The sequence below is a fragment of the Balaenoptera ricei genome, chromosome 6, assembly GCF_028023285.1.
Source record: "Balaenoptera ricei isolate mBalRic1 chromosome 6, mBalRic1.hap2, whole genome shotgun sequence".
NCBI lineage: Eukaryota > Metazoa > Chordata > Mammalia > Artiodactyla > Balaenopteridae > Balaenoptera > Balaenoptera ricei.
This window is the reverse complement of record NC_082644.1, coordinates 106,781,254-106,853,342: the sequence shown is the minus strand read 5'-3', so window position 1 is coordinate 106,853,342 and position 72,089 is coordinate 106,781,254.

The following is a 72,089-nucleotide window of genomic DNA, read 5'->3' as shown; positions in this document are numbered from 1 at the left end:
ACTATTAACTGTTGGTCATTCAAATTCTCAGACACTTTAATAAGATTAGTAACACTTCCTCCCTTGGGTAGAAGCTAAGAAGGGGTCATGAGATGAGGGTCCAAAAACATATTTCTTAATAAAAAGTCAGATGAAAGCATCCACCATTATATTTTAAATTAATATAATATGCATTTATACATTTGGGGATGCCACTCCCCTTGTAGAAAAGGGAGGAAAGCATAGTGAAGTTAAATAAAAAATCTTTTCTATTAGCTTAATGGATTTATAGGCTTCTCTAATATTTATTTTTCCTCTTTCTTTCACCTAATGTCTCATGGCCTTTTTTCTGTTAAATGAACTACTATATTTATTTTATAAAAGGACTCTGTGAAATCTAACAATGCACTGTTCAGTATATTGATTGTGGTTAAGACAGTTAAATTCCTTGTCCACCAATTATAAGCCACACGACTCTGGGTGAATAGTTTATCTGTCCCTTTTTCTTCTCATGTGCATCATGCAGTTAAATAATAGGTGATATATACTGAGGATTAAATAAAATATGATAAAGAAGTTTAGTACAGAGTGCATGCTAAACAATTAATTGTAGCTATTATCAACACTACTTGAAAACTACTTCAGGGGCTTCCCTGGTGGCGCAGTGGTTGAGAATCTGCCTGCCAATGCAGGGGACACAGGTTCGAGCCCTGGTCTGAGAAGATCCCACATGCCGCAGAGCGACTAGGCCCGTGAGCCACAACTACTGAGCCTGCGCGTCTGGAGCCTGTGCTCCGCACCAGGAGAGGCAGCGATAGTGAGAGGCCCGCGCACCGCGATGAAGAGTGGCCCCCACTTGCCGCAACTAGAGAAAGCCCTCGCACAGAAACGAAGACCCAACACAGCCATAAATAAATAAATAAATAAATAAAAATTAAAAAAAAAAAAAAAACTACTTCAAGAGGCGTATGGGTGCCATGTGTTCTTACTTGTATTCATCGGTCGGCAGAGGTGAGTTTAGAAGAGGTAAAACAATTTGAAAGTTACACATAAGAAATTTTAATTCCTTTAAAGCCACTCACATTTGTCTTTTGGAATATGCTGATGCAATGTTCTGAAATTCTTGTTGGTTATGGCAGAGCATAGTGGCATAAGGTCTGGAGCCACAAAGCTTGGATTTAAACCCAACTCTAGAATTTACACTTTATGTGAACTTGTGCAAGATACATAATCTCGGCTTCTCACATGCCTCATCTGTAATATATAAACAGTAATATTATCCACCCTATAGAGTTGTCGTGAGGATTAAATGTTATACATTTATCTACTTAGAAAAGTGTTAAGGACATAGTAAACTATTCTTACTGTTAGATACATTTCTTTTCACATTTATTTCCCTTTGTAATAATACTTAATGAGTATAATACACAAGATTTTATTTTTATTATTAGTTAATTCAGTTTTTAAATTGATCTGTGTTGTCCCATATATACCACATTAAAAGCTATTATTATTTTCTCAGGCATTTCTGATCAGTGATGCAATACAATACTCTTCATTAAGACCCAGGTTGGATCAGGGCATCTTTGATTTTTAATGGATGGAATTTATGGGTGGACTAGCTAGCCCAAAGATTAGAGATGCACATTCACGTAAGGGCAAGTTGCTATCATCACTCTTGTAAAGTAATGATACATGTGTTATATATAGGTTTTAATTCATCTTATTATTTGATTATGTCTACCTCCACACACGCTTCTGATGTCCTAATGCATCCTCTTAAAATCAGACTGAAAACCAAGTGCATCACCTGAAATTCACACAAACTACACTGGTGTGAAGGAGAGCAACGTATAAACAAGGAAAAGATCAAAATTCTGAAACCTTGTGTCAGTTCAGCAGCATGTTTACCACCTTCTGGGAAGACTCTCAGAAGAAATCCTCATCTCTGCTAGCTCCCCTGAGATTAGAGCTCCCTCTTGCAGCTGCAGGTATTAATACCTATTTATAACTTCCTTGAGCCTTCGAAGAATTACATTTCCCTACCTGCTTTTAGTTTGTCCAATTCAATCCCACCTACTTTCAGCTGGAAATCCTGGTCCCCTGAGTCTCTCTGAAATTCCTTCTAAAGGAGAGGAACATAATACCACTTTATCTCTCTCGCATTTTTTTCCATTCATTGATCCAAGGTTACCCCATTTGCTTAAATCACACACCCTTGATTCTTAAAGGAGCTAGGTACTTAAGTCACTTAGAATCCAAGTAAACAATAGAAAAAATTTCTTATAGGCTTTTTCAAAGACTCTATTTCTGAGAGAGACTAGAAGTTTTAGAATAGAATGGGGATTGTGAACAGTTCCCATAAAAATCAGGGTTTATTTTCTGCCCATTGCCCATTCACTGCTTTATCGTTTGTTTCAGCGCGTATAGCAGAGTTCGCTCACTGCATGCCCCGACTGCCTCTGACTGCATAAAACATGATGCTTTACCTCAAACAATGCTGGAATACATTACATAAATTTCCCTTTGATATCCAGCATGTTTTCTTCTCTAACAGGATCTGAGCAGAATCACAGCTCCTTTCCCCCAGTGTTCCCATTGTGCTTCATAACTCTCTCTTCTGTGAATCCAATAACCATTTCCAAGTCATTAGAAGGGACACATTTCGGGGCTTCCCTTGTGGCGCAGTGGTTGAGAATCTGCCTGCCAATGCGGGGGACACGGGTTCGAGCCCTGGTCTGGGAAGATCCCACATGCCACGGAGCGACTAGGCCCATGAGCCACAATTGCTGAGCCTGCTCGTCTGGAGCCTGTGCTCCGCAACAGGAGAGGCCGCGATAGTGAGAGGCCCGCGCACCGCGATGAAGAGTGGCCCCCACTTGCCGCAACTAGAGAAAGCCCTCGCACAGAAATGAAGACCCAACACAGCCATAAATAAATAAATAAATAAATAAATAAAATTTAAAAAAAGAAAAATAATTTAAAAAAAAAAAAAAAAGAAGGGACACATTTCGGTGAAGGGTGGAAGCAGCTCAGTAGCGCAGAGGCAAAGATGATCTAGCAAGTAGTTACATGATAGCATGAGAGCACATAGTCCAAAGGATCAACCTTTAGTAGTTAGAATTCTTACAGGAATGGAACATTCAGGTCATAATGCAGAGGGAATCTCCAAACCTTTCTTATTTCAAACCCGATCGTAAATTTTCTTGAATTTTTGGGGTTCCCTCCTGTGGAAGATACTGCTGTTTACCTCACACCTATTCTCAAGCCTCATGCCAACTTCCAGCCTCTAACAATGGCAAATAGTCTTCTCCAGCCTCCTCTGCAACCAGAGGTGGTCATGTGTACAGTTAAGGCCAAAGAGATATAAGTTAACATCTGTTGTTACGGTTCCTTAGAAAGCTTTTACTGTCCAGACAAAAAGAAAAGGAATAGCTAGAAAGGCACCACCCTTTACCAATCAAATGTCTCCTTGATACCTGGAGCTATAATGCCTGCCCATCAGTGACCATGAGGGAAAGACCAAGATATTGTTGAGCTACTCAATCACTGTCAACAACTGCCTATTCCAGCTATCTGGTTAAAGGGCAATGTATCAATAAAAAGTGTAACTGGAGCCAAGGTGCATCATTTGATTTGTTTTATTAATTGCAATAAAAAGTCTTTCTGTTAAACTTCCATGACTTCTTAAGTAGAACTAACTTGAAAATATCTTGCTCAATATCTAAAGACTTTCAGACTTTCTTTTAAAATTATTCTAAATACCACGGCTTTATACAGGGTCTGGAAAGTCTCAACAAATCATAAGACCCAGTTTCCTAGAAAGGCATGTAGTAGAAGTAGTATCAGACCAGTTTCTGCTCTCTTCACTCTCATTGTGATTTTAGAAAAGCCAATTCAGGGACTGGGCTCTCAGCTCTGGAAAGTTAAGTTTGGTGCTGGGTTACATTATGCTCTAGTCCTGAGATTCTACAATTCCATCTCAGGACCTAGAGTGTACTACAGGTTTATAATTACGGCATGTTCTCCATGTCAAGGTGGCACATGCATTAGCATACTGGAAATGTGGAAATTTGTGTTCCTGTGTCCTTGATGCCATTCACTCATGGCATTCAGTTTTCAGAATCTCATTTGCTCACCAGCATGAGATCATGAGTAAATCAGAGACCATTCTGGTGGCTCTTACACTAAATTCAGTCTGCAATTGTGTGTTTTTGTTTTGCTTTTTTTTTGCCTGCAAAGGTTTTTCATTTCATTTGTTTTTTAAGGTTTTTTTTAATGTGAGGAATTAGTCCTATGATATCCATATTTCTGGATTCTTTTGAAAATTCAGTCTATTTGGCAATACTGGGCCCACATTCTTCCATGAAAACAATCACCTAGAGTACAGAAACTGTTGCCCCATCAAGAACAAAGCCCACATCCTTCACTCACAATACTGCCTACTAGACCCACTTCACTCACTTAATGTTATATACCCAGTGAACCGTACTTATTTGAATTTTTAAGCCTTGGAATAGAAAATGGCTAAAATTCCATTCTAACTCTAAAACCGTCTCTAAAGACACCCATGGTGTAAACTGAATAAACGGTTAGAGGATTTGATTCATAGGCTGACAATGATGTCTTAAGCCCCTCCCAGCTCTAATATTCTAACATTCTGTGACAAGCTAAGATGTTCCTGAGACTTTGATGTATTACCTGATGTATCACTGGGCCAGCCAGCCTTGAGCTGGTCTTAGAAGTCACTAAAGGGAGCAACACTTCACTTGCCACCATTGATCTGGGATGAAAACACGGATAGGTTAAAATCAGGGTTGCAGGTATACCCTTCCCTGCAGTTTTAAATAAACACAATCAGTCTACTCAGGGCTAAGCAACTGTTTCTTAAGGCATGTTTGTAAATGTGTTTATAAAGCAAGAACCTCCAATCCATCAGGCCTCAAAGAGCTAATCAATATATTCCAATCTGATCTCAGAGAAGTTTTGCCACTAGGAAGTTTAATTTACTTCAACTCACGGCCATGAAAAAATGAGCAGCCATGGCATTTTGACAGAATAGAAAAAGTGGACGATGTTGTATCCAGCAACGGTTCCATTTTAATTTTCCATTTTATCTGAACAAAACACCCCACTGAATGGAATGGTCATGAAAACTGATCAGGCATGGGGCTAGTCTATGGGCCAAGGTACCAGGAGTATATAGATGGCAGCTACAAGAGGCATTGTTACTCACAGACCATGCTTCCTGTTAAAACATTTCTGGAGAGGGACTAGGAAGCCTGGAAAAGAGTTTTGGTATATACTCTACTAGACAAATGTCCTTTTAACAGCACTGGTATCTAGATATAATCACTTCCCATAGCTAGGGTGTTTGCCCCTGAAAAATAAATTCCCCTGATGTCTGTAAGGAATGGATATCAGGTACCATTTCCCTTTTAGAGTTTGGCACAGTAATGACATAAACAAATCCCAGGAGAGTATTTCTTATTTTTATGTGCCCAAAATAGAATCCAGGTCTATCTTATATCAAAAGACAGCATAGCTTTCCAGCTGGCCCCAAGGGAAATACGCAGAGTGGCAGAAATGGAAATGTGTTATCCTGGGAACCATGCTATATTACAGGCTGCATCAGTGGCATATGTTTGCATAAGTGACACATCAGTCCCCACTTTTCTTATGCAGAGTCAATAAACAACAGTGTCCATTGTCTTTAAAATACAAAGAGATAAGGTCTGGAAGACAAAGATAAGGTGAGAGACTGAACTCTTATGCGAAGGAGGACTTGTTTCAGAAAATTTATCCAGAAAAGAAAATAAGTTAGAGAGGAGCTCCAGAAAGCATAATAGTACTTCAGCATCTAGAAAGACAGATCTCATTCCCTGCAGGTACAAAGATGAACTTACAGGGGAGAAGGGGTGAGATGTCCTGATTCCCTCCTGGGCCCCAATAAGACAACTTTTCCATCAGAGAAAAGCCCTGGGGTGTGAGGTCCAACTGGAATTTGTAACTAGGACCAAGAAAAGCAGTCAGAGTCCTTTTGAGGTCTCCCTGGATTCAGAGTTATGAGGATATAGGAAGACTTCCTAGGGATTTCAAAAGCAATGAAACATGAAGAAGGAACACTAGACTTGAAACAATAAAATAGTAGTTCTAGCCACTACTTTGCCACTAATTTCCAATGTGACTTAACTTCTTTGAAATTGTGCTTCCTCATCTCCTAAACAAAGTCCTTGCATTGGTTTTCAATGGTTTGAATGGTTTTCAATGATCTTATATAACTCGGAAATGTCAGGATCCTCATCTGTGATCTCCCGTATAACTCCACATCTCTATTTTCTATTACAGTACTAGCTTGTTGGGTATATAAATTAATTTTTAGGATGACAGCTGCATGGGTTAACTCCAGTTCTATAAATTTAAACCTCTACAATGTTCTTTCACAAGTAGGAGACATCTATTTTCAAGGTCATGATGTAGAATTGCTATAGAGTTGATTTACGGCATTTATATTCTCCAAAAGTATCCAACCTCACTCATAAGTTTCCAAAGGTTAGAGCAGCATGACCAGAAAAGATCTCCTGAAGAGTGAACTGTTTTAAAACACCCTTTGTCAAAAGGGAGAATTTACCTCTGGCACTACATATGGGTTCTTGAATAAGAATCTATTGACAACATCTATAAAAGTAGGCTCAGTTGACTACATATTCAGAGAGGACTGTATTGACTGAAAGCCTCTAATCATTTTCTAGAGAGTTAAGTTACAGTAGAACTTATATACAGTGTAATACTCTTTTGATTAAAAAAAAAGTTTAAATGATACTAAAATACATACCAAAAAATATGGCATTCAAGCATAAGGAAATGACCTTTGTGAGCTGTTTGAAGTCTGTGAGATTGAGATTGTTATTAAATAATTATATCTAGTTTTTATCACTGCATTCTTAGAAGGATGGGGACTAACCAGAGAAGGTCAAGAGAATTATGTGGGTAACCTGAAGGACAAGAACAAAGTCATTAAAAAAAAAAAGCTAAAGAAATTTTAGATGTCTACCTGTAAGAGACACTTAAGGGTTATTTGTCTCTCACTTTCATGCATAAGAAAATACATAAAAGGAGAATAAATATACATATAAAAGGCATGGGAGTAAACTTTAGCTCTTTTGGGAATAAACCAGAGGACTACAACTAACTTATAAAACATATACTTAGCAAGACATTAAGTTTGGTGTTATGTTTCACAGAGAATTGAAGGAAAAAAAAAAAAGATAAAACCAAGATACCAAACTGCAAGTCACTCATTCTTTGGGGAGAGAGATAAGATATTAGCTAGATCTTTAAGGTCCAAGATAGGGGGTGGGCCTAAAGCACCTTTGTTTGTGACTTTATGGAGTTTTATTGTGAAGATACAAACAAAAAATATGATATACCCTGGACAGATCTCCTGGCATTATACTGTATTCATCCTGGGTCCAAGTCTAATTGTAATAAATTTTATGGGAAGCAGAAGAATAACTTATTGTTTGGGCATGGAGTCTGGGCTTAAGGGACTCCTTACTTTCCTATATACTTATTATCTATGCCACCTGCAGAGAGGAGCAAATTAGATCAGTTTGCCACATCTAACTGGGAGGGCCACCATTGGGGACAGTTTCATAATGAGTCACACCAGATGAATTTGTCTTCTTTTATATACAGCCTATATTTCATTGGTGTATTGATCCCTTGGACAATTAAGTTGTGAGCAGGACAACAGCATTGACTTCATCCAACACAAACTGCACAGGCCTCTTCAATATAATTCAAAGAATCACCTGGTTCCATTGTCTAAGCTTGGGTATTTCACCTCCTCTTCCTATGCCAGACTTTGTTCCTCTTACCCACTTAGGTATCTCCTAAGGGGACAGGTGCTGCTTTTTCCTCTTGGTATGAACCCAGAATAAACATTGGACTATGCTTTATTTTTAGGCAGCCCTATTCTTCTTTAAAGAAAGAATCCCAGTTTCCTTTTATTGCATTTCCTTTTCACCTTTGGTATAGTCAGGCCCCAGGGCAGATTGCTTATCTTGTATCTATCTTTCAGGGCAAGGAGCTGGTTGAATAAATGGATTAAGAGGTTTTCTCTTCCCACAGGCATGAATGAGCATGGTATTCCCAAGACTAAGGTCCTTATTTGATTTGGTGATTACTAGATTTACTAGTAATCTAGGCACCTGTAAAGTTATTAATATTGTAAATTTTGATTTACTTTTGTATTATCTCTTCTGTTAAAGTATCTTCCAAAACCCTTTGGGAAGTGTTGTTTAACAGAGTATGACTTGATATTTCTGAATCTCTGATCATAATATCACCATTACAGGAACTTACCCATGTATTTTTCCTCAGAGATCAAAGTTAGCACAACAGAATAAAAAGAACATTATGCAGGAAAATCATGGTGCTACATTAATTGAACTTGGAAGCATCTGCAATGAGATCGTTTTAAGCATGTCAGATTGTGTTTGTTGATTACCAAGGCCTTCTTACCTCATGGGGTAACCCCTGTGTGGTGGTTAGTTTTATATGTTCACTTGACTGGCCACAAAATGCCCAAATTAAACCTTATGTCTTAGTGTATCTCTGAAGGTGTTTCCGGATGAGATTACATTTGAATATGTGGATTTAGTAGTTTGCCCTCCCCAGTGTAGGTGGGCATCATACAATCCATTGAGAACCTGAATAGAAGAAAAGGTGGAGGAAGGAGGAATTTCTTTTTTTCCTCCCTCACTAATGAGCTGGGATATCTCATCCCATCTTCTGCCCTCACAATGGGATTCACTTCCCTGGTTCCCAGTCCTTTGGACTCAAACTGAGTTACACCACCTGCTTTCCTGGGTTTCCAGCTTACAGACAGCAGATTGTGGAACTTCTCATCCTCCATAATTGTCTGAGCCAATTCTTCTTAATAAATCTCTTAGTCTCCCGCCTCCACCTCAACCCCTCTCTCATCTTCTGGTCTGTTTCTCTGGAGAACCCTAATATATCCTGGGAGGGTTTTCTAAGTCCCTCGGTAGGACTTTTACTACTATACATACTGCTGCCTTTACTTTAATACCACCTTTAATAATATGATCAGTACTAATATTTTTGTGAGCTTAACTGTTCAGAACAGTTAAGTAGTCGCTATGGATTTCTGAGAGATAGCAGTGAGCAGCAGCTGGAAGCAAGATAGGGATTGAATCCTGGCTGTGGCGGTGAGAGCACCGAATCCTAACCACTAGACCACGAGGGCCAGGGGCTGCCTTGAAAAAGAAATTTGACAAGGAGACAGAAGGTAGAGAGGAAAGTAAGACGTTTATTAGAAAAGCAGAGTACATGCCAACAGAGGCACGGATGAGCTCAGAGAAAGTTTGCCTTTGGGAAGTTCAAATCATGTAAAAGGGGGCAGTCTTCCTGGTCTTTGTTTTTCTCTGGCCAATTGTCTTGCTTTGTTATTTGACTCAGGGCCCTCCATTCTGTGCGCACACATCCTTTAGCCAAGATGGATGTCAGCGCAAGGGCCTTTGGGAAGTTAGCAAAACTTATTATGGTCTGGCATCCCCTCCCTTTTTGACGCCACCCCCCCCCCCACCTCGCCTAGGAGCCTTTCTGCGCATGTGCAGCTGAGGTCTCCTTGACCCCAAGGATGAGAAATATGTGACCTCTTGATCTTTTACCCAAGCAGTGTTTAGCCTCTCTTTGCCTCTGCCATTACTGTTACCTTAAAGTGTCCACAGGAGACAAAATCCAGCTATTTACCCTGTTCCTGTTGTTATTTCTACCTTGAAGTATCAACAGGAGGCTGGTTGTAAACGTCTGGCCTGGAGCCTATCTATAGGCTAGATAGATATCTATCTATCTCCTGCCTCACTATTACAAGATTATCTGAATTAACACTTTAAACAATTCATGGGGTAGGTATTATCATAACAAACATTTGAAGCGTATGACAATTGTCCTCAGTCACACAGACTCAAGTTATCTATTGCTTCATTAGCTAATCATTCCAAATTCAGTGGCATATAACCAGAACATTTATTATTCTCTCTCCTAATGTTGCTGGTTGCCTGGGCTCAGCTAGATGGTTTTCACCCTGGGTTTTGGATGCAAGTTCAGACATTGGTTATGCCTGTAACTATCTCTAAGGCTCCTTTATTCACATGTCAGGCTTCAGGGTTGGGGAAGACACAAGCTAAGGACTGGAACAGATGGGACTCCTAGAGCATCTTCATCTATTTTTGTGTGATATCTCCATGTGGTCTCTCCAGCTTCAGGGTAGCCACGCATCCTAAATGGGGGTTACAACACCAGAGGTGCATTTTCTGACAGAGTTGGGTGGAAGATTTATCCCATTCTATGACCTAGGCTCAGAAGTTAGTGCCACTTCCATCATATTCAATTTGTTCGAAGCAAGTCATTAAGGGCAGCCCATATTGAAAGGGAAGTGAATTAGTCTCAACTTCTTAATGAGAGAAGAGTTAAAAGAAGTAAGTGCTAAAACCTTTATTTGAATTCAGGTTTTTCTGACTCAACATCTGTTCCTAGCCCCCACTGGCTATACTTTTACAAGATACTCTGAAGATTGACCAAAGAACACCTGTCCACTTAATCCATGTGATCATACACTCAACAGAAATTAGAGATCTAGTCATAATGATCTCCTAAGGTCACTGTCTATCTGACATGAATGCTCAATGTGTGTTTTTAAATCCTAGAATCTTCAGAAACTGCATTTTTGATGAAAGATTAAAAGACCAGGATACACTGCCTTTGCCTGAAAAAACCCCCTCCTTCCTAATACATTTCTGAGTTTCTCTCTCTTTCTGTTTTTGTCTTTCTCTCTCTGTGCCCCTTCCCTCATTATCTTCCTTTATCTCCCTCTTTTTTCTTCTGCTTTTTTATCATGTATAATTTATGACCCATCGGTGTGGTGCCTACTTAGCAAGGTTTATATTCAATCCAAATGAAATTAATTGTTTTAATGTAAAATTCCCCAATGGACATGGTTCCTTAAAAATCAAGATATATTGCAGCAACACCATTCCTTCTGACAACGAATCTTCAATTTCTATCAAAAAAGTGATTTTCCTTGAATGATTTATTCTCTATAGAGCCAGGCTGCTTATGGCTCATGGCTCTGTGATCACTGAGGCACTAGAAGATTTCCTGATTCTTTATATTTGTTATGGTACTTTGCTGAACCATGAATTTCTATGAAAGGTTGAGAAGATGGTGATTAGATTTCTTTCCTATTTGGAACTTCTAACTCCCTTAGTGTCTGGCTTTGCATACATCTTCAGAGGTCTTTCTAAATTCCCACCCAACTTAAAATGGATGAAAATAAAACAGGACAAAACCACAAATTAAATGCATCAATGCCTCTTCCCTACTTTTGCATAAGAATTAAGAAGCTGGATGAATTCTCACTTTCCCACCTTTGCTAACATCCATAAATACCCTTATCTATTATTGTCTGTACACTGAAATCTCATGTAGGTTTTTTGTGAAGCCTTTGCAACCTGGTCCATAATCCCTGTGCACCAAGCGTGGGAGATCTGGCTTGGAACAAAGAGCCCTGGCTCTGCATAAATTCTGACGAGCCATAATGTTTCTGAATATTAATTGCTTCATCAGTGAAATGGGGAGAATAATTTCTCAAAGCTTAATTCACAGGGCTATTTTGAATGATTCAATGAAATGTTTCTTACCCTTTGTTAAGCCACTTCTCCTATTGGATAAACATAAGAATGTCATACATCCTGTAAATGTAATTTTAAGGTTTAAATTACGTTAAATATTATGACATACAATGAGATGAGTGTGCATGTGCGTGTATGTAACTCTACTTTTCCTTAAGAGAAATTTTTCTTGAGAACCACAAAGCTAAAGATTTCAAAAGTGTTTTGTAAACTGATAGGTGACCTACAAATCCAGACTTTCAAATATATTATCTTATAAAATCACAAAAACTTTGTGATATAGAGCTTATTACTGCCATTTTAAAGTTAGGAAATTCAAAATTACATTATAATAAGCAGCAGGACTAGTAATCAAACCCCATTTTCCTAACCATAAATTTTTAACTATTCCTACTCCTCCTCAGAATATTTAGTATCATTTATCTGTACCCATAACATAGAATCTTGTGCCATGAATTCTTGATTGTTATGTATTTGTTATTCCTAAAGAGTAAAACTCATCTCCCATACAGATTGTAAACTTTTTGAAAGGAGAACACATCTCTGTTTTCATCACCTCTAGTGCTAGCTTGGTACCAAAAAAGGCACTATTCTTCAACAACCTCTTTTAGTTTTCTTTTTTAATATGTGTTGGGCATAGTTTCCCTTCCCATATACTCCCATAATTATGATAACCCGCCTGAGTTACTCATCCTACCAGATGTGCAGATAGACACCTGTGTCTCTTTAAACCCCAATTTTCATAGCATGGACAGTGGCAGATAATCAAACTTTGTGTCTAAAGCCCATTCAGACCACACTGGTACTTGAGTAGTGAAAGAGATATTGCAAACCATGCCAGTATAGCTTTAAACACTATTCTCTTGAGGCAAGAAGAAGAAACAATGCTTTCAGTATATCTAGGAGATGGGAACTTCACATGCACTGAGAAATTAAATAAATAAGTAATTTTTAAAAACCCCACAGAGTTCCACAGAAATATAATACAATTGTTAGTTCTCACGGCTACTATTTCTCTTTCAAACATTAAACATTTTTATCTGCCACCTCACGTAGTAAAGCTATTGTGGTTATTTCATGTGTTCCCATTTCCCTGCCAAAGGTAAGAATGAGGAATGCCCTTCTGCATACTTTCATCCCAGCAGATTAAAATAGGAAATTTGTGTCTATGAAGGGGGTGCAGGTGGGTTTCAAATGATTATCAAAGTAACTTTAAACAGGTACTATATGATAACTGTAACACTTTTCCATTTACAAAGTGCTATTCATTTTATAGTGTCCTTCCAAATGGATTATTTTGCTTTGCTCATCATATACAAGCAAATGCAGTGAGGTCATTGGAGACATGTAATATAGGTAAGAAAATCAAGTTATAAATAAGAAGAATAGATTGACACAACTCTTAAAGTTAAAACAGCCAGGGTATGAAAAGAAACTAATATTTTACAAGTACATATTTCCTGCCAAATAACTGTAGGTAAATATCTAACATATTTTATCTTATTTAGGCCTCATTATTCATGCTCCAAATTAACATTTCTCCACTGAATCTATTCAGGAAACTCTTAATCTTGATGTAGTATACCTCTTCTTCCTAGTACCAATACCCAACAAAATGTAGATAAGACAGTAAAAATGTTGCAATTGAAAGAATTAGAAGTTTCTCCAGATATAGATATGGGGCTCATCTAAGAAATGGAACTTTGTAATGTATCCCCTTGACCAGGCTGAACTACTTTTCCCTGAATTTTCTTTCCTCCATATTTTAGGTTCAGATGCACCACAAGCAATATTATCACTTGACATCTTGAGAGCAGAAGTGAAGCAGCAGCTATTTTGGGTTTCATGTCTCTGAACAGACGTAACAGTCTGAACAGGTACTTCGTACCTCACACAGGTTGCCTCTCACCTGTTGGTTTATCTTGTTGGTGTGAGGCAGCAGCCAGGCCTGCAACTATTTTATTTTTCCTGGATCTTCTTTTAGCTTCTCCTACTTCAGAACCAGTTGTGTGTTTAGCTCTGTGATGAAGCCATCAGCTTCTCCTGCAGGACACCCACTTATCATAGTTGGTGGCACTGAGAACTGACCTTGGTTTCAGATCATTCTCAGGGATTCCAGCACATCTTTGCTCTCCTCACTTAACATCTATTTTGTCTACCTGTGGCAACAGCCATATAAAGAGTGCTTAACCAGTGCCACAATCGGGCAAAGTCAAATCCCTATCGTAAATATATCCTTATAGTTCTACCTCTCTGACTGAACGCTACCTGATACATAATTAGTCACTGAGAGAGATTCTAGAAGAATTGTATCTTAGGAATGAGTGTTCTGGACTGTTCTGGCTTATCTTTTTTTCCCCCCTGATCTGATGAGATTTAAAGATTCGAATCACTCCCATTTCTAGTGTTTAAGGAAACACGAGTAGTCCATGTAATGTCGTGGCAAAAGTGTTATGCAAACTGTCACCTGCAGACCTATAATCAAATGCCTATAGAAAACAAGCCTCACTAAGTATGTGCTGCCCTAGAATATTTTAGTCAAAATAAGGCATCTAATGGAGTTGACTGATTGGTTCTAAATGTGCAGGAAACATGGGGGAAGAAAATGATGAACATATAACTTTAACTTACCAGCTAAGGTCTGAATAACAGACCTGAAATTGTCTATGTCTCTCCTAAAAGTAACCATTATCTCTTACAACCACAGAGCCTGGATTTCTGAAAACCAAACCCAAAGTCTAATCTTTCAGGGAGCTGAATTACGATGCAAATTGAGTCCCCAACCTCCTGGAGATCTCTATTATTAAAGGTTGGTCATTAATCGGAGAGGAATAAGACCCAAAATTTGCAATGGGGCATAGGGGTATATTCCAATAAATCTGGGGATTTGGGACCCCTAAATTTTGTGAAGTCTTCTTTGACAGCAGAAGCAACTCTTCCACTCCTGAAGAAACTGTAATGGTCTTCAAAGGACCACTGATCCTACTCAGGAACTACCTCTACTGCCCTAAACCTATAAATACACTCAAGTTCCATCAGGTCACAGAGAGTGAGAAACAAAGTATGACCTATGCCTAGGTATGACACAAACCAAATCACTGATTTTTGCCAACAATCCCAATTACCTGGAAGCTGAGACCACCACCCGGCCACTTTGGGCTTCTCATGCCAGTGAATCAACAAGTAAACAATGGGGTAACTGTAGTGACTGGGGTGAGTAATCCTGACTATCAAAGAGAAGCTGACTTGCTATTATGCAATTGGAGTATGAAGAAATATTCCCAGAATGCAGGAGAACCCTGGCTTATTTCTTAGTATTCTCATGTCTGTGATTAAGTCAAACAAAATCTATAACAACTCAATTCAGGCAGGACTGTTAGTGGCCCTGACACTTCAGGAGTGAAGGTCTGAATCACCCAACTTGCCAAGGATCACTACAAATTGAGGTGTTCCCTAAAGACAATAAACTATGGGACAGAGAGAAGAGGGAATGTAGTAATAAATACCAGATATGACCACATAACCAGTTAAAACATGAGGACTGTGATAATGATGAATATTACATCTTTATTTTGATATGACTGTATGTATTTTTGCTGTCTTTCCCTCTTCCATGTAACATAAGATATATCTCATTATTTAAGTTGTAGGATATCAAAGGGAGAGTGTGAATCAGCTAGAACAATGAACATGACCCAAAGACTAAAAGAGGGTCTTTGTATCCTCCTTTGGGGAAAGGGTTAGCAAAATTTAACATAGCAGATTGTTGTCTAATATGGTGTAATGCAAAGCAAAATGACTTTGTAAATTTCCTAATTTGAAAAGAGTACACTGTGGTAGCTTCATGATATGTCAACTTGACTAGCAGAACCATTTCCCAGAATTTCCTTCTCTGTAGCTTTCCAGTTAGAGTGAGCCATAGGAGAAATATTTTACAAGATTTGGAGGGCAGAAATGAAGCAGTAGCATGTTATGTTTTATAATGGAAGGCTGGGGCAGGTGCTTTGCACTTTACACACCTTGACACTTATCTACTGGCTCACCTCCTTGCCATGGACAGCAACTGCTCCCCCTTCGCCTGGATGCTCTCCCAGCTTCTCTGACTCCTGGGCCAGGCGAGTGCTTAGCACCTAGACGAAGGGTGCAGTTTCTCCTGCAGAGCACCCACTTTGTCCAGGTTGGAGGAGTGAGACTCACATGTTCCAGTGTGTCCTCATGGGTTCCAGCTCAAGTTTGTTGGTTCCAGCTCAGGTTGGTGGGTCCCAGCTTGGCCTTGCTCTCCCTGACTTTTTATCTTTCCTTCCTAACTGCCTGCATTGCAGACTTTGAAGTCCAGCATCAGAGGTGAAGACACAGCCCGGAGAGACTGTTTAAGCTGCTCCTTCAATGGCATAAAGTCACATCCCTATAAACAAACTCCTTAATATCTGTTCTGCTTCTGCTGAGCCCTGACTGATACAGGCCTTTGAATTAACTTTTAACCATAACCTTTGTTTCTGTGTTCCTAATGTAATGCTTCTTTGGTAATAGTAATAGCATTATATCTTAATATTAATTAATGTTAATTACTACTCTGACTCTGAGTACCCAATTCTTTAACATGGAGACAATTTTGGCTATGTTAGGACCCAAGGTGAAAGCAGAAATCATAAAATGCCATTATAGATGGCCAATAGGCACATGAAAAGATGTTCATTATCGCTAATTACTAGGGAAATGCAAATCAAAACTACAATGAGGTACCACCTCATACCAGTCAGAATAACCATCATTAAAAAGTCTACAAATAACAAACGCTGGAAAGGGTGTGGAGAACAGGGAACCCTTGTACACTGTTGGTGGGAATGTAAATTGGTGCAGCCATGGAAAACAGTATGGAGGCTCCTCAAAAAACTAAAAATAGAGTTGGTATATGATTCAGCAATACCATTCCTGAGCATATATCCAGACAAAATTATAATTAAAAAGACTCATGCACCCCTATGTTCATAGCAGCACTATTTGCAATAGTCAAGATATGAAAACAACCTAAATGTCCATCAATATATGAATGGATAGGGGCTTCCCTGGTGGCGCAGTGGTTGAGAATCTGCCTGCCAATGCAGGGGACACGGGTTCGAGCCCTGGTCTGGGAAGATCCCACATGCCACAGAGCAGCTGGGCCCGTGAGCCACAGTTACTGAGCCTGCGCGTCTGGAGCCTGTGCTCCACAACAAGAGAGGCCGCGATAGTGAGAGGCCCGCGCACCGCGATGAAGAGTGGCCCCCGCTTGCCACAACTAGAGAAAGCCCTCGCACAGAAACGAAGACCCAACACAGCCATAAATAAATAAATAAAAATTAAAAAAAAAATATATGAATGGATAAAGAAAATGTGGTATATGTATACAGTGGAATATTATTCAGCCATAAAAAAGAATGAAATAATGCCATTTGCAGCAACATGGATGCAACTTGAGAATATCATACTAAGCAAAGGAAGTCAGAAAGAAAAAGACAAATACCGTATGATATCTTTTACATGTAAAATCTAAAATACTATATAAATGAAAATATCTACAAAACAGAAACAAACAGAGAACAGACTTGTGGTTGCCAAGGGAGTGGGGTGTGGGGGAGGGATGGATTGGGATTTGGGGATTAGCAGATGCAAACCATTATACATAGGATGGATAAACAACAAGGTCCTACTGTATAGCATAGGGAACTATATTCAAAAGCCTGTGATAAACCATAGTGGAAAAGGATATGAAAAAGAATATATATATATGTGTATACACCCACCCACACACACACATACATATAAAACTGAATCACTTTGCTGTACAGCAGAAATTAACACATTGTAAATCAACTATACATCAATAAAATTTTAAAAATATCCTGCACCTAGTAAGTGCTCAATAATGATAGCTGTCAGTATTACAAATAATGAACATTAGAATTAGAGTATGCTTAATAGTTCAATCTCTAAAAGTCCCTTACTATACTTTTGCTCTCTAATTCCCAAGAAAACTGTGTGACATAGGTAAGCACTATCATTAATATTATTACTGTTGTTATTGTTCCCATATTACAGGTCAATAAAAAAATACCCTCAAGGGCTTACATGACATTTGGCCAAGGGTTTTTGACTCCTAAGGAAAGTACAGAACTCCTTCAACTCTTGTGGAATGTTCTGCCCACATTAAATGCAAATCCCCTGTTTATTCTGATGCCAAAAAATGTTGAAAGCAGAAACAAATGTGTTGATTCTCTCTCTCCCTCAACTGCCTTGCATCCTAACACTCTCGGCTTTGATGCGTCCTTCCCGGTCATATTTGATATAGCTGCGCAACATCTTTTTTATGTCAAGGCTTTGCTTCAAACACTCCATTGCCAGTTCGACTTGTCAAAAGTTGGAGGGAACATGTTTTAAGCATTCAGCAAGCATTCTTCTGAAAAGAAAACCACTATTTCTAATAAGCGTTTGAGAGCAGAGTGGATTGCAGAAACTGTTTTCTAAGATCTGTCTCAAATGATTTAGTTTTATTAGTTTTAATGGCCCTTAGCCACAGGCATGGAATATAAGTGAAAATTAAGATATTTTCCATGAGATGAAAATAGATTTCAATCAGGGAGAGTGTTTTCTTCCCCACTTTCTCCTATTTGCTTATTTATTTTATTTCTTTTGGCAGATGATTCTGGTTAAAAGGAAACCACTGTGAGACATGGGAACACAGGAATAGTCTTCCATGAGAATAAAGCTCTCCTTGTATTGGAAGCTTCTCTGTTAATTGTGTACAACTTGGCTGGTTTGGCAAGCTTATAGGCAGGGTAGCAGAGAAAGGGGCTAATGTATTAAATTGGAATTTTATCCTGGGTAGGAACAAGGAGCGAATATTTTTATTCATAACTAAATGTTTGTCTTCCATGATAGTAGACACAGAAACAACCATGAAACCCATAGATTGCTTCCAATTCATAATACCTTTTTCTTGCTGTTTCTGCTTTTCTACACTGTAGCTTTTCTTCAAAAGTTTCATTTTTCCTCTTCTTTCTCATCACTCACTGAAAAGTACTGTAATCTGAACAGGTCTATATATTTTATTCTTCATAAACAAGCTAAGTGCATTTCTTCAACAGTTGGATGTTTTTTGGCAATCCATCCGCATTGCTTATTTGTGTTTTGAGGTGTGTTGGTATATGAGGGCTGATGATGGGTGTGAGATTTTCTGTTGTAAGAGCTCTGCTTTAGCATTTCTCCATCCTCTATGTCAAAGTATCCATGTGGTTCAAAGGATAACCAACAAGATCTGAAATAGGACGCCTGGAATTTACACCGCCTCTGCCAGCCTTCCACTACCTTTATAACCTTGGGCAACCAATTTCAATTCCTGTGTTGTACTTTCCTCATTTGCAAAGTATAAATCTTGGGAAAGAACAAGATCTCACATCTGAAACCAAAAAAAGGACAAATTCCTTGCCTTCATGGAGATAACAATCAAATGCAGGAAGACAGCAGTTAAACAATAAATGTAACACAAAATTAAATTGCACTGTATATTAGGAGGGAATAATTAGGAAGGCCTTTCCCTGTAGCTTGTAGATGGCTGTCTTCTGTGTCTTCACATAGTCTTCCCTCTGTACCTCTCTGTCCTAATCTCTTCTTACAAGGACACCAGTCATATTGGATTAGACCCCACCATAATGATTTCATCCTAATTAACTCTTTAAATGATTTCATCCTAATTAACTCTTTAAAGACCCCATATAAAGTCATATTCTAAAACACTCGGGATTAGGACTTCAACATAAATTTTGGGGTGACACAATTCAGTCCTTAACAACTATGAAAAATGTAAAAAGATTAGGAGTGCTGGAGTGTGGTTCAACACTAATGGGAGTATTCAAGGCAGGCTTGACTGAGATGGTGACTCAGTCACCAGTTGAGACAAACTGTGAGGGAACAGAGAAAGTAAGCATTATAAATATCTGGTACAGTGTGATTAAACAGAGGGAACAGTCAATTCAAAGGCCCTGAGGTAGGAAGGACCAGGAAGTCAAAGGGTTAGTATGTTGGTCAGTGCAGCTGCAAGAGAGAATGGAGGTATGGCCAGTGACATAGCAAGAGCACAGCATCTTTGAGGATCTTGTGAGTGATTAAAAGGAATTGGGCTTTTACGGTGAAAAGAATTGGAAAGCCATTGGAAGGTCTAAGCAGAGGAATGATCTGATCAGACTCACCCTTCTACATACACATTCAGCTTATTGTTTTGAGATTAGACTATAGCCTAGAGTTTCTCAATCAGCACCACTGACATTTACGGACAGAAAATTCTTTCCTATAGGAGCCTGTACTATGCATTATAGGCTATATAGCAGCATCCCTTGCCTCTACACACTAGATGTCTGTAGGTCCCTGACTGCCAGGCGTAGCCACAAAAAATGTCTCTAAACATTGCCAACTATCCTCTAGTGAATAAAAAAGCGTCTTGGTTAAGAACCACTCCTGTAGATGGAGAAGAGGAAAAGCTAAGAGACAATTTGAAAATCAATGTAATAATCTTAGCTAGAAATAATGATAACAGTAGCATTCTGGAAATTTTGAAGCTAGAGTCAATCTATTTTGAAGGTTGCCAACAAAATAGGTATGTGGTATGAGAGGGGATTCAAAATGACTCTGAGGTTTATGCTCCGAGCTACTAGAAGAGTGGATGACTTCTTATTCAAAGCAGGAAGACTATGGTTAGAGCAGGTTTAGATAGGAATACAGACACTTCATACAAGATAACAGGAGAGAAGTTTATGTATAAGGATAATGACATTGATAGATGGCTAGACCAGTTGTATGAGTTTGTGAAAATTTCTTCTATATTTCTTCACGGAGTAGGAAAAAAGATCATCATCACCTGAGATTGAGAATGGGACAGGAGGTGTTGGTGGTTTTAGGATAAAAGACAAAGTATAGAATAGAATTCTGGGAGAGTATATTTCTTATACGGTGTATTACTGTAATTGTGAAGACACCAATTACAATAGCTTTTCTAATAAGTATTGAGAATTACTTTTAATGACATAACTTTAACATTCCATCAAATATTAAACCAATCAACCCAGACCCAATATGTCTATTTATTTATTTTATTATTTATTTATTTATTTATTTATTTATTTATTTATTTATGGCTGCATGGGGTCTTCGTTGCTGTGCGCGGGCATTCTGTAGTTGCAGCGAGCGGGGGCTATTCTTCATTGTGGTGCGCGGGCTTCTCGTTGCAGTGGTGTCCCTTGTTGCAGAGCACAGGCTCTAGGCACGCGGGCTTCAGTAGTTGTGGCACATGTGCTCAGTAGTTGTGGCTCGCGGGCTCTAGAGCGCAGGCTCAGTAGCTGTGGCGCACGGGCTTCATTGCTCTGCGGCATGTGGGATCTTCCCGGACCAGGGCTCAAACCCACGTCCCCTGCACTGGCAGGCGGTTTCTTAACCACTGCATCACCAGGGAAGCCCCAGACCCAATATGTCTTTAGATCTATTTTCCATTGTTCTGAACTAAACACACAGTTTTTTTGCAGAAGGCCAAACAGCCTCTCTCTATTCCTCTGGAAATACATGTTATTTGTATATAGAGAACTTATGGGTAAGATTAGGGCAAAGTAGTGCTTTAGGCTATTTTCTTAACCTCATGAGTATTCATAATTAAGAACCATCTCCAAGAAAGAAATCATCAGCTCTAGAGGGTTATGCCAGTTTCCAATATCTGTCTTTCATCAGAGACAGAACTAATAGCACTTGAGTCAGACTCATGTCAGCGCCCACCCCAGCCCCTCATTGAACTCCCATTACTGTCGATTAGAAAAGACAATTTACTCCTTACGATGCTCCTGAAAATGCTCCCTGATCCTAATGTGCCTTTGCCATGGGAATCAGATCCTCCAGGCAAAAAAGAAAAAAAAAAAAAATCACACAAAGTTACTTCAATGAGAGTCATTCAAAACAATATCTTCTACCATTCTAAGAAATATTCAAGATTAAGTTCTGATTTTGTATTTGAATTGCTGTATGATTTCAGGTTAATTATTTAACATTTAAAGGATGATTTTTTTTTAATGCTGAGGGTCTCACAAGAAGAACTGAAGATGAAATAATATAATAAAGAAAACCATAAAGTGTTATATAATAGGAGGGGGTCATCATCTGTTTTAGTTTGGTCCCCTGAGATAACTAGCTCTGCGCAAGTGGCTTTCTAAGGAAATATTCCCAGAAAAACCTAGTGAGGGAGTGAGAGCTCCCTCACTAGGGGAGGAAAGGATGTCATGCAATGGAGAAGTTTCAAGAAAGAATCCATGGATGGAGCCCACAGGGAAAAACTCTAGTGTCATTTATTATCTGAATTTGTGTACCTGTGGCCGAGGAGCTGTGCTTTGACATGCCGACACCAGTTATTGGCTAAGAGCCATCACAGGCAGATGGAAACTCCCAAGTACTTCCGAGTGTCTGTACTTTCCAGCCAAGGGCCACCCTCCAAAGTGAGTCATAGGTGTACTCTGTTAGAAACAAATCACAGAGAAGCCAGGACAGAGCACACAGAACCTGTACAAAGGTTCCAAGGATATCTCGGTAGAGCAGAAATTATCCACTCTATCACATTTTGTTCCTTTTCTTGTGAAACGTCATCAACTTCTTTCCTTGGTATTTTGACATCATATTGTCAACATCTCTGTAGCATCTTTTTTTTTGTTTTTTGTTTTTTTTTTAAATTAATTAATTAATTAATTTATGGCTGTGTTGGGTCTTCGTTTCTGGGCGAGGGCTTTCTCTAGTTGTGGCAAGTGGGGGCCACTCTTCATCGCGGTGTGCGGGCCTCTCACTGTCGTGGCCTCTCTTGTTGTGGAGCACAGGCTCCAGACGCGCAGGCTCAGTAACTGTGGCTCACGGGCCCAGTTGCTCCGCAGCATGTGGGATCTTCCCAGACCAGGGCTCGAACCCGTGTTCCCTGCATTGGCAGGCAGATTCTCAACCACTGCGCCACCAGGGAAGCCCTCTGTAGCATCTTTATTAAGCTTTTAAAGTTCTTTAACTATTTTCTGTTTTGATAATCAGATTAAAATTTAGCCTTATTTGTGGAAATTCGGAATATCTGAAAACTAAACACTTGTATAAAAAAAGTTTGTGGAGATTCCAAGCAGTCAAGTGTCTCTTTAACAATCAGTTCATGGCACCCTTTATCTTTCCTAATACAACAGCATGATATTTGTGTGCATATAAAATATAGTTATAATTTATGTTTATAAATATAGTCATATTTTATATATTATATAAATATAATATGTAATATATAACTTACAATACATATAAGGTAGATAGTCTCAGAAATAAAATTAAGTAAAAACATACAGAGTTATTGATTACATTTTATGTAACATATATTTGATATATGATGATCTGTTCATATTTGGATTGACTGTTCTAAACATATCTAAATAGATTACCTGGTTGGCATGTGTTTTCTTTGGTTATTTAATAAAAGTTATTGGTAATTTGAATTCAATGAATTCCATTTGAGAATGCCATTATTTTCATTAACTGTCCTTTTAAAATCCAAATCCAAAAGCCTGAAGAAGAAACAGATTCAAGTTTTCCTATCATTAGTCATACCCCTAATGTATCCCCCTTCCCTAATCTAGGAAGGAAAAACCGTTAATGTATTTTGTTGTCATATTCCAAAAACTCAGCCGTCTTTAACAACGAGAAGGGCCACTCTTTATTTAAATGTCATTCAAAGAGGGTAGTCTTTATTTTTCCATGTGTCTAGCAAAATACATAAAATGCCACAGGCTTTTTCTTTTTCTTACAGGTCCTATATTACTTTCTTAACATCTCAGGTACATCTTCATGTACCCTTTTGTCTTTGGTCTGCCGTACCAGCAGTTGATGGATTTCCAGAGGTATATGTTTGGATTTTAACTTCAGGGAAGGGAGAGTTCCCCATGTCAACTACATTTCAAATCTTAGGCATTTAGTTTAAGTTACATGTCACTTTACAGATTGCTACAATCATTTTCTATAGCATGTCAGAGAGAAGTTTGGCAAATAATTTAAAAGGAATTTATTTCCATTTGTCATTATCTCTTTTATGTACAGCTTTTGGTGGGGGGAACATCTGAACAAATACTGGCTACATAAAATAAAATGTAACCGTTTTTCTGTCTCATAACCATACATCATTCAATAGCAATCTAGGCCTACCCTAAACACCATCAATGAAAGTAGAATGCTTTATTCAAAACCAAAATCTAACAGATTCCCAATCACACTGCAATCCCTCGGCAGTTCACTGGAAGGGTAAAAATTTATCAAGATAAGGAAATTATTGAACTATCCATGAAGGACTCCACTCATTAGTTCTGACATAGTTTCACAGCATTTTAAACTGAAAAAGTAAAGTAAGATATATCATATATACAAAGTCAATAACCTTGGCATCAGAATACTTAGTCCCCATCTCAGTTTCAGTCACTCACTAGTGATGCAACTTCAGCTGTCTTTAACTTAACTAGCCTGTAAGATGTGGAAAGATATAATTACTCACAAGACTGTTGAAAGGTGGAATGATGTACCGAAGAAGCTTCTCTACAGCCTAATGTACAGAGTAACAATGCAATGTAGTGTGCTTTGACAGTGTGCTTACATCTAATCAAAAGAGCCCATACCGATAGTCCTAGCATTAGCTGGTTATGTTAAAAATTAGAAATAATGTTTTTACTGTTCTCCAGCATTAACTCATACCCAATATTGGATCTATCAAGACTAATAAAAACAATACTAATTTTTAAAAAAGATATGGGACTTCCCTGGTGGTGCAGGGGTTAAGAATCACCTGCCAATGCAGGGGACATGGGTTCGAGCCCTAGTCCAGGAAGATCCCACAGGCTGCAGAGCAACTAAGCCCATGTGTCACAACTACTGAGCCCACATGCCACAACTACTGAAGCCCATGTGCCCTACAGCCCGTGTCCCACAACAAGAGAAGCCACTGCAATGAGAAGCCCACGCACCAAAATGAAGAGTAGCCCCCGCTCGCTGCAACTAGAGAAAGCCTGTGCACAGCAACGAAGACCCAACACAGACCAAAATAAAATCAATTCAAAAAAAAAGATAAAATATCCCCAAATTTTTTGATTAGCAAATAGGAAAGCTCATGTTCATGGTGTGTGTGTGTGTGTGTGTGTGTGTGTGTGTGCGTGTGTTTGAGAGGGAGAGAGAGAAAGAGAGTTGTCAATTAAGTCTTTGAATTTCATATGATTTCACCTCTCATCCTAAATCTAGCTATTAATTCCACATTCCTAATACAATGAGAATAACTAAATTATCCCAAGAAATGTTATATTTTTAAAACAGATGGAAATTAAATTGAGTAGAAAGCGCAAGAGAAATTTTTTTCTAGTAAGATTTAATGTCAAGTTTCATACACCAAAAGGTCAGGATAAGGTTTGCTCAAGCTTTTGAACTCCTTAGCAACTCACATGCTCAAATCAGTTAAATTTATGTATCAATCAATCACTTAATGGTCACTTCGTTTAAAGAACAAAACTGATCCAAAACCTCATGATTTTAAGCTGTTTTAGCCTGTTTTTAGAAACCAAAAAACGTAGTTGCAATTTTACATAAGTTAATATGTCTTATCGAACCAAATAGTAGAAAGAATATTGGAGCAAGATGCACAAGATATTAAAAAGAGACCAAGTACTATACTCACTAATTGTATGAATCTTGGACAAAGTAAATATATTCTAGTACTCAGTTTCCCTATCTGTTAGATAAAATAGAAAGTACCATGTATAACTGAGACCACCTAAATTTAATTATCTATAAAGTAACAAGTCTAGACCTATCTACACATTATTAAAAGTTATTTATGTGACTTGAAGAGCATGAAAAATTTTGTTTTTTTGTTCTTCCTCATCATCTATCTTTAGTATTGCTACTCAGGGGTTAAATCACTTTTATGTTCTACATTTAGTTTACATTAAATCAATGATCATTTCACCAGGCTGAAGCTAATTTGCAGCCACTGTCATATCCAAAAGAATGGAATTTGAGGTAATGAAAGATGGGAGAGTGTAAGAAAGACTACATTTTGGGAGTGTAGGCTTTCCACTAGGGAAGTGCTGGCAGATTTTGAAAATTCATGGGGTCACTTTAGGCCTTGATGGAATAACTGGTACTAAATCAGTTCTCCTGCTGTAAACAACTATAAAGCTGTACAAAATATATGAAATGACAGTTTTCAGATGTTGCTAACAGGCTGTACAAGCCTGTGATACATGACAGAAGGATCCCATGATAGCCCCAGCTTTTGCACTGAAAGAAATTTGCAGATTCTGGTGCAAGTGGGTAGAACACAAGTAGATTATTTCTGGCATGATGAAGTTAGGAGGAAAAGAAGAGGGTATAAGGCTGCTGAGGTGGCTGAATTTGTGGAAAAGGATAGGAGGGAAAAGGGAGTGGCACAGATAAGATGCTCTAGAAATTTGCACAAACAATAATGAATTCAAAGCTATGAATATAAAGGATCAGACTTCTTAAGGTCCATCAGAGAACAAATACTGGGAAGCTGTGAAATGATCAGAGGGTCAGGAAGTCACACAGTACTGGGAAACAGGCATTCTGATGAGCCAGAGTGGAGAAACCTCACTGAATACTCTGGGTGTTCAATTAAGACACCCAAAGGGCCACAACTAAGCAATGAGAATAATTTAACCCTAGACTGAAACTCTTCTAGACCCACTGAAATAGTTACCATAATCAAGCCTCAAAGGATAAAGCTCAGACACCAGAAAACTAACTACCTGCCAGAAGAAAACTTAACACTCTCTAGAAGAAAACTACAAAATCCAGAATCTCAAAAATGTAGCATCTATCTTGTCCTGCATATAATAAATGAATAAGTAGATATGTAAAGAGGCAGAAAACAACGACCTAAAATGAGGAAAAATATAGTCAGTAAAAACAAATCCAGAGATGATGGCAATGTTGAAATTAGAGACAAAGACTTTATACAGACAAGGATTGTATAAAAACAGCTATTATCCAAATGCTTAAGGATTTAAAGGAACAGATGAATATGATAAGTAAAAAGATGAGGAATATCAGTACAAAAATGAACTTTCAAGAGAAACAAATGGGAATTCTAGAATAGAAAAGTATAAGATCTTATACGAAAATGTCAACAGATACATTTAATAGAAGATTTCTAAGCAGAGAAAAGATTGGTAAAACTGGCTTCAGGGTAAAAGAAACTATCCAAACATAAAATCAGAGAGAAAAACGTCTGAAAATAGGAGAACAAGACTCTAGAGATCTATGGATAAATATCAAGTAGTCTTCAATAATTTTAACTGGACTAGGAGAAGGAGGAGATTTGCATAAAAACATCTGAAAAACCAAGGGATTAAATACTGCACATTTGATAAAAAAGTATCAATATATGGAGCAGGAAAGTACAATATGCCTCAAGCAAGGTAAACACACACACACACACACTCAAAACATACAACAGCATATCATAATCAAATTGTTTAAAATTAATAAAAAATATCTTAAATGCAGATAAAAAGCATATTACATAAAGGAGAAAAAAAGTAAAATTAATAACAGAATTAAATGCACAGCCAGAGATGACAAAACAACATCTTTACAATTTCGAAGGGATACAAATACCTTCAAAAATATACCTTAAAACTATTGCTTTCAAAAAGATTCTTCAAAATACCACTTTCCAAAACTGAAGATGAAATAGAGACATTTTCAGATCAGAAAAAGCTGAGAGAATTTTTCCCAACAGAACTATGGTATGAAAAAAATCATAAGAGAAAGTTCTTCAGGCTAAAGAAAAAAGACACCAGATGGAAACAGATTTAAACAAAAGAATGAAGAGCACCAAATACAATAAATACCTTGGTAAATATAAAATAATTTTCTTTTTTTGATATCTTTAAAAGATAACCTCATAAAGCAAAAATAATAAGACACTGTGACTGATCACATGGAAAAGGTAAATATATAAAAATAATAGCACAGAAGACAGTAAGGAAGAAAGGGAAGTATTGTATACTGCTTTAAGATTCTAATATATAAATTAGTATAATTAAAACTACCTGAAAGTATATTGTGATAGAGTAAAACTACACATTTTAAACCTTAAAGCAACCAATAAAAATTAAAGAGTTATTTATTGGCTTATTTATATCAAAAATGTTAAAAGTAAAAAAAAATTAAAGAAAGCACTCAATTCAAGAGAAGTCAGGAAATAGGGGAAAGGGAAGAAAGAACAGGTAGGATGTCTAGGAAATAAAAGCAAGATAATAGACTTAAACCCAGTAATATCATTAATTGCATTAAATGTAAATGGATTAAAACACTAATTAAAAAGCAGAAAATATCAGACATAATGTTAAACTACATGCTTTCTACAAGAATACACTTAACAGATAATTTGAAAATAAAATTATGTAAATATATGTATCATGCGAACACTAATTGTAAAGAAGCTGGAGTGGATATGTCAATATTGGACAAAAGAAATTGCAGATTAAGGAATATTATCACAGATAAGGCAGGGCATTTCATAATATTAAAAGTCCATTCATCAAGACAACGTAAGAACATTTCTAACAAAGGATCTTCTATAAGTACCAAACCAAAAAAAATGAACAGTACTAAAGGGAAATAAATCTATAATTATATTATCAGGTTTCAACATTCTTTTCTCAGTAATTGGTGGAATAATAGGCTTAAGATCAGTAAAATATAGAATATTTAAATAATACCACTATTACTGCTTCAATTCAACTTCTTACTAGAATTTCCAGCCAGGGAAAAAAAGTCAAGAAAAATGAATGATAAAGATGTGAAGACTTCTGTTTTGAGTCTAGATAGCATAATAGGGCCTGGATTTACCTTCACACCTGAAACAAACAAAATGAACAAAAAAACATTATTTCCAGTATTTGTTTTTTAAGACTCTAGGCAACAAAGGAGAATGATTTCTAAGAGATGAGAAACAAATAAGGTGAGCTATTTGCCCAGCTTACAGATTTGAGAGTTTCCATGGCATGACACAATGAGTGGGAACACAGTTGGAGCCTAGTGGCCTCTGAGTTTAGCAGATGGAGCTGAAAGAGTCCAAAGTGAATAAGACAGCTACAGTTAACAAGACACAGTAGCATAGAGGAGACAGTCACATTGAGAGAGTTGTCCTTGAATATTCAGAAGACTGTTGATGAGAGCACATACGTGAGAAAACTACCTGAAGCCAGGAGAAGAATCATCCAAAAGGATTAGAGGGACTAGTCCTCATGCATAGTACCTGTTCACAGCCAGCTAGACTGGAAAACCTGAATATCATAGCACTTTGGCCAGAAAATTAGAAAGATACTTAAAAGGAGATATAAAGATGGCAAGTGAGCACAAGCAAAGATACTTTATGTCATAAGATATTAGGAAATTGCAAATTAAAACCACAGCGTGATATCACGACACACTTACTAGAATAAGCTAAAATTTAAAAACTGGCCATATCAAGTGGTAGCAAAGATGTGGAAAAACTGAATTCTCATGCACTTCTGGACAGAAGTAAAATAGTGCAACCACTTTGGAAGACAGGTTGGCAGTTTCATATGATCCAGCCATTCTACTCCTAGATGTTTACCCAAGTGAACACAAAGTATTTGTTCATCAAATATCTGTACACACATTCCTGTTTATTTAAAATAGACATAAGTAAGAAATAACCCAAATGTTCATCAACAGATAAATGGATATACAAAATGTGGTTCTTTTGTACAATGGAATACAACTCAGCAAGAAAATAAACTGCTCTGCAAGAATAAACTTTTGACATATACAACATGAATGAATCTCAAAATGATTACAGTAAGTAAAATAAATTTTTAAAAATACTTGCTGTATAATTCCATTATATAAATGTCTAGAAAATGCAAATTAATCTGTATTAATATGCATATAATTGGTTGTCTGTGGACATGTATGTGAGTTTCAGGAGGGGCAGAAGCAAGAGAATAAGGCATGTAAAAAAAAAGGCAATGGGTATATTCACTAGCTTGATCATGGTGATAGTTTCATGGGTGTAAACATACATCAAAACATCAGATAAAATATAACAGAAAATCTCTGCAACTTTGTGATAGACAAAGATTTCTTCAAACACAAGAACAAAGAGTAAATGATAAAATATTAAATTGGACTTCATCTAAAGACACTGTTAATAAAAGTTTTAAAAACCTGGTTACTTGGAGAAAATAGTGTAAATACATACATTTGACAAAGGACTTTTACCCAGAAAGGATTACAAATATTTTTACAACTCAATAATAAGAATAAAATAATCCCACAAGGTGAGAAAACTATGTAAACATATACTTTAATAGGGAAGATGACATAATGGCTGATAACCACATGAATTTTTTTTCAACCACATTAGTTATTAGGGAAATTAATTTTGAAACACCTTCCTAGAATAACTAAAATTAAACAGTTTGGCAATACCACATGTTGATTTGGATATACAGAAACTGGAAATGTCAGAGGAAGCTGATAAGATTAAAAATGGTACTTTGAAGAACATTTGGTGATGTCTCATAAAGTAGCATACTCTTACTATGTGACTGAGCAAGTGCAGTCCTAGGTATTTACCCGCAACAAATGAAAACATGTCTAACACAAAAAAAGCTGCACAAATGTTCATAGCCACTTTATTCAAAATAGCCACACAATGGAAACAACTCAATGTCTAACATCCATAAATGCATAACCAACTTATGATATATATGGTATATGCATGCAACAGTATACAACTAAGTGGTAAAAAAAAAAATACTCAAAACCACAACAAGATGAGTCTCACAATTATGCCAAACATAAAAGGACACATTCTCTACTGTTTCATTAATATAAAGTTATAGAAATGTCAAAGTTAATTAATTATAATAGAAATAATCTCAGTTTACCTGGGGTGAATGGAAGGGCAGGTTGCCTGGAAAAGGACATGAGAAAACATGATGGGGTGATAAAAACATTTTATTCAACTGGTAAGGTGGTTATGTGGGTGTGTACTTTTACCAAATTCTTCAGAGTGTACATTTACATGGATGGTTTTATTGTATAAATTTTATCTCCATGAATTTTATATAAAATTTTAAAACCATATATTGAAGATGGAGATGATAATTGAAGTATTAGTGTTAAATGACATAATAAGATGAGTTAATCTCATCGTGATGCCTTACGATTTTGAGAAACTTACTTACGTCTCCAAGTCTCTCCACATTGCCATACTATAAAGGGTTACAGGGTCCTTTCTCGCCCACGGAACCCTGGCTTCTTACCACCCCCACCACATTCAACCTTTTTCAGCAGAGTCAAGCCACAGAGACATGGAGAGTAAGACAACAAACTATATAACACACTGTGTAATTGAAATGGAACATAATCACTACTACTAAAGACAGTGAATCATTCTAATAGAGCTGTGTTCAGCAAACAATGAAACATTATGCGCCAGAAGAGCTAATGCTGGTTTTAAAACGAACAGAAATTAAGTGAAATGGAACCTCACTTGTTATTCATGAAGGTCAATTTAACATGATTTCCACCCCACTCCCCCCACCAGCATCACAGCTTTGTGATTACTGTTGTATACCTGAGTGCTGCTTTATAACCTAACAAGAGCATAAAATAACCAGCTGGTGATGACTTTGTTTAGAGCTGAGCCTAAATATCCCTTTAACCAGCATCAAGCTACACATGTTACTGGTTTCAGTGCAAACAAGTTCCAACATATCAAAAGTCAAAGGGAGCATGAGGCATTCAACAATTAGATTTTATTTTAGCAATTCAAAGGGAGAGAGACACACAAGCATGAATTATTCTTTGGTGAAATATTATTTTCCAAAATGACCTATCATTTACTTACCTCCACCTCTACTATAATATTAAATTTTTAATACAAGTCTGTTTTGTGGTCTGGAAAGGGCATACCCTAAAACTAGACCCTTAAATGGCATAGGATGAATGCTGACATTGCAACTAACTGATAATTTTCAGAATATCTTTGAAATCCCAAATAGAAAAACCTATATAAAATTTAATTAAAATATGCCTAAACAATTCCATCACCAACACTAAGGGAACTAGTGGTTGGATGGCAAACGAGTTATTCAGTAAATGAAAATTTCCCTTAAATTTAGCTTTATTGAGGGGTCTCTACAGATTCTAGCAACAAGTTTACTAGCTTTTTCCTATATAATTTATCTCATTTTGTGCTTATCTCATTTTTAATTTTACTAAAATCCCAGAGAGACAAATTAGTAAGGTGGCAGAGCCTGGCTGAGTTCCTTCATTAGCTCAGCGCTAATAACTTCTTTCACCACCATGGATAGCGCCTGGCATCCCAACTCAAGCTTATCCAAAAGCTAATTATTTTCCCTGTTATAAAACAAAGGTTCTATATCAAAGGCCCATAATGCGACACAGCACACCCTCTAGATGCACTGATTTGCAAAATAAATCAGCTGTGTCAGGGAGGAATTTAAGCAGAAATTACAACAAATTGCAATTATACTTGCAATGGTGCACTATTTAAATGAATTGTCATTCCAATCCCTGAAACATATTTAGTCAGTATGGAGAATATCTTTAATTACCTGTAATGATTCAGTGCTTCCTAGGCAAGATGGCACCCATGGCATTCTGAGGGTTCAGGGAAAAGGCAGAATTCTCATCTGTCACAGTAATAAAAGAGTACTTTCTTCTGTTTTGCAAGTTACAGATTCTATTATACTTCAGCTCATAAATATTTAAATGATGTGATTGGGAAAGACCTAAAAGGGGACCAATGACAGAATGAATAAAGTAATATTTTAATTACATACACATACACACACACCTGCATACATGCCTATTTGTTTTAGGAAGTTATGCTATTGTATATTTTCTCCCTTGCATTGAGAGGGAGTCTCAAATCTTCTCAAACACATGCAGAATGTATACTCCAGCTTACTTACAAAAACAAAAGCAGTTCATTCCCACAGGCCACAGAACCTATCCTTCAGATTACACCAGATCCTCAGAGATTCGGGAGAGTTGAAAAACAGACCAAAGTGTACTGAAATGAAAATTACACTCAGATGTTAACTAGCACCCCTAGGAATTTCCCATGGGCCTATGTCTACAATATTTCAAAAATAAAGTAGACTTGAGGAGGAAAATGTTTCCACTTCCTCCTTTCTCAAGGCAAAAGCTGCTAATTTGGAGCATTGCTTGTGTTCTTTGGTTTCCTTGAGGTGAGCTCTTTAGAAGTCTCTCCGACTTTAGCTCATACTGAAAGGGTAGAAGAGAAACAAGATACCTTCAAGGCCCCTCAAATAAACAACATGCAACCTAGGAAGCACTGAATCATTACAGGTAATTAAAGATATTCTCCATACTGACTAAATATGTTTCAGGGATTTAAAATATCTAATCCCCCCCTTTTTATTATTTTATCTTGGTCATGTAATCACATTGGCCTCTTCTTATACTGTCCCTCACACAACTATTCTTTTCATTTCTTGATTTAAAAGGAAAAAAGAATCAAGTGGATGAACTGTCATCTGTAATTTTGTCCGTTTCCTTTTTGAACTTGGCCTATGGAACGTCATTTCCATATTCATATCAGCTGTTTTACTCACCACATACTCTCTCCCTTTCATTTCCCTTGGTTTGTTTCCTAGGTTTTTATCTTGAAATCTTTCGTTATATGCCAGACAGAATTCTGCCCCTTGAGTTCATTTGTTATTCCAGTCTCATACACCTTATTGAGTTATTTTCTTTGCTGCAATCAGTCTTTAAATACAATCCAGTAAAGATACAGCAATGATTTTTGACAACCTGACCTTTCTCTGCTTTCTTACACTTGTTTAATTAGGTATTATGTGCAGCTGTGACTTGATCTTTACAGTTTTCCTCTGGAAAAAAGAGAGATATGTTGATTAAAGAAGGTCAGATTTGGCAGGTTTTCTAGTTACTTCAGGAACTGACACTGGAGACTTAGAAGCCTGAGGAACTAGGGAATGCTATAGTGGTTTTCTTAAATATAGTAAAAAAAAAATCTGATAGGGACAAAACACTTGACTCCAAGAATAAGTTATAGAATTCAGAGCTTTTCACTTTTGGGTTGACAGCTTCAAGTGACTGCAAATCATGACTCTGGAAGTGATCATTTTGGGTCCATATTCAGTGAGGTGGCGGGCTAAAGCTCAGGTTCCATAGGAAAATATTTCCACATTGAGTAACTCAAAAACAAAGATATTAGTCTAATTCCAGATGAAAATGTAGCAGACAAGTCCAAAGTGGGTAGATATAGGGTGTCAGTTTACCTGCTTTATTCAAACTAGTGGAAGAAGGCAATGTTAGAAAGAAGTATAATGAAATATTGAAGTCCTGGCAGAAGTACAACTGGATCTGAAATAAAGATACTGAGCTCAAGTTCCAAAACTGTCACTAACTCTTTTTGAGATTTTATGGAAGGTATTTCAACATTCTTGGTTTTAATTCTTTATTATTGTAAGTATATCCAGTAATTGCATAATCAAAAATCACATTTTAATATTTTGTGGTATTCAATCCTCTTATAAGGTATTTGATACTCTTATTACTATCTCCTTTGTCTCAATGAGGTTCAGTAATGTGTCCAATTTATCATAATTGGAAAGTGACACAACTGATTTAGAGCCAGTTCTACTAATCAAAAATTCTGTTTCTCTTACATACATCACTGATTCTGTTGAGTAAGGAATTTTGTTTATGTACACTATATGTTTCCTAGCAATTTTAAAGTATGTGTTTATTTCATTATATCACCCATGCAATGTGGAGTCAGTACCTTTAAATCAGATCCACAGTAATACTCCTCTCTGATTTTGTTGTAATCCATCTTTCTATTTATAAGCCCATTGTTTTTCTTTGTTGAATAAGATATATCTTGAAACTGATTTTTTATCAAAAGCTCCACTCTGCTTTGTGCTTCAGAAAGGTATGTTTGCTCAGAGTAGAATAACTACATCATGCCTCAGAAAATAATGATGATCCAGGAGAATCAATCCAATTTGATATAATTCAATTCAGTAAGTACTTTTATTGCATGCTTATCTTGTAATCAATCCAATAATAGAGTGTATGAGAGATACAGAAAAAAACATGATGGTTTCTGCCTTACAGGAATGTAGTATTTCATTGTAATAATATGATACTGACATATGTCACATCTCAATAAAACTATAAGAAGGTTACTGATTATGTTCCAAGAGGAGTAATCCTGTTATGCAATTTCAAAGCAGAAAGAATGCAATAGTAGACGAATTGGTCATGGAACAATATATGGAAAAGCTGGAGTTCAATATGTGACCTGAATAATGAACAAAATATAGTTAGATAGAGGTGTGAGAGAAAGTAATTTCTGTAGGTATTAAGGATTCTGAAGTAGGGTTTTACATACAGTTCACAAACCATAGCAGGTATACATTTTTTTTCCCCCCCGCAGAGGAATGGTAAGGGGAGAGAAGATTCAGTGAGTTTTGTTACCATTCATATCCACTTAATCAAAAGTTCAACTGTCAAAATAAGAAATAACATGTGCACATGTTTTTTTATTACATACATCTTATTTTTTTGTAATCACAGTAAGATTGAATCTTATTTTTTGTAGTTATAAATATTCACATGTCCTTCAATAATGGACTGCTTGAATAAATCATGACGTATTTCTATAATGGAATACTATGAGAGTGTACAAAAGGAATAAGATTTCTTCATAGAGATAATGGAATATCTCCAACATACATTGTTAAGTACAGGGGGAAGAGGAAGGTGCAGATCAGTATTTTAAGTGTGCTAACTTCTGTATGTCTAAGAGAGAAACACACATGCAGGTGTACATACACACGATGAAAGGATAAATTAAATCTAATAAAAATGTTTATCTATAGGGTCAGAAAGGGAAAATGATAGAGGGAGGGACAGGAAAAAATACTTTTCTAAATTCACCTTGCTTTGTAGCTTTTAATTTGGAACGATATAAATATTTTATAAATTAAAAACAAGATTGAATTTAAAAAAGAAATAAAAACGTACTTTAACGAATGAACCAAACTGCTTATTAAGTTGGTTGCACTACAAGAGAGAAATAAAAGTTACCTTTAGTGATTTTATAAAAGAATATTGATTTATTTTTTTCCTTGATGGTATATATTCTAAGGACAAAAAACTACAAACCCATTTAAGTCTTTAAACAACGTTCTGTAGTCTTATTAGCAGTAAAATTGATACTGTGATTTTTATATGCATATGTAACATATATGCAAATAATGTAAATTCTGTTGATTAAGAATCAAGATTGTCAATGTAATAAATATATGATGTAGTATAAAAATCAAAGAAGTTATGTAAAACCTTTAATTTTAAATTTGAATTGGAAATATATGAATTCATGATACTTTTTTTTCTTAAAATACTCCTAGTTTTGTTTACCTAAAAGTCTAGGAGCAATGACAACACAGTGAAGAAAGAATCAAGATAGATAAAGCAGATACAGGGAGAAGTCTAATTTGGAAGGTGTGATTTTATATGGGACAAATAAATGACATTTTAAAAATGATAGCCTCAATTATAGAATAAAAGAGAGTTTAAAAGTGTAATAAATGCAATATATAGATCTTATTTATATCCTGAGTCAAAAATACCAACAATTAGGACATTTGACTATGCACTGGATGTTAAGTAATATGTGAAGATATTTAAAAAGTCCTCATCTTTGTTATTTAGAAAAATAAAGCAAAGTACTTACAAAAGAAGTGACAATGTCCAGGATTTGATTTATAATAGTCTAGAAAAAGTAAAAAATTTAGATGACTCAAGACTGGCAAAATACTGATGATTACTGAAGATGAATTAAGGGTATATTAATGTTCATTATACTACTATCTATACTTTTGTGTGAGTTTGAAAATTACCACAATGAAAACGGGGTAAAAAATAGGAAAAGGTAGTTAACTCCTACCCTAAGGCCAATTTCAAATGAAAATATGGGAAAATTGTCTATGAAGAGTGGGAATGTCCTTCCAAACACTTTTCTCATATGTCATCATCAAGCATTTAATGATTTAATATATGAATTTATTATAAATTAAATTCTTATTACTGCATTTAATAATTTGATTAACAAACATTTATTAAGGGTTTACAGCATAAGATGCTAATGACTAATTGTGACAAAAAAAATTACTTTGCCTTCATAGAGCTTGCATCTTGTGGGAGAGAAAAATAAGAAAAAAGCAAACAAATGAAATGACTATGGATTTTGATAATTACTGTGAAGAAAACAAGCAAGAAGCTGAGATAAATAGTACTGCAAAGAGAGTAGGATGTTAGGGTTGTGAAGAAAAAGCCTCCATATGGGGCAATATTAAAGTTCTGACCTAAATGAAGTCAAAAAAAAAAAAAAAAAAAGAAAGAAAAAAGCACCTGCTATGCTGGGCAGACATCTAAGTCCTCCAAGATTCCTGGCCTAAAGTATACATGCACCTTCTCCTAGTTATTCAATGAACGCTAATCTAGGTACTACAGTGAAGAGATTCTACAGATGTAATTAAGGTCCCAAAATTAGTTGACTTTAAGACAGCGAGATTATCCATACGGGCCTGAATTAATCATATGATTCCTTTAAAAGAAAAGAGTTTACTCTGGCTGGTGGCAGAAGTCAGTGATTTTGAGGCATGAGAATGATTTGATGCATTATTGTTGTCTTAAAGATGGAAGTGGTCAGGTTGCAAGGAATGCAGGCAGCATCTAAAGGTGAGAGCAACACTTGATTGACAGCCAGCAAGTACAGATCTCAGTCCTGTAACCACAGAGAACTGAATTCTGTCAACAACAAGAATGAGCATGGAAGTGGGTTTGTTTTGTTTTGCTTTTCCCCAGAGTTTCCAGAATATCACTCAGTTTGAGTGACACCTTGAGTTTAGCCTTGTGATACCCTGAGCAGAGAACCTAGCCATAATATGTCAGAATTCTCACCTACAGAAGTGAGCCTTTCATACAATATTTGAGGGGATTCTCTCCATGGGAGGTAATTTAGTGGTGGAAAATGGAAAGTTCTTACCTTTAGAAAAAATTTACTCATAATAAATATGAATGGCACATTTCTACAAGGAGATATTTGAGGCAGGAGAATACTTCAGATTCCATTTCAGTGATGAAAATAATCTGGGGACTGTAAGTCGAGGAAATGAGAGTTTAAACACAACAGTTAATGTGTATGTAAATTTAACAGGGCTCAGTTACTGGTTAGATGTGAGGCAAGGGTAAATAAGAAGAGTGGAGAAAGTGGTATCTTGAACTTAGCTGATCAGAAAGTTTGTGATGCGGAAAATGGCAAATTAGAAGGGACAGAATTGTTGGGGAAGATAATGATTTGAGTCATTATCATGCAAATACTGTCATGCAACTGTAACTTAAGGTTACAGCAGGTAGAAATGCTGGATGGAAACTAAAGAGAAATTCTGAACTGGAATAAAATATGTGGTAGTCATTTCAATAAAATTAGTAAGTATGTAAATAATAAGTATGGATGAATTGGCAGAGAGGGAAAAAATAAGAAACCTAGGGACTGAATCTAGAGGGTGATTTCAATTATGTGCTGGACCTGGCTTGCCCAGGCTTGCCTGAATGGATTTTGTATATTCCTTCCTAACTCTGTATTCACTGACTTATCACATTGGTAGCTTGAACTAGACCATATTGGAAGTATTTAAACCACAGACATCAGCAAACACTGTAAGTCAGTTCCCCTTCCCCTCGCCACCCCAGAGAACCAGTTGTTAAACATTTACTGGCTACCTACTGAATACAGAAGACAGGAATTTTAAGTACAGCCAGTTCCAGAGTAGTTTAAAAAAAAAAAAAGATCTAAGGTAGTTGATTGTCAAAGAAGAAACTACTATCATGAAAACTGTGTCTACTGTGTAAATTGTTCAGGATGTCCAAATGTGAATTTGTTATTAACACAAGAGAGCATTTTCAATAAAGGAGAGGCCAAATGGCAAAGAATTTGGCAAGGATTGTATGCTGAGAAAATAGATCCTAAGTAGAATGCTATTATTTCACCCAAATGACATGGTTTAGTGTATCCTTTGGTGGAATAAGAATCAGATCTGAGTCCCTTATGGTGGCACTATTATCACTCTGTGCCTCAGTTTCTCATTTGTAAAATCAGGGGTTTAGATGAAGTTTTCTGTAAGGCCTATTCTACATCTGTTAGTTGAGAACTGATGTTCTAAGATGTCTAAGAAATCAGTTAAAACAAATGAAATAAAACTCCAGCATCCTCACACCCACCTTAGCCTCCCTTGACTAAACTTTTGTAATTGCATTCTTTCTCCCATGAACTCCATATGTGGAGCCATCTCTTCTAGGAATTAAACACATGCATCATCTCACATTTGGTACAGGTATTGTTTAAGAGAGGAATGAGACAGTCAACTGAGGCTGACTGATATGCTGCCTCAGAGTTGGGGGGTTAAGGGGAGAAAGGATTATATTAAGCAAAGCTACTTCTCCCACTTCATCCCTTCAGCTCAAATTATTCAGTCAGTGCTGTCAAGCCAACTAAAATGACCCTTGTGGTTGAAAAGACAGATTTTTATTCTTCATGCTAAATTTTAAAACACATTTAAAATTATTTTTATCAAATATTTATCCAGAGAAAGCTTAGCTCTTCTCTCTCTCAGGGGTTTCGTGGATAACTTGTTGATGTGGTTTCTCCTTGGAAATTTACTGGCTGGCCAGGTTTCCTTTGACTGCCTGACACTCAACAACTTGAATTGCCACTAGCTTTTAAGCCTGAGAGATGTCCCAGAGTTCTGGCAACATGTTCTGATACCTGCCTCAGTGTTCTGATACCTGTGACTAAAACTACACAGGGGATTGGAAACCAAATAAAGTTTTACCATTCACTGAGGGAGAAGATGGGCTGCAGGGAAATCTAAGTCCTCATGATGAAGCAAACATACTTAACAGCTGCATCTAAAGCAGGTGGTGAAAGAAGATTTAGGTGCCCTGGATAAGTTTCAGTCTCTGACCCCAATGTCTGATAATATCAATGCCAGAGCTAGAAGTACATGGGAACATAAGAGTTAGCAGACCAGAGAGTGAGGATGAGAAAAATATAAGGAGGGGGAAAAGGGAGGATAATGAGTCACATTCTAGAAATATTAGCTATGTCATTTCCATGATACACCTCCCCCCATGATGATATCTGTGTAGATCTTGTTTATGTTGATACAGAGCTCAACAAGGTGATCTTGATAAGAAGCATAGATTCAGAAGTGATCAGATTTATAGCCAATAAGACCTAAAGAGTGGATGAAATTGCCCAAGGACATGTAGACTGAGCAAATGAGAGAGATATGGAAAAATTCAAGGATGACATCATTACTTAATGGGAAAAAAAATGTTGAGAAGTCAACAGAGGCATTTGATAAGTGTAGTGGTCAGACAGGCCGACGGAGCACAAGATGAGGGTAGCATTAAGATAAAGGTAAGGTGGGGCTTCCCTGGTGGCACAGTGCTTAAGAATCTGCCTGCCAAAGCAGGGGACACGGGTTCAAGCCCTGATCCGGGAAGATCCCACATGACGCAGAACAACTAAGCCCGTGTGCCACAACTACTGAGCCTGCACTCTAAAGCTCACATGGCACAACTACTGAGCCCGCACGCCTAGAGCCCGTGCTCCGCAACAAGAGAAGCCACCCAAATGAGAAGCCTGCGCACCGCAATGAAAAGTAGCTCCCACTCGCCACAACTAGAGAAAGCCCGCACGCAGCAATGAATACACAATGCAGCCAAAAATAAATAAATTAAAAAAAAAAAAAAAAGACAAAGGTAAGGTACTGTGACAGTGTCAATGATCCCTGAAGAGTCAAGAAAATTATTCAGTGGATTTGAAATTAGAAAATACTGATAAACTTAGCAAGATAAATTTTAGTTGAGTTTGGATTTGGAGGAAGGAGAGGGGATGAAAACATGAAGCAGCAAAGAGAATAAAGAAAATATATTTTGGGGGATGGTGATAGTCTTCAAAGGAAATAATTATAAATGGTTGCTGGAGGGGAATACAGGGTGAAGGATGATTATCTGTTTATTCATTTACTTTTATGAAGGAGAATATTACATGTCCATAGGCTATGGCCATACTAGATTAAAATTAAAAATATAGAAAGGAGATTAGTTTATTGATGAAGTGAGATATTAAGAGGACATTCATGACTAAAATGAAGTCCAATTTCACAGGATGTGAGAAATTTCTGGGAACAGGTTACTGTGGGTCCTGGATTCAGTATTAATCCTAATCTTTTTTTGGACCAAAAGTCAATGAGTGGTATTACTACCATGAGATGATAACTGAAATCACTAAAGGAATTTCCTTCCTAAGAATGATCATTTTTAGGCATGAAATGTCCTGTTTCGTAAGTATGACTCTCTTTACTGGACATATTCAAACAAAGAACGATCTTCTTTGGGGAAGGAATCTGGACCAGAAGACATCTAAAAAACTTGAAAACTATGTATCTATGGTTATCTGAAATTAGCCACAATTAATATCTCCATTGATTGACCAAGATAAATAATTTCAATTAACATTCATTTATCTATACCTTCAAGAAAAGTTTATTGACCACCTACTTTGTTCTGGGCACTATTATATATTTTGGGGATACAGTAACGACACAAGAGATACTTCCTTATTCTCAAAAAGCTTATGTTCTAGAAGACATGGAAAAACACACAAACGTAGAATATAATGTTAGTGTCTATGAGTTGGCTAGGGCTACCATAACAAAATACCACAGACTGGATAGCTTAAACCGTAGAAAATTTCACAGTCCTGGAGGCTGCAAGTCCAAGATCAAGGTGCCAGCAGGGTTTGTTTCTGATGAGACCTCTCTTCTTGGCTTGCAGATGGCACCTCCTAGCTTTGTCTTCACTTGGTCTTTTCTGTGGGCATGAAGAGAAGTATCTCTGGTGCCTCTTCCTCTTATTATAAGGATACCAGTCATAACGGATAAGGGTCCCACTTTTATTACTTCATTTAACCTTAATTGCCTCCTTAAAGGTCCTATCTACAATTATAGTCATGTTGGGGAGTTAGAGAATCAACATATGAATTGAATTTGCATACAATTCAGTCCATTAAGAAACAGTGATAATTGCTACAAAAGTTAGAGTAAAGGAATGCAAAATGATAAAAGGGGTGCTATGTAGATAGCACAGCCAAACACACACATGCACACAAACTGAGGTAGTGGTTTTGTGTAGAAACCTGAATGATGTAAGCAAGTAATGAGAAGGCTGGGGAAGCACATTCTAATCATGATGACAAAAAATGATGCAATGGTTCTGAAGAAGCTGTAAGCTTTATCTGTTTGAAGGACATCGAGAAGGCCAAGATGTCTGGCACAAAGCAAGTTTTACGAGTAAAATCTAAATACTGTTGACTCTTGAACCACATGGGGGTTTAGGGACACTGACCCTTCGTGCAGTTGAAAATCTGAGTATACCGTATAGTTAGCCCTCCATAAACATGAATTTAACCAACCACAAATCAAGTATTACTGTAGTATTTACTACTGAAAAAAATCCATGTATAAGTGAATGCTAGCAGTTCAAACCCATGTTGTTCATGGGTCAACTGTAATTATATGAGCTTGATAGTAGGACTCATGTATTCAATAAATATCTACTGAGTTTCCACTATATTGTAAGTCACACAGTTGGTACCAGGGATATAAGTTGTGAATAAAAAATCTGTATGCTGAAAAAATCTTCTGGAGAGATCTAATATGACGATACAGTGATAGAGACACACAGCCTTTTGGTCTAAATAGAATCTGGTAGGCATTTTCATCCAATGGCTGATCTATGTAAAGTTACATCGGAATGAGACTGTCTGCATTGTTATCTCTGCCCTGCTACCCTGCAGCTGCATTGGTTTAAGTTACCTAATGTTTTTGAAGCTATAATTCCTCATTTGTAAATGACTAAAGTTTCATTTCTCACAGACGCTTGAATATTACTTACATTAATTAAAGCAAACTTTCTAATAAAGTGTTGTCACTGAGTATGCGTTCAATAAGCAAGAGTTCTCCTTCACAAGATGCTTCATATCCATTTGGAGGTATTTGATTCCAAAATAAATTGGGTCAGAAGAGTAATCATGGAGAACACTTCAGACCAGAACTGGAGGAGATGGTATGAGGAATGCAGATGAGTAATTAAGATTCTACAGAGAAAGGGGCCTCCAAAGTATGCCTCAAGTCACCTTTCAGAACCCCCTATTTATGTTTATGGATAGCAAATGGTTATCCATTATTCGGGTAGAACATTACAGATAAGCAAGAAGGGAAGGCTAGAATGGTATGTGTAGTAATGGATTAGAGTTTTAGATAGCAGTATGAACTCATATTTAGTTTACTATTATTAAGATATGAATTACTTTTAGAAATATTTATAAAAATATGTGTCTAAAAAAAATGTGTCTATATAGATTAGTATACATACACATATATTTCCATGTCACTTAGACCGTTGTTTCTGATACTCTTTAGAGAAATGGGTGATTCTAAGACAAGGACAGGGAATACAGATGAGCCAGAAGTACCTCAGTAGCAAGGAGTACACCTAGTAGGGCAGGAAATATGCAAAATGAGCCTGTAGCATTCTGAGGTGCTAGAAAATAAGAAAGCGCTAAAACACACCACACACACCCACACCTCACCCCATACCACAACCCACACCTCCCCACATACAATTATGGGGTTCTATCAAAGGGGTACAGACCCAACTGAAATAGCTGCTAATAACCAAAGCTGGAATATTTGATTAAAATAAAATAGTGTTGGGTTATAATTTAAAGTATAAAACAAATATATATGAGACCATACTGATATAAATAATTGAATGAATAAATACATGGGGGACAATAAAAATCCCATACAGAGGAATTACAAATAGTTTATGTAATAAGCTGCCTTTAATGTAGTGGGACCTAACTCCTTATGCTTTAAGTATGTAAAGGAAAGAAAAAAGAGTTACTTTACAGTGGTGAAACCTTACAAACATTACCTCAAGCCAAGGGATCCAAGTGATATGACATACTGATAACATGTACCCTTCATATGAACATTGCCTCAGTCTAATCATGAGAAAAAGCATCAGATAAATCCCAGTTGAGACACATTCTACAACACAGTTGGCCAGTACTCTATAAAAACTGTCCAGTTCATCAAAAACAAGGAAAATCTAAAGACACTGTCACAACAAGGAACCTAAGGAGGCAGGACTACTATAATGTGATGTCCTGGGATGGAATCCTGAAACAAAAAGAAAACAAAAAGGAAAAACTAAGGAAATCTGAATAAAGAACAGACTTTAGTAATAATATAGCAATACTGGTGTGTTAATTGTGACAAATGTGCCATAGTAGTGCAAGATATTAAAAGGAGAATCTAGATATACAGTATACAAGAGTTCTCTGTACTATTTTGACAATTCTGTTAATCTAAAACTAAATGTTTATTTAAAAAAACAACTGAATGAATTTTTAAAAATAAGACACTAGAATATCTAATCGAGAGTTTACACCAATATTGGTTCAGCATCCCTAAATGTGATTTCCATGGAATAGTAGTCATGTAAGATGCCCTAGGAAAACAAATCATTTCTTTGGTCAAATAATTTTGAGACAGGCTGCATATTGCAAGAGCCTTTGGAGATTCACAAAGCACACGAATATTAAAAATGCTAAGAAATCTTACAGAAATCATACAATTTAACATTTACCACAGCATTTCCCAAACTTACTGTAACTTTTCAATTTTTTTGCCATATCGTCTAACATCTGTGGAGATAAAATTCCCTAGAACATACTTTGGGAAGTGTTTGTTGTACTGTTGTGTTCGCTACTGAAATCCATAATGAGATGCCCATGGAGGAAATATGTGATATTCTTTAGTTGAAGTTGTGTAGAATGAGATGTGATGGAAGAAATTTTGGGTGGCTAATCTGCCAAAGATATTTGTAAAACACAGTATCTACTATCAGAACTTTGAGGAAATGTCCTGTTGAAGATAACATGTAGCTGAAGTAGCAGACCTAATCAAAAAGTACAAAAAAGTGACTTCAGTATGAAGAAAACTCTTTGAGGAATTAGAGCTGTTCAGGAATACATGTGGTAGGCATTAAGGTCCCTAGAGGTGTTCAAGCTGTAAGATAAGGTATGAAGGGACAATGGAAAGAAATGAACAAGGCTGGAGGAGATGGCCTTCATGATCCCTCCCAGTCTTATGATCCCGCTTATATATTCACCCATTCACAAAATGGTTTGTGCCTATTACGTGGCAAGCACTATGCTAAGTTTTTGGTGTGAAACATTAGCGTGTTTTATGTTCCTCCTCCCCCACTGGTTTCAATCTAACAGGAAATAAGAAGAAAACGAGGGTTACGGAAGAATGAAAGTTGTCCCTACTAAGGACCATACCAGGGACTGGGAAAATTTCCAGGGAAAGGATATCTAATAACAACTGTGAACACTTAGGTAGTTCGATGTGCCAACCACTTATTACATTTATATATTGAGTCATTTCATTCTCATAATTTATGAAGTAGATTCTATTATTATTATTACCTTATTTTGCACATGAAGACATTGTGTGACCAAGAGGTTAAGTGACTTTCCCTAAATTAATCAAGGATTTAACATCAGGTGGTCTGTCTCTAAAGCTTGAACTCTTAACCACCAAGTACCATTGTCCAAATTAAGACTTGAAGGATGAGTAATCAAAAAAGTTGTGTGGTATGTGTGTGTGTGTAGCAGAGAAAGGGAGGGAGACAGGAGAAAAAATAAAACAAAGATTTGAAAGGTAAAGGGAATAACTTGTTCATTCTCTCTCAGAAGTGTGAGTAACCAGGGAACATGCGATAAATTTAAAGTATTTTTGAGTTATTTCCCAGACTAAAATTCCTGATATTAACAAAAAGAAAAAAAAATGAAAGCAGATTTCTTCTCCGTTTTACTTCTTTTATTCTCCCCATCCTCACCCAAACATCCACCTCCCTTTCATTTACACACACATACACAAATACAAACACATACACAACAAGGTTTAATTTGGAAAACTAAGAAGGTGTACTAACTCCCTTTTAAACCATAGCTCCACAGAGCTGGGGTTAGCCCCTGTTCCTTTTCTAGGTACATACCTAGAAAAATTAATTTAGCAAAGCAAAATTAGAAAAGGTAAAGACTCCATTTATTAGCTTATCTGCTCCAGATTTCTGTAGCACTTAGGAACTTGAGAGGGCTTGCCTGAGGGCCCAGCCTGATGGTGGTGATGCCACACTGGGTAAAGCCTGCACAGTTCACAAGTTCTCTAGCTGCTGAAACCGCATATTTGAAAATGATTGAGTTACTCCAGCAATTATGAGATTGGATACCATTCAGGCCTGCAAGACTCTTTATTACACACAGTGATTCAAAGTTTAAAAGGCCATAAATCCCACTTGTAAAGAAATACTCCAGGCCCAGACAGGTTGTCCCTCTTCGGAAATGGAGCAAACGACCAGAAGTTTTGGTGGTGACTACGGTCCTGTAAGGTGGAGGTGGGAGAAAGTCTTTCAACCCACAGAGCTCAGGTGCTTCATACTTTGTAAAGCCCTTTTTCATATCCTTACTTTATTCTCACTTGAAGGAGAGAGAGAGGAATTTTAAAATCCTCATTCAATTAAGGAAACTAAGTCTCTGAGATAAAGTCACTATCCTAGATCAAGTAACTTTCAAGCCATATATCCAGAGCTGCAGAACACGCTTATGTTTTTTCACCATAACCCAGAGGTTATGGGGCATGGTAGGAACTAGCAAATCCTACTCTGCAAGGTGGATAAATCAGTCACAGACATGTCAATGCTATGTAACAAACAAACAGCATACATCAGTAAGCCTATTATTTATCTCTTGAGTCTGAGGGCTGTATAGGGATGTACTGATATAGAATGGTGAAAGCTCTCCCAGAGATCTCCATCTCAATGCTAAGACCCAGCTCCACTCAACAAACAGCAAGCTACAGTGCTGGACACCCTATGCCAAACAACTAGCAAGACAGGAACACAACCTCACCCATTAGCAGAGAGGCTGCCTAAAATCATAACAAGGTCACAGACACCCCAAGAAAAACACCACCGGACGTGGTCTTGCCCACCAGAAAGAAAAGGGGATTCTGTCCCCTGTACCTTCATTCTCCTCCTGGGAACAGCAGGTCAGCCTGGGAATGTTCTTCTCACGGTATGCACTTAAGCATAAGAGCACAAGGAAGAATACACAAGTCATCTTGAGGCTGAGCCTCAGGACAGCCCTATCATTTTCACCCCATTCTATTGGCTGAAGGAAGTTACATAGGAAGCAGGGAAGTACGCCTCACACACAATGGAAGGGCATTGCAGATTTACATAGAAAATAACATGGATGTGGGCAGCAATGAAGAATTTGGACAATCTATCACCATGGATAGATGACTGTGGACCATGAGGAGAGAAGGTTAAAAATGCCTCTCTCTTAACACTGATGGAAAGTTTGAAGCACACTGAGGGAGACTCAAGATAAGACAGTTGGTCCAGGACCTCATGTAATACCCCATATATTTTAATAAAATTTAAAGATTTGTTTGTATAAACAGTAGCAAGTTATTATAAGGTTTGAAGTAGGGATGTGATGTGATCAAACTTACATGTTTAAAAGTTCAAGATTAGAGAAAGATAAACCAGTTAGGGGGAGACCTTAAAGATAGTGGAAGAGTAAGATGTGAAGATCACCTTCCACCCCATAAATACATCAGAAATACATCTACATGTGGAACAACTCCTACAGAACACCTACTGAACGCTGGCAGAAGACCTCAGACTTTCCAAAAGGCAAGAAACTCCCCACGAACCTGGCCATGTGGCTGACAGGGTCTTGGTGCTCCAGCCAGGTGTCAGGCCTGTGCCTCTGAGGTGGGAGAGCCGAGTTCAGGACACTGGTTCACCAAGATCTCCCAGCTCCATGTAAGAAGCTCCCTTAGAAGAGAGGCTGCCTAAAATCATAAAAAAGTCACAGACAAACCAAAACACACCACCAGATGTGGTCCTGCCCACCAGAAAGACAAGATAGAGCCTCATCCACCAGAACACAGGCATGAGTCCCCTCCACCAGGAAGCCTACACAACCCCCTGAATCAACTATACCCACTGAGGGTAGACACCAAAAACAATGGGAACTACAAACCTGCAGCCTGCAAAAAGGAGACCCCAAACAAAATAAGTTAAGCAAAATGAGAAGACAGAGAAATACACAGCAGATGAAGGAGCAAGGTAAAAACCCACCAGACCAAACAAATGAAGAGGAAATAGGCAGTCTACCTGAAAAAGAATTCAGAGGAATGATAGTAAAGATGATCCAAACTCTTGGAAATAGAATGGAGAAAATACAAGGGATGTTTAACAAGGACCTAGAGGAACTAAAGAGCAAACAAACAATGATGAAAAACACAATAAAATAAATTAAAATTCTCTAGAAGGAATCAATAGCAGAATAACTGAGGCAGAAGAACGCATAAGTAACCTGGAAGATAAAATAGTGGAAATAACTACTGCAGAGCAGAATAAAGAAAAAAGAATGAAAAGAATTGAGGACAGTCTTAGAGACCTCTGGGACAACAGTAAATGCACCAACATTTGAATCATAGGGGTCCCAGAAGAAGAAGAGAAAAAGAAAGGGACTGAGAAAATATTTGAAGAGATTATAGTTGAAAACTTCCCTAATTATTGGAAAGGAAATAGTCAATCAAGTCCAGGAAGCACATAGAGTCCAATACAGGATAAATCCAAGGAGAAACATGCCAAGACACATATTAATGAAACTATCAAAAATTAAATACAAAGAAAAAATATTAAAAGCAGCAAGGGAAAATCAACAAATAACATACAAGAGAATCCCCATAAGGTTAACAGCTGATCTCTCAGCAGAAACTCTGCAAGTGAGAAGGGAGTGGCAAGACATATTTAAAGTGATGAAAGGGAAAAACCTACAACCAAGATTACTCAACCCAGCATGGATCTCATTCAGATTAGACAGAGAAATTAAAACCTTTACAAACAAGCAAAGGTTAGGAGAATTCAGCACCACCAAACCAGCTTTACAACAAATGCTAAAGGAAATTCTCTAGACAGGAAACACAAGAGAAGGAAAAGACCTGCAATAACAAACCCAAAACAATTAAGAAAATAATAATAGGAACATACATATTGATAATTACCTTAAATGTAAGTGGATTAAATGCTCCAACCCAGACTGGTTGAATGGATACCAAAACAACAGCTGTATATATGCTTTCTACAAGAGAACCACTTCAGACTTAGGGACACATACAAACTGAAAGTGAGGGGATGGAAAAAGATATTCCACGCAAATGGAAATCAAATGAAAGCTGGAGTAGCAATTCTCATATCAGACAAAATAGACTTTAAAATAAAGACTATTACAAGAGACAAAGAAGGACACTACATAATGATCAAGGGCTCAATCCAAGAAGAAGATATAAACATTGTAAATATTTATGCACCCAATGTAGGAGCACCTCAATACATAAGGCAAATGCTAACAGGCGTAAAAGGGGAAATTGACAGTAACACAGTCATAGCAGGGGACTTTAACACCCCACTTTCACCAACGGACAGAACATCCAAAATGAAAATGATAAGGAAACACAACTGTTAAATGATACATTAAACAAGATGGACTTAATTGATATTTATAGGACATTCCATCCAAAAACAACAGAATACACTTTCTTCTCAAGTGCTCATGGAACATTCTCCAGGATAGATCATATCTTGGGTCACAAATCAAGCCTTGGTAAATTTAAGAAAATTGAATTTGTATAAAGTATCTTTTCAGACCACAATGCTATGAGACTAGATATCAATTACAGGAAAAAATCTGTAAGAAATACAAACACATGGAGGCTAAACGATACACTACTAAATAACCAAGAGATCACTGAAAAAATCAAAGAGGAAATCAAAAATACCTAGAAACAAATGGCAATGAAAACACAACAACCCGATGCAGCAAAAGCAGTTCTAAGATGGAAGTTTATAGCCATGCAATCCTACCTCAAGAAACAAGAAACATCTCAAATAAACAACCTAACCTTAACCCTAAAGCAATTAGAGAAAGAAGAACAAAAAAATCCCAGAGTTAGCATAAGGAAAGAAATCATAAAGATCAGATCAAAAATAAATGAAAAAGAAATAAAGGAAACAATAGCAAAGATCAGTAAAACTAAAAGCTGGTTCTTTGAGAAGATAAACAAAATTGATAAACCATTAGCCAGACTCATCAAGAAAAAAAGGGAGAAGACTCAAATCAACAGAATTAGAAATGAAAAAGGAGAAGTAACAACTGACACTGCAGAAATATAAAGGATCATGACAGATTACTACAAGCAACTATATGCCAATAAAATGGACAACCTGGAAGAAACAGACAAATTCTTAGAAACACACAACCCTCCGAGACTGAACCAGGAAGAAATAGAAAATATAAACGGACCAATCACAAGCACTGAAATTGAGACAGTGATTAAAAATCTTCCAACAAACAAAAGTCCAGGATCAGATGGTTTCACAGGTGAATTCTATCAAACATTTAGAGAAGAGTTAACACTTATCCTTCTCAGACTCTTCCAAAATATAGCAGAGAGAGGAACACTCCCAAACTCATTCTGCGAGGCCACCATCACCCTGATACCAAAACCAGATGAAGATGTCACAAAGAAAGAAAACTACGGGCCAATATCACTGATGAACATAAATGCAAAAATCCTCAACAAAACACTAGCACACAGAATCCAATAGCACATTAAAAGGATCATACACCATGATCAAGTGGGGTTTATCCCAGGAATGCAATGATTCTTCAATATATGCAAATCAATCAATGTAATAAACCATATTGACAATTGAAGGAGAAAAACCATATGATCATCTCAATAGATGCAGAAAAAGCTTTTGACAAAACTCAACATCCATTTATGATAAAAACCCTCCAGAAAGTAGGCAAAGAGGGAACTTACCTCAACATAATAAAGGCCATGTATGAGAAACCCACAGCCAACATCGTTCCCAATGGTGAAAAACTGAAACCATTTCCTCTAAGACCAGGAACAAGACAAGGTTGTCCACTCTCACCACTATTATTCAACATAGTTTTGGAAGTTTTAGCCACAGAAATCAGAGAAGAAAAAGAAATAAAAGGAATCCAAATCAGAAAAGAAGAAGTAAAGCTGTCACTGTTTGCAGATGCCATGACACTATACATAGAGAATCCTAAGGATGCTACCAGAAAACTACTAGAGCTAAGCAATGAATTTTGTAAAGTAGCAGGATACAAAATTAATGCACAGAAATCTCTTGCATTCCTATACACTAATGATGAAAAATCTGAAAGAGAAATTAAGGAAACACTCCCATTTACCACTGCAACAAAAAGAATAAAATACCTAGGAATAAAGCTGCCTAAGGAAACAAAAGACCTGTATGGAGAAAACTATAAGACACTGATGAAAGAAATTAAATATGATACAAACAGATGGAGAGATATATACCATGTTCTTGGATTGGAAGAATCAACATTGGGAAAATGAGTATACTACCCAAAGCAATGTACAGATTCAATGCAATCCCTATCATTTTTCACAGAACTACAACAAAAAATTTCACAAGTTGTATGGAAACACAGAAGGCCCCAAATAGCCAAAGCAATCTTCATAAAGAAAAACGGAGCTGGAGGAATAAGGCTCCCAGACTTCATACTGTACTACAAAGCTACAATAATCAAGACAGTATGGTACTGGCACAAAAACAGAAATATAGATCAATGAAACAGGATAGAAAGCCCAGAGATAAACCCATGCATCTATGGCCACCTTATTTTTGATAAAGGAGGCAAGAATATACAATGGAGAAAGACAGCCTCTTCACTAAGTGGTGCTGGGAAAACTGGACAGCTACGTGTAAAAGAATGAAATTAGAACACTCCCTAACACCATACACAAAAATAAACTCAAAATGGATTAAAGACCTAAATGTAAGGCCAGACACTATCAAACTCTTAGAGGAAATCATAGGCAGAACACTCTATGACATAAATCACAGCAAGATCCTTTTTGACCCACCTCCTAGAGAAATGGAAATAAAAACAAAAATAAACAAATGGGACCTAATGAAACTTAAAAGCTTTTGCACAGCAAAGGAAACCATAAACAAGACCAAAAGACAACCCTCAGAATGGGAGAAAATATTTGCAAATGAAGCAACTGACAAAGGATTTATCTCCAAAATTTACAAGCAGCTTATGCAGCTCAAGATCAAAAAAACAAACAACCCAATCCAAAAATGGGCAGAAGACCTAAATAGACATTTCTCCAATGTACACAGATGTACAGATATCTGTACAATGTACAGATATACAGATTGCCAACAAACACATGAAAGGATGCTCAACATCACTAATCATAAGAGCAATGCAAATCAAAACTACAATGAGGTTGTACTACCACCTCACGCCAGTCAGAATGGCCATCATCCAAAACTCTACAAACAATAAATGCTGGAGAGGGTATGGAGAAAAGGGAACCCTCCTGCACTGTTGGTGGGAATGTAAACTGATACAGCCACTATGGAGAACAGTATGGAGGTTCCTCAAAAAACTAAAAATAGAACTACCATATGACACAGCAATCCCACTACTGGGCATATACCCTGAGAAAACCATAATTCAAAAAGAGTCATGTACCTCAATGTTCATTGCAGCTCTATTAACAATAGCCAGGACATGGAAGCAACCTAAGTGTCCATCGACGGATGAACGGATAAAGAAGATGTGGCACATATATACAATGGAATATTACTCAGCCATAAAAAGAAACAAAATTGAGTTATTTGTAGTTAGGTGGATCAATCTAGAGACTGTCATACAAAGTGAAGTGAGTCAGAAAGAGAAAAATAAATACCATATGCTAAAACATATATATGGTAACTAAAAAAAAAAAAAATTGTTCTGAAGAACCTAGGGGCAGGACAGGAATAAAGACGCAGATGTAGAGAATGGACTTGAGGACACGGGGAGAGGGAAGGGTATGCTGGGATGAAGTGAGAGAGTGGCGTGGACTTATATATACTACCAAATGTAAAATAGATAGCTAGTGGGAAGCAGCTGCATAGCACAGGGAGATCAGCTCGGTGCTTTGTGACCACCTAGAGGGGTGGGATAGGGAGGGTGGGAGAGAGACCCAAGAGGGAGAAGATATGGAGATATATGTATATGTACAGCTGATTCACTTTGTTATAAAGCAGAAACTAACACACCATTTTAAAGCAATTATACTCCAACAAAAATGTTTAAAAAAGAAAAAAAAAAACAGGATGCACAGTGTTGCTGGAAAGAGATCATGGATTAGACAAGTGGCAGTAGAGATGGGGGAAAAAGTCTCACAACTCTCAAAACATCAAAAGATATTTGGAGATGCAGTTGAAAGTTCTTAGAAACTGACTGGAAGTGACAGGACTGGGAATTGAGGGAGGTAGCACTGCATGTCATGAAGTGCAAAATTCTGGCTTGAGAAACTTGGAGGATGAAAGTGGAGAAGACAGGAAAAGAGGCAGAGATTCATACTTTGCTCTTTTTGCCAAGTGTACCGCTCCAAAAATGAAATATCAGACTCTTTGCTCTGCTTCTCCAGGGCTGGGCACTGCCCATGCCCCCAGATTCAAGTGGACTTTACCCTCCTTCCAGGCAGCATCTGTAATAGTATTCTTTTTTAGGATTTTATTATGGCAAGTGTCAAAACCTGAATCAAAATTTCTGGAATGAGACCCAGGTGTCCGTATGTTTGAACATCCTATGTTTGAAAGTCGTTTGAACGACTTCGGTTGAGACCTACATACTAGACAATAATCACCCCCAGGTAGGGACTGTGTCTTGTTCACCAGGTTCTGGCTTATAGTTAGCACTCAAGAAATATTTTTGACTGATAGCATGATTGAAAAGATGGATGGATGCATATCTGGTAGGATGGATAAATAGACAGATGAATGAATTTTAAAGGGTTCGATGACCCTAAGTTACTAACAGAGTGATGTTAACTTTAGGATAAAAAGTTATGTAATTTTTTAAATTAAAAAATCATTAAAATATTTGTGATGCGGGACAATATGACAAGCAGTCTACATAAAGTTTATTAAAGGAATATTGGATTTAAGTTCAAAGTATTAAATAGAATGGCTTTCAATAAAATGGGATTTTGAAGTTGGCATAAGTAATACCATAATGCCTAAGTAGATATCTTGGGAAAGAATGGGATTGCTGAAGGTAATTAAGAATACTGTCATATCAACAAAATTATTTGTGTGAATAGTAATCATAGAACAGGGCCAAACAAATTTCATTTTTCTGGATATGGTGAATATTCAGGACTAATCACAGCTGAAACATCTCACCGCACACATAAACATATTCTTGAAATGTCACAGAATTGGGGTTAAGGAAAAAATATTTTGAAAAATTTTCCATGCCTCACCCTGTGCACAAATAGTACCACATTCCCTAAAAGTCAACATAGGTAATTGGCTTGTCTTAATCTAATCACCTCTGGTAACCATAAGGATTATTAATCTAAAAGAATTAACTCTAAAAGCCAAGAATTACTGAACTGAAATGAGTGTGTGTGTTTAGGGTTCTAACAGCTATTAAATTGGTGTACAATTCTATTGTGTCTGCCAGTATTTGTCTTAAGATCCCCCTCCCTGTGTTCCCACATTGCAAATGTTAGCCTTTCCTATTGCTTTTATTTGATTTTGACATTTAATTGGTGAAGACTGCAAGCATCGATCTTTCCACCTCTCATACTACCTGCTCTGTTTACCTAAGAAGGTTTTTGGGACAATCCAATATAAAACAATATGTGAAACATGTTACAGTTCAATAAAACTGCACAAGTAGGAAGAATTACAAATATAACCATTCATTATCATCACCATCATCATCAGCATCACAGCAGCCTTGTATTTGAGGAATGGTGATGAGGGTTAGAGCAACTCTATTTGTTGAAGGGACTAGGGACAGTTATGCCTCCATCAGATGATTCTCTCACATATGGAGAGGAATCAGGTTAATTATTTTACAAATCCTGAAAGAAAACACTTGGATAGTCACTATGGCAGACAGGCAATGCAATTATCCAGGTGGAAAATAAAGGTTAGAAGGAACACTTAAAGTCCTGCCTTCCCTATGGCTTCTCTGTAAGATGACCAGCTAAAACCAGAAGAGCTCTTTGAAACTCTGATCTGTGTGTCTCTGTGTATCTTTCTCTTTCCGATATCAATGTCTCCTTCTCTCCCTCCAACTCTGGTTAATGACAACCAAGAGAGAATAAGAAGGGTCACCATAAAGTATGGCCACTCAACTCCAATAGTGTAGGTTTACTCGGAGAGCACAGGCATTTGTTTCCCCAACTGTATTTGGTAATTAAGGTGGATGTGGGTTAACTCATGCCCTCAGCGGAACCTTTCATTGCTTCTTTTTGTTTCCGTACTGTGAGCTTAATTCTTTCCCTGTGGATTTTTCTCTGTGATTTTTAAATTATTATTATAAAGATCCCCAGCTACCTAAGCTACTATTTCTTATGCCTCTAATTACTAAATGTCTGACCTTTGGCAACTCACTTAACTTCTCTGAACATTTGTTTTCTTCATTTTAATATAGACACGATTTCTGTCCTACCTAATAAGACTCTTAGTGACTCGAATTAGAAAATATTTGACCACGATTTATAAGTTGAACAAGACAATCAAATAATCAGGTATAATTACTGTAATTTAATGTCTGACCCAATTTTTTATGCAAGTTTTAAAATCTGTCATACACAGGGAATTCTTTGAATACATGACTAAGTCTCACTTGTCTGGGATTTCTTCTTACATACCCACTATGAATGGTTGGTAGTGGCTGCTTGCAATGCCTGTTAGGAAGAACTCTAAGTTCATTTCTAGATTCTGTAGGGGAAGAATTCTGTGATCAATGAGCAGCATCTGCCATGAGCACAGGAGACAGAAGCAGTGTCAAGCAGAGTATATATTTGCTAGCTCTGTGTAACGCTCTAGAACAGTAGCATACAATGGAGGTGCATAAATGAAATTCAGTTCCAGACATGTTTTATATGGCCTGAGCTGACATCTAAAAGTTGGAAGATTGCACATTATAAATCTGGGTGTTTTTTTTTTTTTTTTCGTACTCTCTTTGAAACACTGGAAGATCCAATAAAACCATGGCTACACTTTCTCAGTGACAACAATAAGCAAAAGATAGGTACTGTTTTCATTTCTCCTTTTAGATGAAACACGTGCTCTCTGTTTTTACCTAGCCCCTACCCCTCCCAGTTGCCTTACCCCAGTCTGTTTGCCTCATTTACTTTACTTTCCAAAGTTTTGTAGGCATTATTATTTCTGATTGCTGACTTAGAGTTTGTGGGGTTTTTTTGCAGAGATTAGTGTGTCAGATTCATCTTCAAAAGTCAGGCTATGACAAACACTATTTGAGGACCACATATTAAGATAGTTGAACTCTGAAGACCAAAAATCTTAGAAGCTCAAAAACACTGTATTGTACAGGTTTTCTCATTTCAAATTCACCACTGTAGGTCCAGAAAATGTCAATGCCATTATGCATTGATCAAGCCTTTTAGCAAAAACTTCATTAAATGAATCATGGCGAAGCTCGAATAGCCAACTCCAGAGTTGGAAAGGAGTTGTACCTCTCTCCCTCTCCCTGTAATCTCTCAGGACTGTCAGGATCCAGCCAAAAGCAAAGAAAGAGCAATATAAAATGAAGTGAGTAATTCACCATTTGTTGAGGGAACATAAATTATCAACTTGTTATGATGTCATTTTTTTTAACTAAAAATCTCCACAGATAAATTTAATGTAGAAAAGTACATTTGTTTTCCTCTAATAGGACATGCTTATCTCCCCCCTCCCCCCACCATACTCTTACATCCCCTCTCAGATTCCCGCTAATTGAACAAAGTGGACTTAATTTGAATTAAACTGTCAAAAATCTTCCACTTAAATTGATGTATCTACTTTCCCAGCTAAAATGGATTCTTTTCTGAGCAATAAAAAAAAGAGGTGTTGATGAATTGTATTTTGTGAACTAGAAATATTTTGCATGCATATCCGGGTCATGTAACTCAGGTATGGAAAGCACAGGAGATGGGGGAGGAGAGCAGGTCAGTGAAGGGATAGGAAACACAAGGGGTAGGTGAGGGGCAAGAGCTGGAGGAAATGGCTGTGTTTGCATTAAAACAAGAAAATAATAATCTTCTTTATATTTTTGGAAGCAGAGTAATTTTTCAAATTAAATGTGCTAAGCCCATCTTAACTTTGATGCAGTTCACCTTCAAAACTCTCCACACCCAGCATTTTATTGATGTCTTCCATTTACCAGGATATGACTCTATGTATTTACATTTAAAAGAAGAAAAGGTGGATTTTTAACATTGTGAACTTAATATCAAATGGTGATTTTTAAAATAATATTAAGAAGTTTTGTGGACTTTACAGTAGATTGTCAGCTCTATGTTCACCCACTAGGGGATTACAAAAAATAAATTCAAATATAGTAACTAGTACTACCTTCAGGGATGTTATAATTTAATTAGGGGACATAAAATAATTACTAACATATTTGAGGCAGAAAATAATTTAGCACTTAAGTCTATGGTTATGGGCTATAAATGATGAAGAAAACAGAGAGAGGAAATCGATGTGAATTTGTGTAAAGCAGGGAGCTTCATCAATGAGGTTCACTTGTGGGAGATGGAAAATGTTTCATTCTTGTTGGGGGAACTGGAGTACTGCTCACCAGTTTGCCTTTGGCAGTTTTGACCAATGCCACAGATATTAAAAGAAAATTAGCTACATAGGAAGCAAAACACCCGTTTATAAATCACTGAGTGAATATCTGAATTTTCTTTTTTTTTGCAGGGCTGTGGCAAATAGAGGAGTAAAAGAGTATGACTTAGATGTGAAGTTAAAGCAGGTCTCCAACCTCCCTCCTACTTTAGATCTCTATACTGGAATCCATATATTCAGACATGCCTACAGAGGAGAGCAAACTAAGTAAGTCTGGAAGAATAGTCACCTAGTTTGTTACCTAGACAGATGCATGGATGAGACATGTCTCCCTGATCCATTCAAAGGCAAAACAGAAAAAAATCAGACAGTGCTCAGACCTGTATACCTCAGCAGAGTTGCCTACTGCAAGATTCCATTTATAAACATTAACTTTGATCAGTGTCTCTGCCTACTTGTAAAATGTAGTTCTTTAGATTAGTGAAGAACTTCTCCTTTCCACGGGGAGAAGAAAAAATACAGGTGGCCAGAAGAGTTAAAAGCATGACAAATCCCCTACTCTATGAGCAGCAGTACTTCCAAACGTCTCTTTCAACCAAATGTCCCATCTGTTGATCATCAGAAATATCTTAACATTATAACATATCTTGAAATACAAACTTTTTGAGGGCTATCTACAAAAAATGGTAGCTCATTTAGAGAAGAGATGAGGAGGATATGAAGAGACTAAAATGATCATGATTTGAGAAAAGGCTAAAAAAAAAAACCCTAGGGATATAAATGCTGGCAGAAAACAGAGATAACATCACTGTCTTCAAATATCTACAGATTATGGGAAAAGATCATGCTAATTCTTTATGATCCAAATAACAGAAGTAAATACAAGCAAACACACTTCCCCAATCAAAGGAAGTGTATAAGCACTGACATTTTAATAACTTACCAGGGGTTTTGTACTGAGTTATTCTTAAAAGTTATTCTTCTTCAAAGGGATAATAGTCTAAAAGTTTAAGTTACCATGTAACCCTAAAATTCTATGATTCTGTAAACCTAAGGATATTCCACAAACTTTTAAACAATTTATAAGTTTAGCTCCAGTAATACTGTCTTTAAACCTTTAACTTCTCCCAATATTTTCCCTTGAATTCATGAGGTTAGGATGCATGTCATTTTGATTGCAAGATACATGAGTCCACTTTTGGAACCTGAATAGCCATTGGACTTGGTTGAGACTGGTCCTCATTCAAGAGAGGAAGATAAAATTTCTTAAGAGCAGATACATCAAACATCATGGCTTAGAACACCACCTTTATGCTGAAAAAGCTCAAATGCATTGCCAGACCAGAGCTCACCTTTGAATTCTATATTCATAATGCTAACTGCCAAATAAAAAATTCCTCTTTGATGTGATAGGCATCACAAACAGTATCTTCAAGCAGAAAAAGTACACAAAAGTGATGTGCATATTTCACCAGTCCCCTACCTCAACCAAAAAAGTAAAAGAAAAAAGAAAAAAGTCTTTTCCTCCCCCAAAATTCCTACTCTCAGTAAATGGCACCAATATCCACTTGCTAGCTCAGATCAAACATCTTAGGAGTCAACCTTAATACACTGTTTTTTCTCATTCTCTGCCTCCAAAGCTCTTCTGGTTCTTTCAGGTCTACTGCAAAATATATTCTAAATTTACTTTCTTTCTATTTGCTCTGCTCCATCCTCATCAAGGATGTCATTATAAATCCCCTACACAGCTGCTATCTAGGGGTCCCCTGCTTCCACTTCTGGGTCTGTCTGATCCATTCTCCACACCACAGACAGTAGAGGGAAGGGAAGGCAAGGAAGATAAAGTGCTTGAAACCATTATGTTTACAGAACAAACAAAAACCACTTTTCAATGATGAAAAATTTTATTACTTCTGCATTTTGATAAGCTGGCTAGTGTTTAATGTAATGGGAATCATTAAAAAAAAAAAAACCACTTCATTTTCACTCAGAAAAAAATTCTTATCTCTAGAATTTGGGATGAGGAGTGTCAGGTTCAAACTTCTCTTTGATTGACCAAATAAGAATTTGGTTCTTTACTTCACCCCAGCAAGACCAAACATTCTTTACTGTTCTCTTTCCTTGTTCTTTCAGAAACTTTAGGTTTGAAAGGCCATAAGGGCAAAAAAATATCATTCACTTGTTCATGCTATACATGCTTGTTGACTTACATTCTAGATTCTGGGAGAAGGAACAGTGATACAGGCATTAGCAAATCAGACACAGATTCTGCTGTCATGTAGATTACAGGGTAGTGGAAAATATAAATAGTTGAAGAAAAGTTTACTCATTCAACTTCTTGGAAGAGGATAAAGAGCCAGGGGGAAAAACATAAGCTGAGGTCAGTACAAGAACGAAGGTAGGGCTTCCCTGGTGGTGCAGTGGTTAAGAATCTGCCTGCCAGTTCAGGGGACACGGGTTCGACCCCTGGTCCGGGAAGATCCCACATGCCGTAGAGCAACTAAACCCGTGTGCCACAACTACTGAGCCTACGCTCTAGAGCCCGCAAGCCACAACTACTGAGCCCGTGTTCCACAACTACTGAAGCATGCGCACCTAGAGCCCGTCCTCCGCAACAAGAGAAGCCAGCACAATGAGAAGCCCCCGCTCCGCAACGAAGAGTAGCCCCCGCTCGCCACAACTACAGAATGCTTGCGCGCAGCAACAAAGACCCAATGCAGCCAAAACTAAATAAATAAATAGATTAATTAGTTAATTAAAAAAGGAAGAGTGAAGGTAATCACCGGGTGAGACTTCTGTTTTTGTTTTTAATACAATATCTTAGTTACTAGTAAAATTATCCCTATTAATGCCCTAGACTATTGCCATTAGATAATCAGTTTCTTCTGCATCAATTTCTCGCCCACCACCCCTACAATTAAAAGTAGATTTTGTTTAAACAAAATAATGGTACATTTTAGAAACATAAATATAGGAGTGACACTGAAAGGAAAGAGAATTTAGAAAAACATTCTTTGAGTATTTAATATGTATCAAGAGCCTTAACATGTTATTCATTTTTTAAAAAATTTGTACCTTCAATAAAAAGTAGAAATAAATATCCTACATTTTTCCTTTTTTTTTTCTTTTTTAAACACAGTGAAAGAAAGCATCTCTGAGAAGCAAGGAACTTGCTCGAGGTCTTACAGACACACAAAGTGTCAGGACTGAGATTTAAGTCCAAGTTCATCTCCTCACTCCCAAATCCATGCATCAATTATTTGCACTCTACAACATTTGTATCTTCCATGAATCAGGTCAAGGTCTTGGGTTCTATATAGAAAAAGATATTAGGACCTTAGAAATAAAACAGAGACTGAAAGACGTCCCCGAGGCTTCCTGAGCAAGGTCTTTTTCACGTATCTGCCAGTTGAGCTCTCTTGCAAACTTTTCCTTTCAGAGTCCTCTGCGACTTTCCATAATTACGCACTGTTTTTCTCCAGCTTCCTTGCTTCGATTCCCTGCCCCTTTGGCCCCTCTCAAATGGGAATTAATCCAGCCTCCAACAAGCTGTCGCTAAGTGAAGATTTTAGTGTGATTATTGCTTGGGAGAAAGATGTTGCCTTTTCTTCCCCCTCCTCCAAATGCCTTATTTGCAGACTAGAAATCATGGGGCATGTGTCCAATTGATACATTTCCCTTCAAACAGCAGATCCAACGCTGAAGTGGGATGCAAATTTAATTATTCCACATGTACAGAACAGAAACAGAATCTCATTGTTAAATTTGTTCTCCTATGTTGGAAAGATTAAAAACAAAAGATGTGGAAGTGGTTTGTGTGAGCGGAATATATTTTGGTTCATATAAATGTGAGGCAACGAAATAAGGGCAACAGAGGGCTTATTTCTATCACATGGAATCATTATTTCTAAATATTTCTTCTCAGAAATCTTTGCTCCTCACCTGTGCATCCCAAAAGAGACTTTAATCCCCTTCTCTGTGGCGATTTCTCCAAATAATCCCCTTCGAACACCTTATCCTCCAGCCAAGCCCATCTATTTACTTTTTTAAATTAATTTGGAATAAAATGGAGGTATAATTAAGTAGAACATAATATGAGTCTAGTGATTAAGAGCCTCTGTGGCTGACTACTTAGAATCAAAACTTGGCTTTATATCTTAATAGTTATATAACCTTGGGCAAGTTACTTGACTTCTTTGTTCTGCTGTCTCTTGCTCTGTAAAATGGGGACAATGATGGTACCCATATCCCGGGGTTTTTGTGAAGAGAAAATGAATCAGTACAAGCACTGTGCCTACAACAATGCCCAGAACTTGGTAAGCACTCAATAAATTGTAGTTATTTTCAGAATACATTCTATAATTACTTCCTTTTCCTCTTCAGCATATCCTTCAAGACTCAACTCAGATGTTGCCTATGCTATATATCCATTCTTCTATCCAATAGTTCTCATCTCTAAAGTTCCCACAACACATTATATTCTTTCTACCCAAATCCCCTGGAGCAAAGAAAAGGGATCCTTTTACTCTCTTATAGGCTAGGGATAAAGTGCTTGCTGATCACTCAAGTGAATAAAAGGGCAAGGAGTGTTTTAATTAGAACCCTTGAGGGCTTACTATGTACCCAGACCCAGTGCCAAGATTATCTCATTTGATCTTTGCAACATTTGTCAGAGGTAGGTTTTATTACTTGCATTATACAGATAAGGAAATGGAAAGTCCGAGTCTGACAAGTTTAATAACCTTGCACAAGGACACAAAGGCAGTAAGAGGCAGTATGGGCATTTGATGCTATATATCTCTGGCTAACTCCAAAGTTCATATTTGTAACTGCTAAGCAATACTGCCCTATGGACCCCCAGCCTTGGGAAAGGACAACCCATGAAGTGCTTCTATATGAAATTTGAGTTTCAAATTTATTGGATTTCTTACAGGTGCACTTTTCTGTTAACGAGAAATGCTATAGATCAGAAACTCAGAGTTTCCCTGATGAGTGCTAACTTGAGATGGAGGGAAGAAGAGTAGAGAGTAACATTCTTCTTCACCCTTCTCCTAGAGCTGTATCTATCTCTGGGAGAGGGATTGACTTCTTGATTGCTCAAGGCCCCCCTCTTCCAGCTGCTGGTGGTTTCTTGAGCCTTATTATCAAGCCACCCTTCCTTTTCTTCTCTCCTCAAGCCAAGAGACCTTTATAAAATTCTTTGCATGTTCACCCACCTTTAAGTTTCTTTGGCCATACTCCCACCAGTCCTCACCTCACTTCAAAATTCTTGCCTAACCAAATCTCATCCTAGCCAACCCTTCCTCTGGGAAGACTCCGTGATCAGTCCATGGATCACACTGCATCGCATTTGCCCATTTATTTCTCATTATCCCCTCAGAAGCCTGTATTCTCATTGAGAGTAGGGGTATTTCTACTTTATTCACGATTAATTCCCCAACAGACCAGCTACCTATAGGGAATTAAGAAAGAGAAAGAGGTAAAGAGAGGAGAGGGAAGGACCTGAGATGATGGAGAATGGAAAGAAAAGATAATTAGAACTCAGATTCCTGACTCCTGTTCCAGAGCATACATTTTTCTCGACAGGACACTTGCAGAAAATTTTAAAACAAAAGAAAAAAGAAGAAAATATCTTTTCCAGGTTATCTGAGCCTTATTAGTGTTTGAAAAATCCCTCAAGCTTTTAGGAAGCAGTTAACTTTAATTCCTCCTCCTCCTGCCTACACCATCCTCCCTCCCCTCCCCAAACAGCATATAAAGGAGAAATAATTTCAGACTGAGATTACCTGGAGAAAGGGACCAGGCCATTTAGAAAGAAGACCCTCCTCCAGTAATGTGGATAGGAACTTGGCCTTCCTTCCTTCCCTTTTTATAGCTGACTTGCCCTCATTCTAGGCCCAGTGCTTCTTAAACTTTAATATGCATAAGAATCACCTGGAGAGCTTGTTAAAACACCTTCTTAGCACCCAGCCTTCAAATTAGCTTCTAATTCAGTAGGTCTGAGGTAGGGCCATCATTTGCGTTTCTAAAAGCTCCCAGGTGATACTGATACTCCTGTCCTGCAGAGAACCTTCTAGTAGCACTGGTCTAGTTTAGCCAGTGGATCACAAGGTCACCAGTTACTAGCAGGGTGACATTGTAATAACATGAGAGTGAGCTGTGGAGCAATCTTAATGTTTGTTTATTTGTTTATTTATTTATTTATTTATTTATGGCTGCAGTGGGTCTTCGTTTCTGCACGCAGCTTTCTCTAGTTGCGGCGAGCAGGGGCTACTCTTCGTTGCAGTGCGTGGGCTTCTCATTGCAGTGGGTTCTCTTGTTGCGGAGCACGGGCTCTAGGCGTGTGGGCTTCAGTAGTTGTGGCTCTCGGGCTCAGGAGTTGTGGCTTGTGAGTTCTAGAGTGCAGGCTCAGTAGTTGTGGCGCACGGGCTTAGTTGCTCCACGGCATGTGGGATCTTCCCAGACCAGGGCTCAAACCCGTGTCCCCTGCATTGGCAGGAGGATTCTTAACTACTGCGCCACCAGGGAAGTCCCCAATCTTAATGTTTTTGGTCCTTGAGAATTTCATTGATGTTCTGAGCCATTTGAGATCCCGAGTGAATGCTATAAAGGGGGGTTAACTTCATAGTTTTGAGAGAATGATGGAAGCATATTTCCTTTCAAGAGATCTCGGCAGTACACTGTCATTTTGATAGGACTAAACTACACAGTTCTAGCACAAAGTAGTGTTCAAGGTAAACTGGGTTCTGCATCAGACAGACTTGTGTTTGAATCCCATTTCTTCTCCATTCTAGCCATATCCTTATATTTTCCATTTTCTCTCATGCAAAATTATTATAATTATATATAACTCGTAGGTACTGTGGCACATGGTAATCACTATAAATGTCTCTTACCAATGTTAATAACCACCGAAAACAGCAATAAGATAAATATTATTATTCCCCCTTTATTGATGAAGACGCTGAAGTTTAGATACTCATTTAAGGTCACAAAGCCACTTAGTGTTAAAAATCAGGATTGACGCATGGGTCAGCCTGATCCCAAATCCTTTGCCCTTAACCACTAGGCTATAGTGAATGGACTCTTCGGCCTTTAGTTGATGTGATTTTAGGGATACCTACAAAACCTAAAAATAAACAGTTCTGTGTATGCAACCCTGCTATTCCTCCACCCACAGTGGGAATCCTAACCCCATACTTGGGCACAGTCTTTGGCATTGGGAGGCTCAAGGACGCCACCTCTTCACTGCTTCTGTATAGCTCGTCTGCACCAGAACAAAGGCGGCAGCTGAAAATCATGTATCCGTTCAGGATAATAGTGTCTCCACTTAGCACAGGCAAGTGATTCCTCATTGTCTCTGTCAAATAAAACCCACCCTTAGCTCAAGCCATTCCCTTCAGAAACCATAGCTTCCATTCCTCCACCCTGAGCTCAGTTAGATTAACATTAATGATGTTTCCTCTCCTATGGATCCCAGAGCACTGGACCCTGCCAAGCCATTTTCCACTCAGAATGATTCTTGCCCTGGCCTCTTGCTTGCAATGTGGCCCCTTCTCAGTTTGGAAGCAGCAGCTGTTTAACAGACGCCCACCCACTTAGATTTGGAATGGAGGTCTTGAAAAATGCAGAGTGAGTCTGGTACACCAAGAATGAGAGCAGAGCACTGCAGATACATCGTGATGAATTCTAGAAGTGGAGAGCATAGACCTGGTAGGGAAAAACTGCCACAGGGCTTGATAGTTGACTTCAAGTGATGAAGACAGAGATTTATATTACTTTTTCCAGGAATCGGTACCAGTATTTAAAATAATCTTAACTACTTTTTTCTCTTATCACAAATCAAAAATTGCAACAGATATAAAACCAAAAGTAAAATTCTACATGTCCTAACTTCTTCTCTCCATTCCAGAGATCATCATTGTTTATAGCGTCTGTGTATCCTAGAATTTGTATAAATATCAAGGCGTTTAATATAAATATTTGCCATTTTGAAACCACAAATCACAAAGGGCATTACATGATATTTTGTATATTGTTTTAACATTTTTCTTGTATAATGTGCATGCAGAAAAAATATATATAAAACACATATTTTAAGTTTAGAACTCTGATTTTTTTATAAGCTGAATGCTCAGATGTAACCAGCTGGACCCAGACCAAGAAATAAAACAGAATCCCTGAAGTTCCTTTCTGCACCGTGCTTTTTCATGTAATAAAACAACTTGGTGATCTCTCCATTTCAGCATATATAGATCTACCATTTTCTTTTAATAGTTATAGAGTATTTGTATGAAAAAGTCATCATTTATTTAATGAATTGTCTACTGATAGACATTTAGGCTATTTCCAGTTTTGCTTTGTAAATACTATCATGGACGTTCTTCTAAGTATATCTTTGCACACTCCTGAGAAGTACTCTTTAGAATATATTCTTGACAAAGAATTGCAATAACAAAAAGTATCTACATTTGAATAGTTAAGAATGTCTTAAAATTGCCCTGTAAGAGGGTTACACTAATCTACACTCTTACACTAGTACCAAATTTAGAAAAATGTATTTTTTTAAAGAACTACTTGCTGAGTAGATATTATTTAGAATATACTGCTAAACAAAAAAATAAAAATTACCAGCTATCTTATTACCTAGAGATAACTTATTATTTTTATAAACACGTGAAATATTTGTCTTATATTCAATATGAGAAGAAAGGGGTTTGATCTGAAAGGGAGAGACCCTTTCGAGAGACCCTCAGGAAGAGACAGACCTGCCTAATACAAGCTCAACTGATGTTCGAAAAGAGAAAGCTTATCTCTTTCAGTTTAGCACCAAACTTATCCACTGCATCATTTTGGCAGCTCCTGAGGCCTCTTCTCCTCTCTCTTTAGACTAACATACTTGTGGCCCAGGAGGAAAGGAAGGACAGTACACTCTCCCACAGGAGAGGAGGCCCAGGTAGCTGGCTAACCGGGCATTTGGGCTTGTTGTGATTCCCGTGCAGATGATGGATAGTTATTATGGAATCCATTCTTTGGAGTCCAGGTTCTCTGATAAAAGAAATAGATTCCTTATACAGTGTCACCAAGAGGCCAACTCCTTTTTTTATCTCTCCATGCATTTCTCACTGCTGACAATCATTGAATAATATACTCCATATATAAGGGAAGAAAATGTTCAGAAAAGAGTCTGCATGAGGGATGAGATGTCACTAAACATAGCATCAGATAAAGTAGAAACACTCCTGCTGTATCCATCTCCCTCTCTCTTGCTGTTGGTTTTGGTTCTACCTGTGGCATCATATTTCTAGGCAAGCAACTTGAACAATTCTTCTGGGAGTATTTTCTATCTGCTCGCTACCTTCTGCCTTAGGATTCCTGGCAAAAAGAACCCAGCACAACAGAGGTTTTCAGAACTGAATGGGATCTGATAGGTGTCAGGATTCCCCAAAGCCTAAACATCATTTGCGGACCATGCTTCAATGGTTGCTTCTAAAGAACCAGTTTCTGCTGATATACATTTCATGCCTTCCTACCACACTGAAACACTCTTAGTCTACCCTAGATGACAATTTAAATCTCAGATTTTCCTTCTCCCCTAGACTAGGATCTCCGTGTATCTTTACCTTGTTTGCAGCCAAAATCTCAGAGCCTAAAGCAGTTTCTGGCACAAAGCAGTTATCCTCTAAATTTCTGCTGAGTAAATAAATGAAAGAACTAACGCAACCTTACCTCTCTGCTAGACCATACCAAAATCCATTCCTTCTCTTAATTTGCAAACATTATGAATTATCAAACCTACTCTATTTTACTGTTCTTTCTCGCCTGTTGGGTATTTGGCCACTATCGTTTCAGGCAATATTTTAGTTATCCTTGTGGAACTTCATAACGGTTATAGAAAGAGCTAGTTAGAAACACCAAGGTCAAGCCAGGTTAGATGCAGTGAACAGACTAGAAATGACATTCAAAGGCCTATAGAGTTGGATTCAGCTCCTGGTGCTAGAAGAAAAAGCAGGCAAGGGGTAGATGGAGGTATGAAGCGAAGCCTGAGTATGGACATAGTTCACACCTGGGCTGCCCAGCAGGTGTTAATGGGCGGGCAGAATGCCAATGTCAGGATGTGAGTTGATTTCAAATGGAGATCCTGCTGAGCCGATGATGAGATGGAGGTAAAAAATTCCATGGGTATGCAGTATGAACCAGTATGGCCTCAGGTTCAGGAAAGGGCCTCCAATTCTGTTAGGTTCAGAAAGAGAAAGGTAGAACCCTAGTCTGAGAGGAGACTTCGGATGCTTGGAACTTGTTCTTGGCTGGGATTCAAACACTGACGATCGAGACCTGGATGCTGGAAGCAAAACAGGGGTGCAGGACTGGGCTTGCTCAGATCAAGGTAGAATCTCAGTTACTGGAATGGGGATTTGGAGTGCAAGACTGAGTCCTAGGCCCCAGCAGAGCTGTTATAGCAGGGGTGAAGTCTACCCAGCAAGCAGCATTAAAAAGTGAGCTCTAATAGTCTGCAAAGGTCCTCTAGTTCTGTTTGTGTAAAGACTATACTGGCAGGACGTACAAGGAACTTCATGTTTTGGTCTGTGGTCACTACTCCAGCCTCACCTCCTGACGTTTTTCTCATCGTACCTGTCTCAGCCAGCTCAGGTTACTGTAACAAATACCATATACTGGGTGGATTAAACAACAAACAATTTCTCGCAGTTCTGGAGGCTGGAAGTCCAAGATGAGGGTGCCAACATGGTCAGGTTCTGGTGAGAGCCCTCTTCCTGGCTTGTAGGCTGCTGCCTTCTTGCTGTATCCTCAAACGGCAGAAAGAGAGAGCTCACTCTGGTCTCTTTATCTTCTTCTAAGGGTCCTAATCCCATCATGGAGACTCTAGCCTCATGACCTCATCTAAACTTAATTACCTCCCAAAGGGCCCACCTCCAAATACTGTCACACTCGGCATTAGGGCTTCAAGATATGAATTTTAGCAGGACAGAAACACTCAGTCCACAGCAGTTCCATATAGTACCGCCAGAAAGAACCTGCTTTCTTTTCTTAAATGTGCCATAGGGTCTGGACATACTGTTCCCTTTACCTGGAATACTTTTCCATACCCTGTTTGGCTAACTCATGCTCATACTTTAGGCCTCTGGCTAGAAGACACTGCCTCTAGGAAGCCTTAATTATTTCTGCATTTGACCAAGATACTCCTTTCTGTGGCCCCATAACTCACTACACTTGCTCTTCCATTACTCGTATCCCCTGATATGGCAATTTTCTGCTTACTCTTCTCTTTCCCTCCCTTCCTAAACTGAATGTTAATTAATGGCAGAGAATGTGCCCACCTTAGTCATCACTGAATTCTGAGCATCCAGCATCCAGCACAATTTTTCTTCCATGTAGTAAACATTCACTATTTGTTCAACAGCTAAATACACAAATTTCAAAAATGTCGGTTTTGGTTTATTCATTTTTAATAAGGTACATTAAATGCCTCTCAACTACCCTGGTATTTCCATTATAAATTATAATGGACATTTCTATTTTAAACCAGGAATAAGCCAAACTCTTAGGAGACTATGGCTAGTTTATACATTGGACTAATCTTAAATCAGTACCTTAATGTAACATTTTAAGTAAAAGAAGTTCTGGGGTGGAAGTGAGGTGACTTGAGTTTGCATAACAGATCTATCACTCAAATTCTGTGATTCAATAACTGTAGTTTAAGATTATTCTTTCTACCCAGTGAGCATCAAGTAGACTGTGAATATTAGCAATGTCATCAGCTTAGATCATTGTGACTTAGAAGACTAGAAAAGTTTATTCACCTGCCCAAGTGGGTATGGGGCTCCTGAAGTCCTATCTGTCACCAGTGTTGGTTGGACTGAATTTTGTACAGTGGCTCTTTTCCTATATTTGTTTCCCCTCTCTCTATGAAGAAGACATTCATGGATTCTTTCTTTCTCTCTTTCTCTTTCTCTCTCTCTCTCTCTCATTTTGCCTTTCTCTCTTCCACCTACCTACCCCGACTCTCATCATCTCGACTGCAGTATTAACTGGGACTTGTCCAATTAAAGGGCTCATGGACCTTCGTATTTCATGGTTGCTCAACAGCAGTCAGACTGGCAGGCCCAAGAGGAGCCGCAGTCCCTCAAACACTGGCTGTGTGAGCTAACAGGAAAAGATGAACAATAAAAAAGGAATTGTGAGAGAGATCAGTAGGCACACATTGGCCCCACATGTCCACATGCATCTTTCTACGATAGCAGATGATTGTAGCCATCATTACTGAAGTATTAATTTCTCTCCCTCTTGTCCTTCAAATACCTGGCTACAATCAGGAGTCTATTCGACTCTGGCATTTAAAGTCCCCTTAATTCTCTCTGGATCAGATTTCTGGTCTTTTCTCTCATTGTCTCACTACAAGCCAGAGGCTGCTTTTTTCTTTAACTGACTGACTACAGGCCTAAAATATTGTAAGATGGTTGTATCATCGATTGGGGTGGCGGGGGTGGGGGGGGTGGTGAGATGGTCTTGATGACTTTTAAATTTTATTCTAATTCTGGGTTTCAAAATTTCCATGGTTAAACGAATGCATTGTCCTTCTTCTCTAAGACTGAAAAGTTGCTCTTGTCCTCATAAATATTTATTTACTCAACAAATGTTTACTGCACATGTTGTGCCAGGTATTGGTTTATGCTTTTGGTTTTATTGATCATGGCCACCTTTCATGTTAATTTTAGACAGACTCTGCATGATGATTTGTGCCAGGCACCACACCTCGCTACTGCAGCCACTGTCTCTGAGCCTCTAAATTCAGTACTTATTTATCTACATGTTTCTCAAAACGTGATGCACAACTATGTGACTCAGAGAAGCCACTAGAGTATAGTAAGTGGTTAAGAACCTAGCTTCTGGAGTTGGATCTGCCTTGGCCACCCACCAGCTATGAAACACTGAGCAAAGCACTTAACTATTTAGAACAATGCCTGGTAAAGTCAGTCCTGAATAAATGTTAACTGTCAGAATCACACAGAGGTTCTGTGAAAATGCAGGCTCAGAGATGTTTACATGATGGAATAAATGTCTGTATTTATTTCAAGGATAATTCTTGTTTATTGAAACTTGTATAGTCACTGAATTGTATACCCTCCCTCCAGTTTCCTCATTCTCCTTCTCATACCCCATCAATAACTGAGTTCAAAACTGGGTTCAAATCCCATTCTTGTTGAGAGTTCTGCACCCAATGTGGGTGGGGATCCCCCATACTGCCAAGCAGTTCTGGGACACCAACTTTGTGTCCTATAATCCAACTCAATTCTGACACTATCTACCTGGAGAGAGCAACAGATTCCATGGGTTAAGGGCTCAGTCCCACAAGAACACCTTCCACTTCAGTTGTAAATCCCAAGTCCAAGTCGTTACCTGTACTTCTGATAAACTGGCTATAAATCAGTTTCCCATGACCCCTTCTCCTTGGGTTTGATTAATTTGCTAGAGCAACTCAAAGAACTCAGGAAACCAGATTACTTACTAGATTACTGGTTTATTACAAAGAATAATAAAAGATATGAGTCAACAGCCAGATGAAGAGATACACAGGGTGAGGTTCTGAAAAACGGAGCTTCTGTCCTCATAGAGTTTGGGGTCCAGCTCATTGACACATGGAAGTATCCTTGCTCACCAACCTGGAAGCTATCCTAACCCCCTCCTTTAGGATATTATGAAGGCTTTGTGACATAGACATGATTGATCAAATCATTGACCACTGGCGATTGATTCAACCTTCAGCCCCTCTAACCTCCACAGAAATCAGGGGCTGGGACTGAAAGTTTCACCTTTCTAGTCAAGTTGGGTTCCCCTGGCAACTAGCCCCCATCCTAAGATGCTTTCCAAAAGTCAGCTCTTTAATATAAACTGGGTTGTGGTGGGAAAGGGCTTGTTATAAATAACAAGACACCCATTTCACCTTTATGGCTTGGAAGCAATTTCAGGAACTGAGGACAAGAACCTAAATATTATAACAAAAAATGCTTCCATTATTCAGGAAAATCCAAGGGTTTTGGGAGCTGTGAGCCAGGAACCATGGAAGAAGACCAAATATATAAGAGAAATACATTTTGATCATCTGAATGACTAAATTCACATCTCATTTTCACATTCACAATATTGCACTTGTCTTTTCCAAGATGTGTCATTCAGGCAAGTTGCTTGAACTCTCTGAACTTCAATTATTTCACACACACACAAAAAGAGGCAATATTTTCGATGTCCCTGGTAATGATTAATGAAGGAAAGATTAAGTAACATAGA